This window comes from Schistocerca serialis, chromosome 7, assembly GCF_023864345.2.
Source record: "Schistocerca serialis cubense isolate TAMUIC-IGC-003099 chromosome 7, iqSchSeri2.2, whole genome shotgun sequence".
NCBI classification, from domain to species: Eukaryota; Metazoa; Arthropoda; class Insecta; order Orthoptera; family Acrididae; genus Schistocerca; species Schistocerca serialis.
The window spans coordinates 484,960,847-485,032,935 of NC_064644.1; the positions used below are offsets into that span (position 1 = coordinate 484,960,847).

At 41.9% G+C, this 72,089-nt stretch overlaps 1 protein-coding gene across 1 annotated transcript; it reads left to right on the forward strand.

Moving 5' to 3' along the window:
* Positions 1–10,248: 10,248 nt before the first annotated feature.
* On the forward strand, positions 10,249–40,826 carry LOC126413162 (gastrula zinc finger protein XlCGF49.1-like). The gene is made up of 3 exons (XM_050083056.1): positions 10,249–10,635; positions 16,063–16,312; positions 40,813–40,826. Exons 1-3 carry the CDS (start codon positions 10,249–10,251, stop codon positions 40,824–40,826), a joined length of 651 nt encoding a protein of 216 aa, XP_049939013.1.
* Positions 40,827–72,089: the final 31,263 nt, after the last annotated feature.

The window sequence follows — 72,089 nt, forward strand, 5'->3', positions numbered from 1 at the left end:
AGCCATCTGCTGGTGATAACAGCGAGTAGGATGTGAAAATGGACTTGCTTCTGTTTGTTTTCAGATCTAGTAGAATGGTATTCAAGGCAAAAAACTCATTTCCAACGAATACAAATTCCTATTTTATTATTTATATTTTGTAACCAAATGTCGCTTTTCATTTATTACAGAGATAAGTGCTATCTACTCACTCCAATATTACATGGCGAATGATAAATAGCTTCAAATCAAAGTTACCAATGTGAGGACTGGTGAGTCACACCTTAAATGAATTTTTGGAAGTTACTAGTGCAAACATAGTTGCAGAGTGGGGTGGTGTGCGAAGAGCAGGGTGTGGAGGGACGTGCTCCATGTAAAATTTGCGGTACATGGCAGGATGTCATAATTCCCGGAAATTAGCTTGGAGATAAGAAAGTGTTGATGCTGACATCAGTTAAATATAATAAACACACTTGTCTGAGCATGATAATTGAAAGCTAAGCTCTAATATGATCCCAAATGTCATTTATAACTTGGCTCATACCAAAAGTGTCCTACTACTAGTGATGATAATAGAAATAAAATATATGAGCAACATTGCAAAGAGAAGATGCATAGCAACAAAATAAATCTCAAGACATTTATGCTACTTATAGAGAGAAGAAACTCGTACTGATACCAGATAAAATTCACATAGCATGAAATGTGTGCCATAAGGTAACTTTGTGAAGCACACAATGGAGATACCCATTAATGAATAGTCAAAGCAGGACACATATTTGCTTCCATTAACTGGTGCAACACAATGTACATATAAAGCCACTGCAGATCAAAAATAAAACGAAATATATATTTTCAAAACACAATTTTACAAACAAAAGTTTGATGATGACAGTATTCAGAGTCTTCATGAAATTTGTAAATCAAATAATCTCAACTTAGACCGTCTGATACATTATTTATATTCATCTGTAGCACATAGTAGATTTGTTTAGAAAAGAACAGCAGAACGTCGTAACATGTAGGTAAGAAGAGGTTTGTGTACTGTTAACATGTTGGGTATGACCATAGATCACAGTACCCAAGACAACACACACTTTGGAGATTATAAAATCAGGTGTGGAAAATGCAATAATTTTAATGTAGGAAGAACAGGTAGAAATGTTAGAAACTGTTTTATAGATCTCAGTAACACCACTAATAATTGCAAATCATCCTTTGCAAACCACATTGGGTCAAGTAAACAGAAGTTAGATAACATCAAAAACTCTTTAGAAGTTCTTCATGGAATTGGAAAAGGAAGACACTTGATTAGTTAGATGAGATCGAAATTTATAGGGCATTTATAGACCAGCAGAATATTTTTTGAATGAAAAGACTGACATTAAAAATAAGGTATTTTTGGACTCCTTCAGGTACATGTTACAATCTAGTGTTTTTGATATGGTTTACTTCAGCCATGTTAGTCTTCAAAAAATCCTTAACCATTCTGTCCTTATTGCTACTTAGTGGATGTTTCTTTCCTACGTTTGTGTATTACTTGCGTTGGTTTTATGTATGTGGACCGCTTCTTTCACCTATAACTGCACTTTTATTGTGTGAGTGTTGATTTATTGTGACTCAATAGTCACTTCATTTTTGTACTTACTTTTAATCTATATTCTCATTATCACTTCGGGTTCGTTTTTTATTTAACATATATTCTGTCACTTTTCTTCTTTCTGCATACAGCTTACTCTAGCCACTTATCAACTTCATATATTGGCATCTTTACACTCCACAGCTCACATTGCTTGTATGTTCGCATCTCTGTCGCTTTTATGAGACACTTACCACCCTTACTGTACGAAATTTAAACATAACCATTGACCTCAATATTTCACCAGCTTTTTAACATGTGTAGTATGTGGAACAGCAGAAAAATTCACACCACTATATGTAGCTGCTCTTACACAACATGTCAGAGCTTTGTGTTATTAAGATAGTTACAGCACTCAATGTAACAAGCTTTCAACTTTTCACTATCAATGATTATCGAGTTCATAACTACAGGTGTTATTTTATATCACAAATTGCTTTTTGAATATTTGAAAATGACCATATGTCGAAACTGAAATCGTAATAACCCATGTTTCAAGAGCCTAAAGAAGTATTATTCCACTAAAAAATGTTAGCAGTCATCACAGGCTAAAATGCTATGTGAGTATGATCAAACATAGTCATTTACTGTAGTCAAACATACAATAGCTGACATACAGCACAACTATTTAGGCAAGCTAACTGAATGGCAACAACTTGAAAAAAATATAAGCTAATATTACAATTAAAAGGACTTTTAAATTTTTTAAAAATGTAATGGTATAATATTGGACCATAATAACAGACTAGCTGTTTGAACCTTGCAACCATCATAAGCTAAAATATTACATGAATGGGACCAACTGCAGTCATATTAGAATAATCGAACATATAACAGCAGATATGCAATAGATCCATTTAGGTAAGCCTAGATGAGTGGCAAAAACTTGATTATAAATAGAAGCTGATATTACTGTCAAAGAAACTCAACCTTTTCTTTATTATAAAGTCTAATGAAATAATATGAAATTACAGCTTTACGTAAATGTGCAGAGGACACCAAAAACCTTCCATACTTAGAGGGGTTGAAGGTGCTTGCATAATGCTGAAATAGTTGTCATACTATTTCCAAAGGAATGTATACCAATTTTGTATGTAGTCACATGTGGTTTAATACAAATACATATAACAGTATTGAAAAAGAAATTTATATGTAAAGATATAAGCTGCTGGAAAGGTAATGAAGAACATCCATTCATAAGATTTTTTTCTTTACTGTCAGCAGAGATGCAGGAAATCTTCATCCTACAACTTTTAAATGTAACAGTTGTAATAATAACATAGAAAAGTGACCAAAACATCAACATTGAAATTTCTGGGTGTTGCTGATGTGGAGGAGTTCGCATTTCATGGCAAGCTGCTCAGAGGCAATGAGTTGCAGAAGATGATGTTGATGTGATTTCTGCTTGAAAACAAGCTCAAGGTAATGGGTAGATGGAACAGATTGCAGTAGCTCACTGAAGAGTGAAACGAAGAGTGAGGATGCCAGTTGGAACTGAAGTTGTGGAAAAAAGAAAGATTGCTGGTGTGGGTGTCAGAGGGATGGTGATGGAGCATCTAGGACATTATGTGGTAGGAGGTGCTGTTCAAGGTTGAGTAGGAGTGTATTAGGTCAGGGGCCTACTAGACAAAAGTGAATATGTGAGTGGTGCTTAGAATATGTGACAGTGGCATTTACATTAAATACAGAACAGGTTGCCAGGGTGACCTGTTACAAAATACATGGATGCTCATGTAGATCGATGTTTCGAATGAAAGTGATGATGAAGTGGGTGGTGTCTTCAGTGGAAGGAGTAGGTGCAGTGAGAAGTTTGTGTGAAGTGGTGTATAGGAAAGGAGGATTGTGATAGACAATTCAAGTTTGTTGGGGTGGGGTTTGGCTGTACACTTACAGGAGTAACTTGGATGGAATTGTTTGCAAGAGTTAGAGGCAGGTGGGGACTAAAGGTTAGGATGGTGTTAATGCAGGTGGTTGGCTTTGTTGGGGGGGGGGGGGCAGATAGTAGGATTTTTGCAGTCAGGTGTTAAATAATCATGGTAGATGAGGCCTTTGTGCCAGTGGCAATCTTAGGCTTGAGCTGGGAAGGCTTAACTTTGTGTTTCGATTGATATATGAAGGCTCCAATCTGAAGGCAGGGATCTTTGAAGAAGATGCAAATGAGGAACATAGTGCCAACATTGTGATAAATTCGGAGGCCTTTTAAGATTTGAGAGTGGGGATTGGAATTTAACTCCCACTCAATATCTCCCAGTGGCGGGAGTAGTTAGGATTGTCTAGGTCATGGAAGGGAAAGTGTTTATGATTGAAGAATTTGATAACAGAATGTGATAAGATGAAGGAATGGGTAGCAGAAGATATGGGGGGTGGAACAGGAGAGGACGCCATAGGATCCAGTGTGTGAGATTGGTGCAGGACCAGTTTAGGTGGGGAATCTGTACTAGCTGGATTGCAATGATCGTTTGAGGATAGGGTGTCAGAGGATATTGACTATCGGGTGATGTGGGATTGTAAACAAATTTTCATATTTCTCTTACCTGGAGCTGTTGGGGTTGAAGCTGATGCAGATGAGGTCGATGCAGTCACAAGAGCAGTATATGTTGCTGGTGCAGGTCTGGTTGATTCTGAGTAGGTTTGGCTGGTGCTTCGGCTTGTGAACACAGATGTAGTGATGATGCCTGTGGCAATGAAACAGCAATAGGAGCAAAAGGCGCTGCTGGCTGGTGCAGTTCTGACACTGGCGGCAGGGTTGGCAGTGGTGGCAGCAGCTGTGGTCGCAATGGGGCTGCAGTGCTTTCTGGAGCAATGATATCTGCACATGAGGAGACAATAAAGTCTGGGGATAGAGAGTGTGAGAGGAGGAAGACAGATTGTGAAATCGGAATAGTGGGGAAGGAGGGAAAGGAGAGAGGAGCAGAAGAGGAGAAGAGGATGTGAATAGAGATAAAGAAATAAGTGGAGATGTGGGTAGAGTACAAATGAGAGTAGATGATTATGTGACTGAGGACGTTGTAGTTATAGGTTGATATATTGGTGAATGAGGGCAGCTACAGCGGTGATTTGCTGAAGGAGTAGAACACTTAAAGCAAATATGTGGACTCACAATCACTGGTTGTGACCAAGTCCAGTTTTGAAGGTAATACTTTGCAGCAAGAAGTAGCAGCAAAGGTAACAAATTGCAGCAAGAACTAGCTGAGAAAATGATTACTGGGGCAGAGACGATTACAATGGTGGACAACACAGCCTCCTGGCACTGGTGATGACGTAGGATGTGAAGACAACAGCTGAAAATTTACCACTATCGAGAGTCCATCTCTGAGAGCAACTCGGGGAGTTGTTAGTCCCTATGGAAAGAGGTGTTACAACCTTCATACCGCCATTCACAAATTTTTTCTCGCCTTACTATTATTTCATCCCCCTTATTCCATATGGACAGAGTTTGGACTGTCAGGGGATACAATTTTCTGCTCTTCAGCCACATGAGAGCAAACGTTTTAAAAACTTAGTAGAAAAACTGGACATTGCACTTGACAAATGAGAAGAATGTTTTGCACGAAAAAAATGGATCGTAAAAAGGCATTTTTGTTCATTACTTAAAATATGGACACAGGTAAATGGAACCTGAATACTGCTCACATATATAGAGACCAATTGACAATAGCATAAAGTAAAACATAGAAGGACGATGTGGAAACTGATTAAAGTAGATGACAGGATTGATGAGTGGAGGTAGATTGTCAGGCATAAGGATGTCACAGGAGCACAGCACTTAAGGATAATATGTATGAGGTGGGCTATGTCTATGGATGTTAGGAGAAAGGATTTGGGAGGAATGAGGAGAAACGCGGTTCTGAACCAAGAATTAAGAACTAGATGGAGGGGGGTGGAGGGGAGGCAGTTCTGACAAGGGAAAGGTGGTAGGGATCTTCTAAATCTGATAGGAGTGAGATATATCAGGGTGGATTCATGGTCAGGTAAGGAAAAGTGATCAAAGTTTCATCGGAGAGGAATTTAAGTGTGTGTAGTGTTGAGGGAATGTGATGGTAGATGCATGGCAGAGTACCAGGATCAGTCAGCACAGAAGAAATTCGTGATGGGATAGCGTTCATTTACAGGCAATGCAGAATCCTCAGAGGTGTTAAAGATGGCTGACTACAGCAGAGAATCTTATGAGTTGGTAGAGGAGGAAAGTGGGGGGAGGGGGAGGATAAGCGGATCCAAAACGATAGTTGGAATACATGGCAAAGATCTATATGGTGTGATAACATGAATGACGAGCAGAAGCCCATTCTCCATGTTCGGCCAGTTAGTAGTTCTAATAATTTTAGTCTATTGTGGGCTTTGTGCTGAATGGTTGGTAGGAGGAGCTTCCTAGTGACTTGGCGTCAAGTGTTAGTCGGAGGTATTTTAGAGTGCTAGTTAGTGGATAGAATGGTTACAACTGGTAATGCTGAAGTCGTCGGGGTTGGAAGCTGCAGGTTACTCTGCTTGTAACTATTGTCTGAATTTTGATAGCGTTTATTTTGAGGAGCCACTGGTTGCACCACGAGGTGAAATGATTGAGATGGAACTGGATGGATCGTTGGGATTTCTGGACAGTAAGGTAGACAACGAGAAAGTCTGTGTCATTGGCTTAATTTAGGAGACCAACAGGAGGTGAGGTCTTTGGCATATTGGCTGTGCAGAGGTCATACATTAAAGGAGTCAGAGGACAGCACCTGCAGTGGGATGGAAGATGTAGGAGTTGGTGTTGTTGATGGTGACATAAGATGGGCAGTTAGACAGAAAGGATCAGGTGAGGTGGTCATAATTTATGGACGTGCATAGGTCTGGAGCTTAAAGAGGTGGTCAGAATGTCTTACATGGGAGTATGTTTCTTTTCTGATTAAGGGAGATAAAAATGACAGATTTTCAGGTTCTTGGTGGGAGATGAGTGATATAAACGAGTCGGTCATCGGAGTTGAATCGGGGAGGGAAGCTACATTGATGAAGAGGAATGGCTAGGTGTTAATGGATATGTCAGAACTGCAAGAACTTAAAAGCCTTGCCCTCTGTTCCCTTCTAAGAGCTCACTAAACGACATTACCTGTCTAAGCCCCGGACGATGACCTATATCCAAGTGGGCCAGAGTTGCTCTTCTGTCTTTCGTTGTCGTCCTGCCATTGTCGAGGCGATGTCGGTATCTTCATCCTCAGAGCCGCCCGTGGCACCGGTGGAACTCACCCACGTGACGGGTCTCTATGGCACTGGCACCAGCTTGCATCTTTGCTCCTGTGGTGCTTTTGCCTTGGCTGTGTCTTGCTCGGACGACACCGCGCAATCACTGCGTTGCGTGACACCTTCTTCACGTCTCGCGCAGCATCACGTATCGCGTAGGAACACATCCATTTGTTTACAACCATGTCTCCGCAGTAACTAGCAGTAGTCCACCGCACAGACAGTGCACTACTACTCGTCAACAATGAGGATCTGCTCCAACTAATGATCACTCTTCACCGTCATTGGCTGACTGATTTCACTGTAGTGTACGTTCTTAAGTTTACTGAACTACATTCAAACATAACATTAACAATATGCCTTAACACGAAATACCTAGGAAAAGATTTAACAGAACGCGTTGTATATTACAAACACAGCAAAACTTCGCTCCTATATAAAATCTCCAGTTATACCGTCCTCTCGTACTACATCCGTATTTTTAATTAACCTTCGTTCCTTACTAATTAACCCGGTTCGTTTAGCTATATCGAATGGCACCATTTCCTTCGAAGAAACATTCTGTTCCGCTTGTCTTTCTCCTATTTTGTTTCGTTCAATCAATAAAAGAATTCTTGCGCTTTCTGTTAATTCTCTGTCTCTGACAACAAATAAGTTGAATTCGTAAGTTGAATTGTACGTCTATAAACCTTCGTGCCTGCAAAGTTTTACGTTTACCAACTAAAAGTTCAGCTGCATGGGACCTCTTCACTGTACGGTTTCTTTCATCACTCTGCCTCCCAATATACAGCACGCTGACTGGATCTTGTCTCTTTAGAAATGTAGGCTCGCTCACAAAATTCTCCGTTAACATTGATCTCTCCACTGCAGTCTCCTTTAGTTAATTTTCCTCTTGCCCTTCACATACATCTTTGCCTTAGTCCTCTTATTCCCCTTCTCCCTTCTTCCTCGTTATTGACTTGTTTCTTCCCTTCATATTCAACTACCATTGCATCTACTAAAGTCTTCTTTTCACTCTTCCAACTGCATCCATTTTTCCATGATAATACACTACTGACCATTAAAATTGCTACACCAAGAAGACGACGAGCTACAGGCGCGAAATTTAACCGACAGGAAGAAGATGCTGTGATATGCAAATGATTAGCTTTAAAGAGCATTCACACAAGATTAGCGCCAGCGGCGACACCTACAACGTGCTGATATGACGAAAGTTTCCAACCGATTTCTCATACACAAACAGCAGTTGACCGGCGTTGCCTGGTGAAACCATGTTGTGATGCCTCGTCTAAGGAGGAGAAATGCGTACCACCACGTTCACAGAATATGGAATCGATGGGTTCAGGAGGGTAATACGGAACGCCGTGCTGGATCGAAACTGCCTCGTATCACTAGCAGTCGAGATGACAGGCATCTTATCCGCATGGCTCGATCCCTGAGTCAAGAGATGGGGACGTTTGCAAGACAACAACCATCTGCACGAACAGTTCGACGACGTTTGCAGCAGCATGGACTATCAGCTCGGAGACCATGGCTGCAGTTACCCTTGACGCTGCATCACAGACAGGAGCGCTTGCGATGGTGTACTCAACGACGAACCTGGGTGTACGAATGGCAAAACGTCATTTTTTCGGATGAATCTAGGTTCTGTTTACAGCATCATGATGGTTGCATCCGTGTTTGGTGAAATCGCGGTGAACGCACATTGGAAGCGAGTATTCGTGATTGCCGTACTGGCGTACCACCGGCGTGATGGTATAGGCTGCCATTGGTTACACATCTCGGTCACTTCTTGTTCGCATTGACGGCACTTTGAACAGTGGACGTTACATTTCAGATGTGTTACGACCCGTGGCTCTACCCTTGATTCGATCCCTGCGAAACGCTACATTTCAGCAGGATAATGCACGACCGCATGTTGCAGGTCCTGTACGGGCCTTTCTGGATACAGGAAATGTTGGACTGCTGCCCTGGCCAGCACGTTCTCCAGATCTCTCACTAATTGAAAACGTCTGGTCAATGGTGGCTGAGCAACTGGCTCGTCACAAGTCGCCAGTCACTACTCTTGATGAACTGTGGTATCGTGTTGAAGCTGCATGGGCAGCTGTACCTGTACATGCCATCCAAGCTCTGTTTGACACAATGCCCAGGCGTATCAAGGCCGTTATTACGGCCAGAGGTGGTTGTTCTGGCTACTGATTTCTCAGGATTTATGCACCCAAATTGCGTGAAAATGTCATCACAAGTCAGTTCTAGTATAATATACAGGACTATTACAAATGATTGAAGCGATTTCGTAAATTCACTGTAGCTCCATTCATTGACATATGGTCACGACACACTACAGATACGTAGAAAAACTCATAAAGTTTTGTTCGGCTGAAGCCGCACTTCAGGTTTCTGCCGCCAGAGCGCTCGAGAGCGCAGTGACAGCGACAGGAGCCGAGAAAGCGTATGTCGTGCTTGAAATGCACTCACATCAGTCAATCATAACAGTGCAACGACACTTCAGGACGAAGTTCAACAAAGATCCACCAACTGCTAACTCCATTCGGCGATGGTATGCGCAGTTTAAAGCTTCTGGATGCCTCTGTAAGGGGAAATCAACGGGTCGGCCTGCAGTGAGCGAAGAAACGGTTGAACGCGTGCGGGCTAGTTTCATGCGTAGCCCGCGGAAGTTGACGAATAAAGCAAGCAGGGAGCTAAACGTACCACAGCCGACGGTTTGGAAAATCTTACGGAAAAGGCTAAAGCAGAAGCATTTCTTAAACAGGAGATTGGAAAACCGATGGATCGGTCGTGGTGGAGATCATGATCAACAATTCATGTCATGGCCTCCACGCTCTCCCGACTTAACCCTATGCGATTTCTTTCTGTGGGGTTATGTGAAAGATTCAGTGCTTAAACCTCCTCTACCAAGAAACGTGCCAGAACTGCGAGCTCAAATCAACGATGCTTTCGAACTCAGTGATGGAGACATGCTGCGCCGAGTGTGGGAGGAACTTGATTATCGGCTTGATGTCTGCCGAATCACTAAAGGGGCACATATCGAACATTTGTGAATGCCTAAAAAAACTTTTTGAGTTTTTGTATGTGTGTGCAAAGCATTGTGAAAATATCTCAAATAATAAAGTTATTGTAGAGCTGTGAAATCGCTTCAATCATTTGTAATAACCCTGTAGTTGTCCAATGAATACCGATTTATCATCTGCATTTCTTCTTCGTGTAGCAGTTTTAATGGCCAGTAGTGTAATAAGAATATCAATATCACCATCTCCATATCCATGTTTTGCAACATTATTATCTCCAGCTGCTTCGAAAACTTCCTTATCTCTTCCCTCCCTCGTCAGCCCAATATTTTTCTGTTTCGCTCAGCTCACATACGTTCCGGTTTCGGACACTGTACACCTTTGCAGATGCACGCGCTCACGCATACGGGAGAGAAGCCGTACCAGTGCGCTGAGTGCGGCAAAGCGTTCACCCAGCAGCGCAACTACAAGTACCACATGTCGGTGCACGCGGGAACGCACGAGTTCGCGGCGGCGTGTCCCGAGTGCGGCAAGGTGTTCAACAACCGCGGCTACCTCAGCTCGCACATGAAGATCCACCGCAACCGCAGGGAGTACGCGTGCGCCGAGTGCGGGCGGCGCTTCAACCAACGTGTCGCCTACACCACGCACAAACGCATACACACGGGAGAGCGGCCACATGCCTGCTCCCTCTGCGACAAAGCCTTCACGCGCAAGATGCTGCTTAATCAGCACATGCGCACGCACACCGGTGAGAAGCCCTTCAACTGTGAGGTAAGTTATCGGGAACACTGTTTTCTTCCAGCTTACTCCTACTTTCACTGATTAACATTTCCGTCCACATTTCCAAAGCAGACCGGTTCGTGTACAGTAACACACAATAATCTACTTTCTGAGGCACGGGTGTGAGCTAGACTTGGATCCAATCAGGCAGTTTCCCACGCTCGTTCAGGCAAAGGTTGGGATGGCGCCTAGATTGCGCCTTAAGGAATATGATACTCAATGAGTTAAGATACGATAACTCACCGAACAAAGGTTACATGATACTCAGACAGATGGCACATGGGCTATTCCTCTCGTAGATAACCTTGTCGACTGTGGCTTCAGGAAGGACATCGGACCACAAAGTTATATAATAAAAACATAATTTTCCGAGCCCCGAAGAAATAGCCGCTTTACTAGATGGGAAAAGAAGAGAATAGATTATCTTTTAAAACCAACTGGATTGATTTCTATTCATTTTGCTGTTGCTTCTTTAAGAGTATAGATGAAGATGTAGGTTTCTGACGCTACATATTTATAGCTCTTTTACAGTTAAATTGCAAGACACTGGGGTGATATATGGGCGAGCTATTCAAATCTTTATGCTAACATCGTTGTTTAAGTTTTCATTGGTTTCCTAAAATCACTTGAGTGGATTCTGGAATGGCTGGTGAAACAACATCACTATCACTTTCCACTTTTATCCTTTATGAACTGAAATACCGCCTATTCCTTCATTCCTAGAAATTTGTGATGTCGATAATTTGATATCGGCCGCTGTGACCAAGCGGTTCTAGGCGTTTCAGTCCGGAACCACGCTGCTGCTATGGTCGCAGGTTCGAATCCTGCCTCGGGCATGGATGTGTGTCATGTCCTTAGGTTAAGTTACTTTTAAGCAGTTCTAAGTCTACGGGACTGATGGCCTCAAATGTTAGGTCCCATAGTGTTTAGAGCCATTTGAACCATTTGATAATTTGATAAACATGTTGCTCGTTTATGTTGAGAGGCTACTAGGCTAGATGTCCCTCTATGGCATTACGCCAATTTCATTGCGCTACACACAGTTATCACATAAATACTGTTATACAGTAAACTGTCTCTCCACAGCTACATTCCTCACAGTTTGTTGTGAGTGGCACAAACCAGTTTGCTAGTGTCTCTCAGTAGACGTAAGTAGTGGTGATGATTGTTCCACTGAATCAAAAATTTAATGCGTCTTTGTTCTTTTCTGTTCGAAAAACTGACTGTCGTGATTAATGGAATTAAGCACAAGGTTTTGGACCACTGTTCGTTAATTTTGGTTGAATCTGTTCTTCAGTGTAGTCGTTCAATTGATGCTTTCAGTTTTTGTAAGTTCCTGATACAAAGTTAGATTATTTTTCCAATTCATAACATTTTAACTATAAACCGAAACATATTGGTGGTGAACTTCAGCAACTGCATTCTCTTCCACAATTTTAAATCTCAGTGCTAACCTCAACTTTGTTCGTCATTACTCTCTGCACAACCACTTGGAACTCATATTTAAGCCTAATACAGTTGCAGCGCGATGAATCTCACTACGTCACGCAGACAATAAACACAACGCCATTTCTGACTTCTTCCTTTCCTTATCACTGTTTGAAATACAAAAAGTAAAATAGGACACTTTCCCTCAGTTTCAATAGACTTCAACTTTTACAATCTGAATGTCCCTACGATTACTCTAACGTGTTATTCCAGAGTTGCGAAATGTTGGAGAGAATCGTCAACAAGTACAGTAAGCAGCTGTTCTATAGTGATATCCCGTTGCTGTAAGAGTCACTGCCGGCCCTTGGGCATTTCATATTATGCAGATCCTAAATCTACGAATTTAGCTATTTCCAGACAAATGACATACTTAGAATAACCTCTCCTGAACATACCAAAGTAGCGTCTATGAAACCATTTAATGCTTTTAAGTCTCATAAAGTAATGGACTGAGATTATAAATGTGACAGCAGATTGTTTCAGTGTGAAGTAATTCCTGAGAAACACTGACAGATTTGTAACACAGTAAGTATTTTGTTATCTCAAATATGTGTCCTCCTCAGATAATGTTCCCTTGTTTGAAAGAAGTAATGAACCTGTCTCCTTCTAAATGAGACAATTTCCTACATTCTTTGCATTTTTGTGTATACGTCACTGTAGTTTGCTACTACCTGAACTGCATAAGTAAAAACATAACCAAACATGTTTTTTGCAGAAATCTTGTTCCGTGTCTGCACGACTATTTAACAGAAAAAAAGATCAACTATCTGTGCGTTGTGAACCTTGGTCTTAGCTCATGCCTCTGGCATTCTACTGATGTGTTGAGATTTTAGGTGCAAAATATGGAGGTCTTTTAACGTACGTGTACGAAAGCCAAACCACGTTGCCACAAATACTTGTAGCTGTGTCACATCGTTTCAGTACGCTAGCTATATAGTTTCCTTCCTTGTAATTGCTTCTTTAAATCATAGCACACGTAGATTCATGGTCTGTACTGCTATGGTACAGGCTTGTCCATTACGCAATATGTTATAATGGCAACAACAGTCCTAATACATCTTCAGTTTCTATCAAACTTTTACATAAATTGGATATGTGACATCTATAGGAGCTGTGGCTAGTTCACTTAACTGATACCAGTACAATATGCAACATAACCTCATGGATTATTCACATGCCCCCACAAAGAATCATCGATACCTGCGAGAAACACTGCAGTGTAAAATATATCTTCCTCCTAATCACGGAGATTTAATTGTCGTATCACATAGTTGACGAGCTAAATACTTTATGATGGATGTAGAAACGTATTTTCCCCCTACACAATGTTGACCCTAAAGGTCACAAAGTGTAAAGGTCTTTCGAGGAAAGCCTCAAGGTTTTACTCATCTTTCGATTTTAGTACATACTTAGATCTAACGACGGCTGCTCTAGTACGAAGTGCTCCTCATGCATTTTTGAAAAATCGGCATTCGAAATTTTAATAGTCCGATGGAAACTATATGAGAGAATCGACTCCCGACCAGCGGCGCTATCGTGATCAGCTAAGGCGGCACACTGGAAACCTGGCCGTACTGCGTTTAATTTTTATCCTAGTCTTTCATCAAACACTTGTATCCCTACAACGAATCGTATTTCTTCGGAAAACAACGGCAATAAAAACGATAATCATTGTGGTGCAGTTACAGTGAGATTCAATAAAGAAATAATAAAGGGCCATTAATTGATCGATACTGCCGGGCTGGATAGCCGCGCGGTTTGAAGCGCCTTACCACGGTTCACGCGGCTAACCCCGTCGGAGGTTCGAGTCCTCCGTCGGGCATGGGTGTGTCTGTTGTCTTTAGCGTAAGTGAGAGTAAGTAGTGTGTAAGCCTAGGGACTGATGACCTCAGAAGTCTGGTCCCAAAGGAACTTTCCACAAATTTCCAATTTTTATCGATTCTTTCATGGACGTATCGCAGTGAGAGCATATCGAGCTATACCTGATTCGAATAAAGTACCTGTTATTTGCAGTAAGAGCCTCAGTGTATTGATTACAAACGATACAATACCAAGATTGTACCATAATGATTACCGTTATTATCTTTGCTCCTCTCCGTAGAAACATGACTCTTTGTAGTGATACGGGTATTTGGTGGAAGATTAGCAAAAAAAGAATAAAAAAGAATGACGTGCAGACCTTAGCCTTATGTGTTGGCGCCTCTACTCGGCGGCTGGTATCCTCTTGTGATATTTATGAGGGTCACTGCAAAAGAAATGCACACTATTTGTTTGAAATCCATCTTTTATTTTACAAGTTTGAAAGTTTTACAGTGTGTAGATACATCCTTTAGGAACAATATTTTCATTTCTCCAGGGTAAAATTCTGGACCACCCTGTTGGAGTCACTGTTTGGCAGCGTGCACAAGGGAGTCATCATCTTCAAACCTTGTTCCACGAAGAGAGTCTTTCAGTTTCCCTAAGAGTTGATAGTCACATGGAGCCAGGTCAGGACTGTAAGGCGGGAGTTTCAGTGATGTCAATCCGATATTTGTGATCGCTTCCATGGTTATTTGACTGACATGTGGCCGTGCATTGTCGTGCAACAGCAAAGCATCCTGCTTTTGCCGATGTGGTCGAACGCGACTCAGTCGAGCTTGAAGTTTCTTCAGTGTCGTCACATATGCATCAGAATTTATGGTGGTTGTACTTGGCATGATGTCCACAAGTAAGAGTCCTTCGGAATCGAAAAACACCTAGCCATAAATTTTCCAGCAGAAGGTGTGGTTTTGACTTTTTTTTTCTTGGGTGAATTTGCATGATGCCACTCCATTGATTGCCTCTTCGTCTCTGGTAAAAAATGATGGAGCCATGTTTCATCACGTGTCACAATTGTTCTAAGAAATTCATCTCCACCATTCTCGTACTGTTCCAAAAGTTCGCTGCATACCTTTTTTCTTGTTTCTTTGCGAGCCACTGTCAACCTCCTGGGAACCCACCTGGCACAAACCTCTTTTAACGCCAACACTTTCAGTATTCTGCAAACACTCCCTTCCACTATCCCAACGTAGCGTGAAAATTCGTTCGCTGTGATGCTTCTGTCAGCAGTCACCATTTCGTTAACTCTCTACACATTTTGCGGAGTGTGTGCAGTACGAGGCCTGCCGCTGTGAGGACAATCCTCAATATTGCCGTGTCCGCTTTCATCACGTAACCTGCTTCCCCACCGACTAACTGTACTGCGATCGACAGCAGCATCTCGATACACCTTTTTCAACCTCTTGTGGATGTTTCCCACTGTCTCGTTTTCGCAGCACGTTGCTTCTGACGAACGTCAAGTGTAGCAGCCATCATGAAGACATGCTGTGACGTCGCCACTCACGGGAACAGGTTGAACTAAGTTTGAAAACAAGCGGTAAGAATGTATCTGCACACTGTAAAACTTTCACATGCAGAATAAAAACTGTATTTTTACAAAAATAGTGTGCATTTCTTTTGGAGTGACCCTCGTACCTGTCATTTGCAGTAAGAGCGTCAGTGTATTGAAAAGTATACAAACGATACAATACCAAGATTGTACCATAATGATTACCATTATTATCTTTGCTCCTCTCCGTATAAACACGATTTTTTTGTAGTAATACGAGTATTTGGTGGAAGAAAAGAGTGACGTAGCTGCAATGTAGTACAAGAAGACGTGCAGACCTTAGCCTTATGTGTTGGCGCCTCTACTCGGCGGTTTGTATCCTCTTGTGATATTTAACAGGATCGTGATACTTGGAATGTTAAGTTTTGGAAACGCTTGAGAAGGGCATCGTACTACAGCAACATTTGTTACGTACAAGTATTTACTAAAATCTTGTCGAACAAGGGGAAAATCGGTGACCCATTAGATGTAGGACTCCAGTGTGACTGAGTTTGGTGCTCTACCTGAGAGCTGTTTGTGTGCAGGTGTGCGGGAAGCGGTTCGCGGACCGCAGCAACATGATGCTCCATCAGCGCCTGCACTCCGGCATCAGGCCGTACAGCTGCGGCGAGTGCGCCAAGGCGTTCACCAAGAAGCACCACCTCAAGGCGCACATGTCCTGCCACACGGGGCTGCGGCCGCACGCCTGCGACCGCTGCGGCGCGCGCTTCAGCCAGTCCAGCAACATGCGCACGCACCGCAAGAAGTGCACAGCGCCGGGTCCGCCGCGCGGGGGTGGTGTCGGCGTCGAGGGCGGCGCCGGCGGAGGAAGCGGCGGGCCCACGGCGAGAGCGGCGGGCGCCAGCGTCATCATGCGCGTGTCCGGCGAACTAGTGCAGCGCGTGCTGCATCGCACCGACGATGTAGCCGCCGCCAGCGCCCGAAACGTCATGTTCACTACCGGCTCCGCTACGTCTCTCGCGGCTCCGACAGCCACCCACACAAGAAAAGTTGAGAAGGCTCCACTCTCGAACTGCAATGGCTCAGATACTGCCTGAGTCGCCGCGAGCCAATATGCCAAGGCAATGCCCGTAATTAATTGTAAGAGACGATTATGTAGCAGCATCCACATTAAGTGTTATTATCGTATTTAAGTTTTATTCAGCAGTGTTGCTTTTGGTGTAATGCTGTTGTCTATATGATTAACTTCTCATGGTTGGGGTTCACAGTCATATAATATTTCTTAAAAGACATCATAGTCGCCGTTGCCCGTATATAATATTTATTATTAATATTTAACACTGCAAAAGTTGCCAAAACACAAAAAATACAAAAGTGAATGACGGGGTGTATACACATAATTAAGCAAATATTTCATTAAGATATTAGCGCACTTATAAAAGTTGATGAGAAATGAAACATTTAATTGCATTCGAAGAATGTGATTTATTATATCAATCTACTTCAACAGTGATTCATAGAACTGTACACCTATTTTAGACACTCATCCAAAACATTTTAAGCGATTTCGATGGAATAGTATACATATTTACTTGGTCGTGTTTCCTATAATAGAGCCTGGTTGAAGGATGCATCCTGTATTTGTGCGGAGGCATTGTGATGTTTTGTCCCAATTTGTGGTGCTGCACAATCAACTGGATTGCTAGCGAGCGTTTTACGTCATTCACATTCGTAAAATATATACGCATACAAGGTATTATGTATCAGAGCTCTGTCTTCATCTCATTTACGAGCGCTTAAGTCAACGTGAGACCTTATTAACAGATAACACAGGTATTATCCTCTATTATGTTACAAATAAATATTCACATCATATCCTACTGCCCTTTACAATCATAGCACTATTTTGGAAGCTGTATGATGTCGACAGATGAAAAGACTTTACGGTATAAAGCTCATAAGTTGTATCCTTGGTATGCACTATCTTTGCTACGTGCACAGACAGTATCTTTAGTAAACGTATTTTCGCGCCAAAGGACTTAGCTCCACATGTTGTCAGTGCACCTGAACTTGTATGTATGATGGATTATTAGAACGATGGTAACATTGACAGTTCAGTACACATTTAACAACATATTACGATGTAAGAAGTGTCGTACTCATCGGATCTTGTTGGACTCTCACAGTCAAAAGGCTGCATTTTGACGACGACATGTAATGTCAGATAGTCTTATATTCTGACACAATGTAAGTAATGTACATATCTCACCAATATTTATAAGTGCGCTACTATCTTAATGAAATGAAATGCTTGCTTAATTATGTATACACACCCTGTGCTTCCCTTTTGTATTTTTTGTCTTTACGTAACTTTTGCAGTGTTACTTGAAAATGGCCATAAGGCCGAAATTGCAATCGTAATAATAAATATTTTGTACACTCAACGGCGATTATGATGTCTTTTAAGAAATGTCCTCTATGTATTTTCCAGCCCTTCCAACGTTCCCAATACTCTTGAAAGCGACTCAGTGGTAATCTTCGTTTCCTTACCTAACTGATGGCTCTGACTGCACTCTACAATTTTTATTATTTCACTCCACATTATCAAATTCTGGAAATTCTGTCCCATCATCAAATGTGGCCTGAAAACTCGAGGAAATAAATCGAAAACATGTCTATTGTGTAAATCGGTCTATACTTTTTGTCACCATTCACAAAGAGCAATAAAACTGAATTTGATCCACCGTCAAATAGCCACTTCACTGCATCCAGTTATTTTTAGCAGAATGTCTCTTACTGAGAATGGCAACAGATAAGATTAGTCATGTGATATAAATAATAATGATCATTGATCCTTCCATTTGACATTTTAGGCGGGCTGTGAACAGTTACTTATTTTGCTAACCACAGCCTATGAAAACAGATTACATGCAACTGTGTTGCTCTCCATTCCTACAGCCGTCATAGATTTCGCGTAAAGACTGTCTCATCTTGAGAAATTCTTTCCCCATTTCATCTTACATCTTCCTAAAATTTTACTACTTTTGTTTTCCTTTGTATCAAAACAACAGAACGAATTAAACTAATCAGCTTTGTTCAACGCTTTACAGAAGCACATTGCAGTGAATCCTTAATAATCATATGAATTTATTACACCGCACTCATCTTCACATGCTCCACATGGAACTCTTTGAACTCTGCATTATCTCTTGTTTATGAACTCTGTTAGAATTTTAGCAGTAATCTTGTCCATCAATGTCTTACATACATTTTCGTGGCATCTATCACCAGTCATTGAGCAATATGGCATCTTTGAACATATATTTACATACTTGAATATTCATTACGTAATTAATTGTAAACACTGATCCAATGCAGTACCATACGAAACAGCGTTGATAAAATTAACGCCATCGTCACCCATATCTCAATCTCTTTATTAGTGACACTACCAGCTTCTTCCGAAATAACTAATATGCCTTAGAAAATGAAATATTCTGTGAAGATTTTGGCAGAAAATTGTAGCTCCGCCATTTCTGTCTAATGCTTCTGATTTAACAGTGTTCTACTGATGTTAATTGCACACATGCCTTTGTTCCACCACGTTTCAAATTTTCCCTGTTTTATTCCCCGGGTTTTCTGTTAATCACGTCTCCCTGTTAAACGGAAGATTACTTGTAGAGGACCGGTTTAGGTAACGGTTCCTCATTTCCAAGCTAATACGTAACAGTAGCAATTTTAAATTGTTTCGAGGGCAAATCTCCACTCTTGTCGGTCTTCTTTGCTTCACTCTTTTTGCAAATTGTTGCTTCATATACAGCACAATCCTTTCAGTTGTTCGAGTCTTCAGTTCTGTTTTACTGGGGCTTGCCTTAATTTCTACTACTATATTTTGCGTTGACCAATGGTTTCTTTCTGTGCTTTTGCTCTATGTGTATCACAAACAGTCTCATTAATAACTAAATAGCGAGTTCATTTCAGATGAAAGTTCTCCCATTGCTCCAGTAGTTTTTACTAATGCGAAATTTTTGTGTACTTCGCCACTATTTGACATCAGAACGTGTTTTATGAAGCTTCTAATAGACGGATGTATTTAATTCCATAAAATATCTCCATCAGTGGTGTAAAGTAATGGTTTACAAGGAGGACAAGCAGAGAACTAAAAATAATTTGTATGGGCCGTACATATGAATGAGAAGTGTTCCAATTATGTTACAGGATCAACATAAAGAATCAAGGACACTGTTAGCGAGATAAAATCTCTTACAATAAACGAGACAAGAGACGACCAGTTATCAAATCTGCGCTATGTAAGCTACTGTCGTTTTCAGATTGATACAATATCATAAATATCAACACGTTATGGAACTAATTTTCGTTTTCTAAAATCTCATCACCAATACCAAAGAATGATGTGTATCTCGTCTTTACTTACCTATAACGAAAGTATTATGTGTCTAGTCCTATTGAATCATTTGCAAAAGTGGGATGTTTTGACACTGATGATGTTACAAGGTCCGCCAGGTCGAATCATCTGTTTATTGATCTATTTCGTTCGACGGAGACCCACCAGTCAAACCACATACTTGGGTTTCTTAAATTTTCGTGTAAAGCACTTACATCACAGAAACTGTGACTTAGTAATTTTCCGTAATGTCATGTAGCATTAAGTATGGTGCTGTTACGCATTAGCATGTTGCTCACTCATCTGTTAGAGATTCTTATTACAACAGCAATCCATAATTAAATGAAACCTGTGAGAACTTGCATTGTGCTGATGATAACTGATAGCGTATTTTCCACATTCGAAATTCCATGCCGTAAGTAAGCATTGAGCAAATTATGTGGGATCGTTCAGTCGAAATATTCAGTCTCTGTAAAAGATCGTATTACTTCATAATGGATTCAAATCTTCTTAAAATATGGATAGGTTGTAACATTTCCTGGTATATATTTATCTCACATTTATTTCATGCTCTTCTAGTCACGTAAAAATGAACAAAGTCTTTAAGTTTCGGAAGCTGTAATTTATTTTTAATTCTTAAATTACTTGGATGTATCTTCATTCAAAGGTTCAGGGCATATTTTCTGTTATCGGGAACTGAAGACCTAAAAGACATTACCAGTAATAGGTCTAGAATCGCATTCCTTTTCAGTTGCTTTCTGGTTACTCGAGTTCATCAACAATTGTTTGTCTACGAATTTTATATCGTTATCACATCTATTCGGAATGCTTTTACCTACCTGGATGTTTTTCATCAAGCTTAACAGAAAATGTTATTCAGATTTTCATTTCCTTTAAAAGCCCTAAAATAAAACAGAAATAAGAAATGTTCCAAAATTATTTTATCCAGTGGAAGAACACTTTGCTTCCAAAGATTTAATTTAGTCCTTGGTTCACCATTACTATACACCGTGTATAACGCATGCGGAACACTATTACCCAAAAGCAGAATCATAGACAGGTACATTGTTGTTAGCTAAATATTAACCCCAACACTGCTGTGAAAAGCAGACTGTGATGGCCTATTCTTCCACAGTAGGCAATGTAGTCGGGAATGATTCAGTATATTTTCGTATCCCATAATTTTTGTACGAGATTTCTGTAATTTTTTTTCTAAACGTTGACGTGGCTTGTATTAGGTCACGTGTAGAGAAACTCCCTGCCCCTATGCCGACATAAGGGAGCGCATAATCATTTGTTGGCGACATAGTCCCTGTCACATCCGCTTGTCTTTCAGTAATTTGGCAATAAATCGGTATGACTAATACATCCACACCACTCTATCTCCAGCTTCATGAATAGGTTATATTGGTACTAAATATCAATTTTTAAGTCTTCTTAATCTGGATGCTGCTACTGAATAATATAATTTTTGTCTTTTGAATCATCGAGTATTGTATTCTCTTGTGCGTTCTACTCTTGTTGTGAGAGTACAGTTAACAAACCTTATATAGCTCTTTATAAGAACGACCGAGAAAAGCGATTACCACAGGTAATGATGCTTTTATAAGAAGAACTATTCCAGGTACTGATATCTAGTTTTGGTAAGGGTTGTGAATGAACCTTCGACTTCGAAATTGAGGGACACTACAAATGGAAACTGGAAAGGAACTTGATTTTTATGAAGTTAATTTGATTTTCAAATGTTTTATTGAATTTTCTGAGTTTCCAGTCACTGCATTTGTTGCACATATGCTTCAGGGAACTTAATCAAAACTGTTATATATGCCTGCCTTGCTACTCCCTGCAGCTTATGGGTCTTCGGCTGTTCACAAATGTCTATGGAAAACTAACCTATCTCACGATGTCAGTACTCCATAAAACTTTGTCTTCTAGTGTGCAATATTCCCTTCATCTGCTGCTTCGACCTTTTACTCGTGTTTTCTTTTCACAGAACAGAATATTTCAAGTGGTTCGATTCCAATTATGAGACTGCTTTCTCAGTATTAGAGTCGCAGCAATTTTGTTACTTTTATTTTTTAGAAACTGTTTTTCGAACCTTTTACTCAGGTTTTCTTTTCACAGAACAGAATATTTCAAGTTGTTAGATTCCAATTATGAGACTGCTTTCTCAGTATTAGAGTCGCTGCAATTTTGTTACTTGTATTTTTTAGAAACTGGTTTTCGAATTTGGTTTCTGTTATATTACGCCGCCCACAGTACTCAGAATATTTGTTTAACACTACAAACGTCTCGCCAACAAACATTGTGCCTTGTGGCGTCACCAAATCATTATCTGGAGGGAGCTGTAAAAAACACAGGACTTTTTAAGTTGTTGCATTGGGTGATCTCAGCAATATTTACAAAAAAGCGAACCGTGTACATGGAGGTTGTTTTTTGAAAAGACGACAAACAAACAAAGAATAGAGTAGCTTGTAAGTTCTTACTTCACAGTGGCCGGCCGAGGTGACCGAGCGGTTCTAGGCGCTACAGTCTGGAACCGCGCGACCGCTACGCTCGCAGGTTCGAATCCTGCCTTGGGCATGGATATGTGTGATGTCCTTAGGTTAGTTAGGTTTAAGTAGTTCTAAGTTCTAGGGGACTGATGACCTCAGAAGTTAAGTCCCATAGTGCTCAGAGCAATTTGAACCATTTTGAACTTCACAGTGTAGATTTGAAATGCCATCCATGGGTTCACAAGTGAAGCTTGAATTGTAGAAAATTGAGGGCCAAACTATCTAGAGCTCCTTTTGTATATGAATTTTTATATTTGTAGCACGATGCATGGAAACAACAGTTCTGTTGTTAGAGCTGCCATATGGCGTAATAAATGTAATATAATGCGCATACATAGGGGCAGAAATCCATTCCAGTACGATTATGCCATAGGTGGTAAATCATTGGAAGCGGTAACGACCGTAAAATACTTAGGAGTTACTATCCGGAGCGATCTGAAGTGGAATGATCACATAAAACAAATAGTGGGAAAAGCAGGCGCCAGGTTGAGATTCATAGGAAGAATTCTAAGAAAATGTGACTCATCGACGAAAGAAGTAGCTTACAAAACGCTTGTTCGTCCGATTCTTGAGTATTGCTCATCAGTATGGGACCCTTACCAGGTTGGATTAATAGAAGAGATAGACATGATCCAGCGAAAAGCAGCGCGATTCGTCATGGGGACATTTAGTCAGCGCGAGAGCGTTACGGAGATGCTGAACAAGCTCCAGTGGCGGACACTTCAAGAAAGGCGTTACGCAATACGGAGAGGTTTATTATCGAAATTACGAGAGAGCACATTCCGGGAAGAGATGGGCAACATATTACTACCGCCCACATATATCTCGCGTAATGATCACAACGAAAAGATCCGAGAAATTAGAGCAAATACGGAGACTTACAAGCAGTCGTTCTTTCCACGCACAATTCGTGAATGGAACAGGGAAGGGGGGATCAGATAGTGGTACAATAAGTACCCTCCGCCACACACCGTAAGGTGGCTCGCGGAGTATAGATGTAGATGTAGATGTGAGTGCAGCCGGCCCAAACACAGTATTACAAATAAAGAAAGCATATCCGATGATGCTTTCGCACCAGTTTTTATGGCAGTACGTTTGACAGGAGAGCATTCGTCTGGTTGATAGTAGAGGTGGTTTTCCGAATTTTTGGCTAAAGTTTATGGTGGGTGTGATATCACTATTTAGAAGAAATTGTTTTCCTAAGTTTCCCTATATTTTAAAAGGGAACTGTACCACCTTTTTCGACATATTCCTGTTCGAAAACACATGTAACTAATGGGTTATTAGATTATATGATTATGGTGGATAAATGAGAAGATTAAGACAACTACATTTATTCAGATACACTTAAGTCAAGTCTTATGTTACGAGTACATCCTTTTAATCTCTGGTTTACTAGAACTAACATCTTGAAATGACTGTACTAATCACGGAAGGCTTCCAGGTAGTATTTCTCGCTTATTTTTACTGCATACCGATGTTTAATGTAAGAAAAAGGTCAAAAGGTAAAGTAGAAATTCTTTCACAACCTGCTTCACTGCTGATAAACGGAGAATTCGTGGTTTATTGATCTCTGTAGGACTTGCTTATGTATGTGGATCAATGATCTGTGATACGTTTTTACTATTGATCTCCCATGAAGATATAAACACCATTTCAGTATGAGATAGACAGAGTGACGAAATCCAAAAGTACGTTTCATATCTAGATTTTCGATGACCTAACTATGTGAGATAAAATATGAGACAAAAGGGTGAGGATATTGGTATGAACACATACCTAGTTCCTACTTGGCTTTTCTGTGTTGATGGCCCCCTTTGTTGATGAGAATCTCTATGAAAAAACATATTTCACTTATTTTTGTGTAAATTTTACATATATTTTCAATAAAGAAGTTGCTAAAAATAAATTGTTCTAATTTCCTCTATTCCATATTACGTTATATTACTCTGATATTAGGTATCCAGATGCATGTAGTATCAGACGTGTGGAACAAAAGATATAATAGCAGTCAGAAACGATTAAAAACTGAAAATTCGTAGTTTAGCATCAAGTATTAATGGAGAAGACAGCTGGTAACTCATGGTATTAGTGTGTTTCTGTAAATCATTACTGATTGAGTCAGATAACATTACAAAATTAATATTTGTAAGTATAATATCAGAAAACGTTTCACATAAGATTGTTAAAAGCGTTAACGAGTTAGTTCTCTGACTAATTGTTTCACTCAGCGAAAATACGATAGTTAAAATCGAAAACTTTTTCACCTTTTTCCTTGGATATAGGCTGCTCTATATGGTACACAGTGGGTTCTAGGCGAATCATTACAATGGTGAGTATGAAACGTTCATCCGTAAATTCCTACAAAGTTTCTTAATAATTAACCCTTTACGAGACAGGGACTTGAAGCTCGCAACTTTCAACTTACAACGATGTGAAAAAATCAGCAATTGTAACTGTACAGAAAATCTCAGTAGAAAAATGTTGCACCTCATGAAGCGCTAATTGGAGTGACACGAACTTGGCACTTCGTTAAGGCTTAATACAGTTATGTGGGTGTAAAATTATAACACTGACATTTTGATTGCTGGAACACTAACAATGCTACGACAATAGATCAACTGAATCATGAATGACAAGCAGTGCAGTTAGATTCGTGTAAACTGATTCACTGAATGAACGCTCAACATTTACCTGAGCTAGTTACTATAATTTGAGAGTGCACCCTGGCTTGCTCTAACCAGACGGTTTTAGATACTAGACTGCAGTGGACGTTGATTGGTAGGGGATTTTGATTAATAGGTTGTCGAGCAGACAGCACTGATTACAGGCACACTGAACAAAATTAACGTACGCGGTCGGAGCTTCGGTAGTGATCGGGCCTTAGAAAGAGCTTCTGCACATTTGCAGTGGCGTGGAAAGGGGTGGGGAGGCGTTTGGGGGTGCGGGAAAGTCCGTGCAGCGCGGTCGGCACCAAGTACTAGCTCCATGGGGGTGACAAGACTTATATATTCTGTGGCACGAGCTGCAAAAATATTTTTTTCGTCATACAATGCTGAAACTTTAGAGAGTGGTCAGGCAACGAGAGAGTTCATGTATTTTGGGTATGGAGTGGGCCTGACACCTTTCCATGGGTGCATTTTACTGCTACAGTAGTGTGCAAAGAAAATAGTGTATTTTCTCCGATTGTCTACATGTCTGGAACAGCGTAACCAGAGTCAGCGTCGGCGTTATTGTCTCACCTTAAATAGGCAGTACATAAGTGTCTGAATAGACGCGAATGTTGGCATTGTCCTGCTATCGCACATGACAGAATAAAATATTCATTCATTTGTACGCTGTGATGAAATTATTTATAAATTTTGTATGTAATGTTTTCTTCTCTTCGTCGTAAGACTAAGGGGCTTCACTTTTCTTAGTGCGGTAAGCCTGGAAATTCTTTCTGGCTAGTTCATCTACATGTGCATCCACATAGATACTCCGCAAGCCACCGTAAGGTGGCGCAGGGTACTCTGTACCACTGCGAGTCATTTTCTTTCCTGTTCAACTCACAAACAGAGCAAGGGAAAAGGAGAGTCCATGTGTAGCCGTATGAGCCCTAATTTCTCTATCTTATCTTCGTGATCCTTACTCACAATGTATTTTGGCGGCAGTAGAATCGTTCGGCAGTCAGCTTCAAATTTCAGTCCTCTAAATTTGCTCAGTTGTGTTTCTCAAAAAGAACCTCCAGGAATTTCCTTTTGAGGTCTCGAAGCATCTCCATAAGACTTAACGTGTTGTTCGAAACACTGGTTTGTGACGGATATTCGTGATGAAACTGTGAGATGTTTCTCTGTGCTTGAGATGATAACATTTTAAACACTGAGTACAGCACTCATTCTGATATTGCTGCCACTTCTCGCTAGGGCGCCCATACCCAGGAGCAAAGGGAGCGTTGCGGTCCTCCCAACATCTAGACCTCTGGGAAAGGAAAATCGTAGTGTAGTCACGCGTTTTTCTTTAAAGAAAATGATTTAAGAGTTGGCATTTCCAATTTCTTAACAGGGCCGCAACTGGAATTTTTTATGAGCAGTTGCAAGTCGCCATTTGTCTTCGAAGATATTAAAAATACTCCATACCCCCTCGTCTAACACCACACCATCACAAACTATTTTATGGGCAGCCTTGAAATGTAGTATTTAAAGGGTTGTAGTAAATAACGGGAACTTTCTGATCTGGACGGAAACAAATGAGACATCAGCCATTTACCCAAACGGTCCCTACTAAAGGACGCATCATTATTTTCACATATCGACCTGGAGGTAGGGTGGTCAAGTGCTCAGACGGGCGAAAGTAGAACCCAACCGTTGCTACTAGTTTGGTACGTTACATTCTGTAGTGTAACAATAAGACATCGAAAATTACAAGAAAATACAATAAGGTTTCATTATCTAATGCAACCATGACATCAATTAGTGGCATTACTCGATAGTTAAACATTAAGAACATATTTAAAAGGGGACAAAATATGCCTATTGTTTACTAATCGTGAATTTATGACCTTTACAGGGAAAGATACATGACAGCATATTCTCCTACAGAATATCTTATGACTGAAGAGAAACTCATTCCATGTCGGGAGCGCTGACTTTTTAACGTTATTTTCCAAAGGATCCAAAACAATTTGGAATGATAGGTGATTGCGATAGTGGCACATAGAAGTTTGTATTTGGGCAAAGGTTTTGCCGGAACGCCGTCTGATAGTTCGTTCAGGCAGTCTAATTTGCTATCGCGTTTTCTTAAACATCATGTTACTCACATGAAAGAGTCACGGAGAAACACAAGCTTTCATAACACATGCCAGTGTCCCAGATGGCAGAACACTGATCGACTAAAAACTGACTTTATTTGGAATTTGGAAATTGTACACAATAACAGACTCGTAATTCTTGCTGAGATTCACCTCAATAAACATAGAAATGTTGAGTTTAAGTTTGCTTGGATGGGCGAGACAAATGGGTATTCTGTCTTACGTTCTGCGGAAGTTACACTACGTAGTTCTAATATAAACAATGGAAAGTGACAACATCCGTGAAGAAGTCTGTGAAAAATGTGACTTTCAACTACTTCACTAACTAAGGATTGGACACATGCAAACACCTATGTGACAGGTACACTACTGGGCGTAAAACAAGCATCAAGCATATAATTTAAAATGTAGGCATCAACATGAAACGAAATCGTCCATGTGACACACACAGCAAGAAAGAAGGAAAAGAAACAGACCGCTACAGTTTTGGAAGACCTATCGCTGGTCAGGTCAAAGCTTAAATTTGTTAAAGCGTCACCATATTATTAAAAAAGCGCCAGATCAAAAATTCGTGGAAGAAGATGTAAAATGTCTACTGTAGTAGTAACAGACTATGAGCAGGTTGAACAGGCATTACAATGGTCTATATGACTTAACAAGCACATACATTAGTAACAAGAGAATATATGGATTTCATCTAAATTTAGTTACTGAGTGAATAATAGAAAAATATTAACAATGATTAAGCAGGCACAGTAATAAATGAAGAACCTTTTGGATAACACAACCTGTAGACACTGATAATCACTCAACCACATCACTGTATGGGCAAGAAGAAACGTAATACCTATACTCTAGATCGAACAGATAGAAAGTGAGAAAAAAATACTATTGCATATGGCAGTAACACAACCTAGTTAAATCTCACTCGATTAGAGTGACCTCATAAAACCTCATAATATTCAGAAATGAATGTTTGTGCTTAAGGACAACAGCAGCTGACATATATAAAGATTCAAATACGTCACATATATCATTCAGTCATTAATATTGCTCATGGTACAGTTTAATGTTTTCCACATGGTGCCTGCCCTTGTGGCATGAGGTATGCTGATGGTTACACCCTCAAAATATGTTATATACTCTTTCCATTTGCTATGTTTCCAGTTTCGCTCCTGGCCATCTGATGCATCGTGCCTTGAGTTCTAATATCCGTAGCTTCCACGGTCGCCTCTGTAACCACCATGGCCACAGAAACCACCATAATGTCTCCTGTCATTATTAATATTCCAATGTCGTCCACCATGTCTTTTGTTATGGTTTGAATGGTTATTTGTGTTGGGTTCATTGTTCCCTCATAGTCTTCGATCATCTTCGTCTCCTTCTGTTCCTCTTGACTCATACACGTCTAATTGTCCTAAGGCCGACTTCATTGCCTCTTGTCATCTCTAGGGATTGCTAGCAAATTATCCTGAACTCTAGTTGGTTGTTTACTTATGATCAGGGACACTGTTGCTTCTGTCGTCATTGGTTCACCTAAAAACAAGTTTCTCTCACAATAATATTGACCTTGAAAAATTTTCCTTAAGTTCTGGTAACCCCTCTCTCAAACCTTCTACCTTGCTATAGACTGTTACGTACTTCATTTTGCTTCTGTCACAACCAATATTGTTGCAAAACTTCCTTTTCAAATTCAGCAAAGGTCGTACACTCGTGTCCTATTCTCATACCCCACGTACCAGCTTCACCTTCCAATCTTGCTGCAACGAAGGGTACCTTTCTTTGCTTGTCCCATAATTCAGGTAACACGCCCTTAAATTGATCTAAAAAATCTCCAGGATGCCATCTTCCATTTGGTTCGAAGTTCTTAAAATTCCCTTTGCCAAGGAAGACCTCATCATTTTGTATGCCAATTAAGCTACGTCCGGCAATGCTTCCATCACGTAATAGTGATTTCACTTCACTCTTCACCTGCTGATTGACCTGTTCCTTAGTCTTGCCTTCCTCACTGTACACCTCTTCCACTCGCCGTGCATATGCATCCTGGTTTAGTGCAACAGCTGATATTCTGTGTTTACAGTTTTACACTTCCTCATCCATTTCTTTGCAATGCTCGTCGTAACTCTCAACCCTTTTACTAAGTTCTTCTTTCACTTCTTTGACATCTTACTCTGCCTTTTCAAAACGTTTAGCACTGTCTGCAACGTTCTCCTCAAACCGAACGGTAAGTTCATCTATTCTCTGATGACTTGACTCAGCCAGTTTCCTTGGAGCCTCATTAGTCTCGTCGATCGTTTTACTGAGTTGTTCGTTTATCTGCTCCACCGATTGCCTAATATCTTCCCTTAATTGTTTGTTGTTATGCTCTAGTGATCGCCTAACATCTTCCTTTTGGCACATAATATCTTCCCTCTAGCGCTTAATGTCTTACTTTATTTGTTTATTATCATACAATAATGTTTTGAACATGTCAACGGTAGACATGTCAGACCTAAATCTACACTCATCCCGTCATGGCGTCTCCACGGTTGGTGACGACATTGCATTAGGACATCCCATCTCTGTAGATATACTACTGTCACCTATACCGGAATCCTTCGACATTTCCCTACTACTTGCTTCTGTTTTCGTCTCCACCTGATTAATTTCACCGAAAGAGTCTCCTTTCACCTCCCTCTCTACTGCAGTTGCACCAATCTCATTATCTGCAGTATTGAGCCACACGTAAGTCACTCAAGGAAGCAATAAACAAATCACAATAACGCTCGTAGCACCGAATGGATGGCAATAACCACAACAAAACTACAACGCCGTATGCACTCAACGCTGTAATTCGTGCTCAGAAGCACACATAACATACAAGATCACGTAAAAGAAGAAAAAATGAAATATAAGCTAAGGTAAATACAGTTCGGTAATAGTATTACCTGTTGTTAAAAAATTAGTCTACTAAGTAAGCGGGGTCTTGCAGTGACATTTACTTTACTCTACGGTCGGCAAGGTAAATAATGTCTCGTGACATTAATTTAATGATACAAAAGAATTTTAACTGTCACTGTTTGTAATTACATAATTAGAGAACGCAATCTGCGCTGCCAGTTAATTACTCTCGTTGCTTCAGTTGCGTGTGGTAACGTTGTGATGCGCGACTTACTTTGCGTTGTATTCTGGCCCCGTAGTAGCAGCTGTGCCGTAGCGCCGACTCAGTAGACGCCGTCCGGCTGTCAGCACTGCACCCTCTCTGCAAAGCATGGTAATATTTGGGGCATCGCTCCTAGGCGCCGCTCGCGTCGTATATGATGATGGCTGCCAAAAAGTTTTCACTTTTCACCGTAGGTGACACTATCGTCGTCTACCGTTATGGCTGTCAAATAAGTGCTCACTTTCGTACCTAGGTGCCGCTAGCGTCGTCAAAAGCGCACCACTGTGGAGTATGTTTACTTCGGACTTCGACCATAAATATAATAGACTGGTCCTGTCGTCATTTTCGTGGCTCCGACATCTCAGGGTTAAAGTCACGTGAATGTCGGCAAAACATGATTGTTTCGTGTTGCGCTTATGGCTGTACTCAGCGTTTAGTCGGGGGAAATGGCATTACATTTCACCTGTGTTTCTATGATATTGCAATGCGTTTATTGAAATGTGCTGAAGTGACTTTTATATGTTTTTTACACTTGAAATAGAGTATCACGTAAATTAAAGTGTTAAAAGTGATGCCTGTAAAGTCAGACTCATATTACATTTTGGAAAGTATCTGTGATAATTCGGTTACAGAAGTAAGTATAACTGTTTCTTGTTCCTACTCATAGGTTCCCTAAGGATGAAAAACGAAGGCAGCTTTGGATACAGGCCCTGAAACGGAAAAACTTTAAGCCATCTGCACATACGCGCCTTTTTGTATATACAAGTGAGATTATAATAAGGTAAGAGCACCCACAGTCGGCACATGAAGAGAATTTTTTTCTACCTTCTAATACTATTAAATAAATGTAGGCTCCAAAATTATTTTCTGAAACTTCAAAGTCTCACCTTTCCTCTAAAATATAATTTTTTTTAAACTGATAGTTTAAACTTTTGTAAAAATAGTAGGAACTGAACCTTTGAAGTGCACCTAAAATTGATACTCTAAAATGGACCTGCTCCTAAAGTCGACAATTTTTGCAACTATAGTTGACATAATTCCCATATCCCATTTTCTTTTATAAGTGACTAGAGCTCAAAACTCAGCGAATCCAATGTTTAAAGTTTTGACACGAGCCCACTCTTACTGTTTAAAAGAATTTTAACATTTTACTTTAATTGATAGTTTATAGTAATTTCATCCCGCTGCCCACCAGAGGGGCGTTCGATGTGTTTGTTAGATTTTATAAATGGCACTGTGAACAAATCCAGGTCAAATGTAGTTCTGACATAATTTTTCGCAAATAAAAAAGTAATTTTTGTTGGAAGCGTTTGGCAGTCAATTGAGAAATGTGGGTAAAATGCGATACAAACTTAGGAAGGCAGACCGCTGATTTGAAATCCCGCCACGTTATGGCAACAGTCACGTGGTTTGTGTTGGAGCCGCAACTGCCCTATAGCTTCTGCACGGCAAGGCCAGTCTACTAGTATCTATGGTCGTAGACTTGGTAGCACTAGACCATAGCACTGTCACGAATCAGACGAGTACGTACAGAGTGTTACTAGCTCTTTGACGTACACATCCCACTCAACAATCCAAATTAACAGTCACCATTTATACAGAAATAGTTCACTCCCCTAATTAATTATATGGCACTTCTTATCCGAAAATTGCAAGTACTGAATACACGTCACCATGTAACACGCCCAGGGGTACCAATGGTAGAGGAACTCAAACTGATTTCGGTTCTGCTGTTCTTGCTCATGCGCTCTGTCCACACCACGTACCGAAGTGGCCGTGCGGTTTTAGGCGCTGCAGTCTGTAACCCGAGACCGCTACGGTCGCAGGTTCGAATCCTGCCTCGGGCATGGATGTGTGTGATGTCCTTAGGTTAGTTAGGTTTAACTAGTTCTAAGTTCTAGGGGACTAATGACCTCAGAAGTTGAGTCCCATAGTGCTCAGAGCCATTTGAACCATTTGAACCACACCACGTATCTGATAATCCCGTGGTGGTCGTATTGTTCTGCTCCACACTGCTGCTGACTTGCCTGGAATTACGAATCTACTTTTGCAAGCGGATTTAGGTGAGACACTCAACGTCAAGCACAACACTGTCTTACGTGCGGTATGAACATCTATATTCTGAGACGATATGAAATCACAGGTTGCACTGCCTACATTCTAAGTCATAAGTGTTTATCCCAATTAATGGGTGATTACCAGTCCACAGTCTGACGAATGTAGGCGTAACCGAACACGGCACGGATGATTGTTGATGAAGCGGAAGCCGAATAATCAAATGGCTCTGAGCACTATGGGACTCAACTGCTGAGGTCATTAGTCCCCTAGAACTTAGAACTAGTTAAACCTAACTAACCTAAGGACATCACACACATCCATGCCCGAGGCAGGATTCGAACCTGCGACCGTAGCGGTCTTGCGGTTCCAGACTGCAGCGCCTTTAACCGCACAGCCACTTCGGCCGGCGCCGAATAATCGAACGAAAGCTCTTACGCTCGTCACGCATACACAGATTTCTTTTGGTACCAGTCCTCCTTGACGCAAGTAATGATATAACTCTGTTCATAGAGTTAATTATGAAGTTCTCAGTTCTCACTTATGCAAGCAAAGGCGTAACCGTCGCGACGCGGCTGATTGTTGATAATGCGGAAACACGATGATCGAACGCACGTTCTCATGCTCGCTACAGACAATGACACTTGACTGCAATCTTTTATAGTAACTAATTTTTACTGATTCACGTTAGTTCATTCTGAGAGATAGAACACGTCGCGGATAAATGACGTATGGCGCGACGCGAGTACACGCAAATACGTTATTCGTGGCACTGCACTTTTTTGATTACATCATTACGCATCTTCCTCTGAATCACTTCCATTTTTAATCACTTCTGTAATAGCACTTGCAGCAACACTTGAACTTCCATAATAACAGTACATCTCAAATGCAGAGCTACCTACAAAACACGTAACAGTTCCGTGTCCCGTGTTCGACTCTGCAGATGCGGCTGCCCACAAAGATACTCCACAACCAAGCCAGCGATATGACAAATCGCTTACACAGTGTCGGAGCGCGGGTGTCCTCTGAAATATGTAATCTTCTACTTCCCGCTTTTCTCTTTTGTTCTGTGTATTGACTTGATTCTGATTTTGTTGGAATTTCCTAATTTGGTCGTACTCTTCTGTGTCAGTAAAGGCTACCGGTGTTGTATCATTCAGATCATCATCTTCCTTCGCAAATAAATTAGTTGGTCCGAAAGTTCGACTACTTTTTCCGATAATGTACTGATATCCTCCGTGTGTTTTTCTGAACCAAGTTTCAGAGTGTCCATTTGTGTCGAAGTCGTATATACTGTGTGCTTTAGGTTTTCATGATTTTGTACAAGTTGCATGACCGTATCGGTAGATGGAACTGAGTCAATTTTAGCCTGTAAGGTGTCGTGATTTTCGTGAACAATAGTCTGAAGATCTTTTATTGCTGCTTCATGATTCTGTAATGCGTTTTCATGTCGCGAAAGAATAGGCTGAAAATGTTCACAAATTTGCGTTTAAAATATTCAGAAATTTTTTGACATTACGATTCGATCTTAAGTAACTCAGTGGTTAAATCGTCACGTATTTGTTCAAGCGTTTCTTTAATTTGTTTCTGATTTTGTTCCATTTGTTGCTGTGATGGTTGCTTATTTTGTTCCATTGTGTCTAATTTTTGAAGCTATTCTCTAATGTCTTGCATTAATTGTAATAACAATATATTAGTGTCTGGAACATGTTCCTTTGTGCTTTTTGGCAGTGCATTTGCACCGGCAACATTAACGTTTTGAAAAGCAGAGTGTGAGCCTTGACTTAATTGAGAAAGAGGTAAGGACGTAAAACCTGAATATACGGTATTTGCAAGAGTTTGTTCTGTCATTTAGCATTTCTGAGGCGAGCTATTGCTGACCGATCGATCGATAATACTTCCCTGTTCACTAATTGATTCACTGTCTACAACATTATTTACTGCGTGGTCCATTTCCCTACGCACAATTTCCAAATTATTTTGGACATCTTTCACTTCACTACAAGGTTGTGCTGACACGCTACGCTCGTCGTCACTGTTGTTGTTGTGGTCTTCAGTCCTGAGACTGGTTTGATGCAGCTCTCCATGCTACTCTGTCCTGTGCAAGCCTCTTCCTCTCCCAGTACCTACCGCAACCTACTTCCTTCTGATTCTGCTTAGTGTATTCATCTCTTGGTCTCCCTCTACGATTTTTACCCTCTACACTGCCCTCCAATACTAAATTGGTAATCCCTTGATGCCTCAGAACATGCCCTACCAACCGATCCCTTCTTCTAGTCAAGTTGTGCCACAAACTTCTCTTCTCCCCAATCCTATTCAATACTTCCTCATTAGTTATGTAATCTACCCATCTAATCTTCAGCATTCTTCTGTAGCACCACATTTCAAAGCTTCTATTCTCTTCTTGTCCAAACTATTTATCGTCCATGTTTCACTTCCATACATGGCTACACTCCATACAAATACTTTCAGGAATGTCTTCCTGACAGTTAAATCTATACTCGATGTTAACAAATTTCTCTTCTTCAGAAACAATTTCCTTGCCATTGCCAATCTACATTTTATATCCTCTCTACTTCGACCATCATCAGTTATTTTGCTCCACAAATAGGAAAACTCCTTTACTACTTTAAGTGTCTCATTTCCTAATCTAATTCCCTCAGCATCACCCGACTTAATTCGACTACATTCCATTATCTTCGTTTTGCTTTTGCTGATGTTCATCTTATATACTCCTTTCAAGACACTATCCATTCCGTTCAACTGCTCTTCCAAGTCCTTTGCTGTCTCTGACAGAATTACAATGTCATCAGCGAACCTCAAGGTTTTTATTTCTACTCCATGGATTTTAATACCTACTCCGAATTTTTCTTTTGTTTCCTTCACTGCTTGCTCAATATACAGATTGAATAACATCGGGGATAGGCTACAAGCCTGTCTCACTCCCTTACCAACCACTGCTTCCCTTCACGCCCCTCGATTCTTAGAACTACCATATGGTTTCTGTACAAATTGTAAATAGCCTTTCGCTCCCTGTATTTACCCCTGCCACCTTCAGAATTTGAAAGAGCGTATTTCAGTCAACATTGTCAAAAGCTTTCTCCAAGTCTACAAATGCTAGAAACGTAGGTTTGCCATTCCTTAATCTAGCTTCTAAGATGAGTCGTAGGGTCAGTATTGCCTCACGTGTTCCAACATTTCTACGGAATCCAAACTGATCTTCCCCGAGGTTGGCTTCCACTAGTTTTTTCCATTCTTCTGTAAAGAATTCGCGTTAGTATTTTGCAGCTGTGACTTATTAAACTGATAGTTCGGTAATTTTCACATCTGTCAACACCTGCTTTCTTAGGGATTGGAATTATTATATTCTTCTTGAAGTCTGAGGGTATTTCGCCCGTTTCATACATCTTGCTCACCAGATGGTAGATTTTTTTCAGGACTGGCTCTCCCAAGGCCGTCAGTAGTTCTAATGGAATGTTGTCTACTCCCAGGGCCTTGTTTCGACTGAGGTCTTTCAGTGCTTTGTCAAACTCTTCACGCAGTATCATATCTCCCCTTTCATATTCATCTACATCCTCTTCCATTTCCATAATATTGTCCTCAAGTACATCGCCCTTGTATAGACCTTCTATATACTCCTTCCACCTTTCTGCTTTCCCTTCTTTGCTTAGAATTAGGTTTCCATCTGAGCTCCTGATGTTCATGCAAGTGGTTCTCTTATCTCCAAAGGTCTCTTTAATTTTCCTGTAGGCAGTGTCGATCTTACCCCTAGTGAGACAAGCCTCTACATCCTTACATTTGTCCTCTAGCCATCCCTGCTTAGCCATTTGGCACTTCCTGTGGATCTCATTTTTGAGACGTTTATATTCCTTTTTGCCTGCTTCATTTACTGCATTTTTATATTTTCTCCTTTCATCAATTAAATTCAGTATATCTTCTGTTACCCAAGGATTTCTACTAGCCCTCGTCTTTTTACCTACTTGATCCTCTGCTGCCTTCACTGCTTCATCCCTCAAAGCTACCCATTCTTCTTCTACTGTTTTTCTTTCCCCCATTCCTGTCAATTGTTCCCTTATGCTCTCCCTGAAACTCTGTACAACCTCTGGTTATTTCAGTTTATCCAGGTCCCATCTCCTTAAATTCCCACCTTTTTGCAGTTTCTTCAGTTTTAATCTACAGTTCATAACCAATAGATTGTGGTCAGAGCCCACATCTGCCCCTGGAAATGTCTTACAAGTTAAAATCTGGTTCCTAAATCTCTGTCTTACCATTAGATAATCTATCTGAAACCTGTCAGTATCTCCAGGCTTCTTCCATGTATACAGCCTTCTTTTATGATGCTTGAACCAAGTGTTAGCAATTATTAAGTTGTGCTCTGTGCAAAATTCTACCAGGCGGCTTCCTCTTTCATTTCTTAGCCCCAATCCATATTCACCTACTACGTTTCCTTCTCTCCCTTTTCCTCGTCGTCACTATCATTTCTCAATTTACTTTGTAACCTAGTGTTGCGCTTTTCACACGCCATGATTATCATAGAATTTCACGCGATATCACAGAAAAGTACAATTTAAAGAGCAAAAATAGCCTTGAAAATAATAAATATCTAATTAATTGCAAAAGCTACTGCAAAATACTTAGTGCAAATCCACATGCATGCCACAACTGCTTTGCTCATTACAATATCGTACAAGAATGAAAAACTACAACTACAAAGGAAATTCTCTACACAATTACGCGCTAGCAGGAACAAGAATTTCTAATCATGCATTAATTATTCAAACTACCAAAAAAATCAGAATATTTCAGTAAGGTGTCCTCGGCTAAGGGTTGACAGATGAAACTTCTTTACTTAAAATGAGTGTGTCTGTACATAAATTGCTGAATGACTGATACGCACAATATCCTAGCGCAACGCAATCTGAGTGCTCAAAAAGAGATAACCTGACTTCAAATAATTAACTCAAAAGAATGGCCCTGAATAAAAGGAAGTCCTAACAATAACATATACATTTCATTAAGCACTTACCTCACAAGAATCTTCATTACCCGAATTACTGCAATACAGCGAGCGTCAATACTACCAGCTAAATAAAACATTCTAACTACTAAAGCCACTAATTACTAATAGGCATGTGGTCAGCAAAGGGAAGATTTTGTTGCAAACCAAATAATGTATTCTTTTTACCTTAATAATGTGACATCCAGTTTAGAACGTATATAAATCGTCAGTGACACCTAGAACAAAGGTTTATAATCATGGACAATATTCAGCCTACAGGTCGAACATGTACAGATCGTTAGCCTACGCTAACACTTCAGATCACTGCCCTACATCAGTGCCAACGTCTCACATCTAACATCATTACTTCTGGCTGTTCACCTCGAACTGCCCAACAGTACTTCCATCACTGCTGGCGACTAACTTCCAACTGCCCAGCACTACTGGCGATTAACTTCCAACAACGAGTCCGACCAGCCACAGAGTCTCTTACATAGAAAACGCAGTCAAAGATCCAATGCAAAGCGCTACACAGCGCTACCAACACAGAAGCCGCGCACTTAGACTATGAACAGGTCAGTATTGGTACTGGCCTGATGCCTTACCGCTTTCACTGAGTTGTATTTCACTGTAAGGCTTCCATGGCGTGTTTTACAGTATCCCATTGGGTTGATTTGTAGGAGGAGACCAAACAGCGAGGTCATCGGTCTTATCGGATTAGGGATGAATGGGGGAGGAAGTCGGCCGTGCCATTTCAAAGGAACCATCCCGGAACTTGTCTGAATCGATATAGGGATATCACAGAAAACCTTAATCAGGATGGCCAGACGCGGGATTGAACCGCCGTCCTCCCGAATGTGAGTCCAGTGTGATAATCACTGTGCCACCTCGCTAGATAGTATCCCACATATTCTTATTGTTTCGAAAGCCACCCTGAAAATTCAGTTTTTCTCATTGAAATGACACTGCTGCATTTGAGAAGCTCACTATAATGTGATGTTACATACGTATATGTACCACTCAGTCACTACTGTGCGGTTCTTAAACACATCAATCTTAAACTAAACGCATGCCGTGTGCGGTTCACGTAATACAACGACTACAAAATTCCTCACTACATCAATCAGCGGCATGCAGCAGTGAGTATACTTGGCGTTATACCTTTTAAAATTAGTTGGTCTTTATTGCATTGAAAGTTCGACATAGTCACAGCTTGTTTTGTTTCTTGTTTTTTGCTGGTATATAATATAACTGAGCAGAAGAACAAATAGATATAAGCTGGTATTGTACTACTGATTTATAAACAACATGGGAGTAACATGCGGCTGTCATAAGAAGATACTAGCTGTTATTGGCCTATCTTCCCTACTTCGTTCCTATTGGAGCAGTCTTCAAATAATTTGACGACAATGGACACTGAGGTGTAATAAAAATACAAAGGCTCTTTGACCTCTTCGAGACGGCTTGCCGAACAAATGAAAGCACCAACCTATATTAAAATAAACTGAAATTCGTTGCGACAAATCCACAATGCTCCCAGTTTGTGACACAATCTCATACAAAATATTGAAATCAAAGAATAATCAAATTGAAAAGTGAAACTGGCTCCATAATTATTATTGGCTCCTGAAAAAATTTAAAAAAAATTATTAAATATGACTTTAGCATAATTTCAGGGGGCCCGAAAACCGGACTTCGACGTCCGGTTGGGACGTTCGACTGGTCACCACAGTTTTTGTTTGGAAACTGAACTATTCGGTCTAAACCCAGACAGTTGGAAACCCTGGAGGAAATGGTTATATGTGTTATGAGACGGCAAATTCGTCGCTACGCTGTTGTGAACAATATGAGGAAATAACAGATTGTGTCGCAGGGAAGGCTTGCAAGAAAATTTCGACAAAGACTGGGATTTGGTTTTCAGAGGAACCAAAATAAGCATCCTGAGAACCGACATGACAGAGTTTCATAAGCACACTATATATGATTTTTACTAAAAAAGTTGGCATCAATATGGAAGTGGTGAGTGGTTTCATCAGGCGAAATGTTTATACGTACGGATTATAATTAGAGCAAATATTGTGAGAGTGGTAGAGTGCGAGAAATATTGTGCAACGAAGTTGGAGTACACTGTTTGATTGTTATGTTATGCAGGGTATTGTTGTACAGTCGTGAGAGACCAGCACCTGTAAAAATACGGGAGTGTATGCTATCACTACTCCTCCTTGTTGCTTGTGCTATAAGATGGCGGAGCTGCCAACCTGGCCAGGTTTTCAGTTTGCTTTGCTGCGTTGATGATGGAGGGCATCATGTGAAGCCCATACTGCTAGTATAATGTTACATATACACGTACAGAATGTTCGTAGATGTACAGAAAGTAAATATCCTACGCTTAACTAACTCTTCTAGTGTGACACTTTTATATAATTATTTAAGGTCAGAAGTGTTATATTAATAGATAAATGTTATTTATGTTGCTATGGCTGTCTCGTTGTCTAGAGTGTCGGTTCCTGCTTGTGCTTTCCAATTAATAGGTCCAACGTTTTTTGTTTCAGTAAAGATCTCTGGAATATTGTTGTTTTTCGGAATAATCATTATTTGTTCATAAATTCTTGACACTTTCTACAAAGCCAATTGTTAACTAAATGCATTGTACAGCATTTCAACAAGACACAAAGAACTTGACAGCTACATTGATCGATTTAGACAACAACTGAGACTGTTATGGTATGTTTCGAGCTTAAAATTTCTACAAGTATTACATACGTAGCTTGCAGATCCTTCTGCAACAGGACGTATTTCTAATGTCTCAATTGAAATTACTGTTTAGGTATAATTTACATAATGTTTTCTGCAACTAGTTCTTTGTATAAACATTTATGCACCTAATAATTAATAATGATGTTTGCAAATTCTGTCAATACATAAACTATCTGCTTCCTCTCTTTGTGTAACTGTTGATTGAATTATCAATAGTACAACTAGAAAAAGTAAAAATGAAAACAGAAATTTGTTTACAGGAAAACTAAAGTCTAATAACATTGGATTCACTGTAAAGTGGTTTTTGACTCCTTTACGTTAAGATTTGTGATTACTAATTTTCATGGTTCAAGATCGATGTTGCTAAATGGTTCGATATGAAAAGTAAATTTGTACTATCAGGAAAATTTCGATTTGGTGATCAGATCGAAGCAAAATTGTCTTTAGATGTGGACTATATAATTTAACAATGAAAATTCACCCCCAAGTTTATACGGAACGGAACGTTTCAACTGAAGTACGAAAGTCCTGAGGAGGCAAGATTCATTACGCTAGGTAAACATAGAAGTGGTTCTGCGACGGTGTTTGATTATTAAAATTGTACGTATATTTAGTTTTGCTTTCTGCAGCGTACCTGCTCTAGGTTAGGCGTGCGGAGCTCCTGACTGCCGCCACCCACTTGCTGCGAGGCCTACCCTGCAGGCGTCCAGCCGTGCACGCACCACGCTGCCCACGCAGCCCAGTTCTCTGCCTTCAGTAGCAGGCAGAGTCCACAACGACTCGGCGGGCACGCGCCTCTGCTGCCCACACAAGAGCTCCTGCGTCGCCTCGTCACCTGGACGACAGCTTCTACTGGCTGACTGAGCTGCCGTGCTGTGTCGCCTTGTCAACTTAACAACAGCTGCTACTTGCTCACCGAGCTGTCGTGCGGGTGACAAGACGACGCAGGATCTCAGGCGTGGGCAGCAGTGGCGCGTCCGAGCCGGCTTCTTGCGGCCGCTGCCTGCTATTGCGGCCCGAGAGCTGAACCGTGTTGGCGGCGCGGGGAGTGCGCGACGGGACGCCTGCAGAGCAGGCTGGTCACGACTATTGGAAGTTCCCACGCGTCTAATTTAGTGCTGTCATGGTGCAGAAACCAGAATTAAATATGTGGTTGCGCTACAAGTTTAGTTGAAAAAAGAAAAATGAGCGTTTGGCGTCAATGGCCGGGAGGCCCCTTGCGGGGCTGGTCCGGCCGCCATGGTGCAGGTCTTATTACTAGGGCCCGGATTTTAACTACCTAAAAAACAGTGAAATATGCAAGCATTTATCACCTAAAACTTAAACAAATGTCACCTTAAAAATAAAATATGACTTAATGGAAATTTATTTAAAGCACCCTTGTTTGTTTATTTAATTTTTTATTCACCATAAAGTAATTCAAAATTCACTTCTCAAAATATTGTAAGTATAATTGTTTCTTTCTGCAGGGTTTGTGGCTAATTTGCACTTATTTTTTTTAATGTCTGAAAGTTTTATTTTCTAAACACTAAGTACAGTGAAAAGATCATCTATCGAAACAGGGCCTCAAGCAACACAGTAAAACCATGTTTTTATTTCTACATAGTATTTAAACCGTTTCACATTATTTAATACCGTATGTCAATCTTCAGTAGCTGCAAAGTTGCACTGGATCACAAGGTGCATTTTCAGGTTTTCCATTGTCAAAGATCTACGGCTGTCGCTGAGGATAGTTTTGTACCTGAAAAAGCTCCTCTCCACTCCACAAGACGTCACTGGAGCGTATTTGAAGGCAGCCAGGTCACTGGAGTTCAGCTCTGTTTCAGTATCTGTAAATGTTTCGGCATTCCCTGAAAGACTGTCACTAATTTTGCACAGTGTAGAAAATCCAGGATTCCGTTGGAGAACACTTTTCAATTTGGTTTTCACTTTGTCAGCCACATGACCACGAGCTCGACCCAACTAACTCTGCAGATGTTGCACAATACTCAGGGCCTCACGTAGCTGAGTGCCAATAGCTTCCAGTCGTTTGATGGCTTTTGATATCACTGAAAAATTGGCGTTGATGTATGCCAAGTTTCGAGGCAATTTTGATAGCACTTGATTCATCGCTATCAAGGTCACAGAAGATTGTCTTTATTTGGGTGTAGTTGGTGCAGTAATACTCAGCAACATTAAGCCAAGAACCCCATCGTGTAGGAACATGTTTAGGTGGGAGGGGCGTTGAAGGTGCTTGTTCCTTGAATTTCTGCACCCGTAGCGGAGCCTTCACACAGATTTTATTGCCACATGAAATTAATTTGTCCACATCAGCGTAATTTGATCGCATCTCTTCGGAAATTCTATGCAGCGCATGCGCAAGACAAGTGGCGTACACCATACTGGGGTAGAGAATCTGGAGCCCTCTGGCTGCTTTAGCCATATATGAAGCACCATCTGTTACAAGCAGCAAAACGTTGTCTCTTTTCGAACCATCCGGCCACAGTAGCTTCAGAGAGTTGTCAAACAAAATAGCAATCGTTGAATTGTTTACTCTATCGAGAGTTTCACACGTTAGTAGAAACAGATCTCTCCAGGGCCATCAACTTTTAGAACAACAACAACAACTTTTGCAATATATCGCCCACTAATATCCGTAGTTTCATCTATCGACAGCCAGATATTTTGCTCAGCAATAGTAATTCGTATTTTGTTGAACACGTCATTGTAGCATACGGATAAATAGTTCTTTCGCAGTGTAGATTCGTCTGGAACTGGATGTGTTGTGTACTTCTCCAAGAACCGTCTGAAGCGTTGGGACGTTGCAGGACACCATCATCTCACACAAATCCCTGCAGAATGATTGCACGGTTGACGATTGACCTGTTTGTTCAAATAACAGCGTTTACCTGCTGTTATTTTCAGCGCTTCGTTTCACACAGCTGCTGTGTTTAGCGGTATTACACTGTTGTTGCACATTAAAAGCGCTTTTCTGCACTAACTTTAACGTTATACGGTTTACAAAATAATATTTTCCCATCAGTGCTAAAGAACTTCTCTCCAAATTCTCGAACATATCCTCGCAACTTCACGCTGTCAGAGCACTTTGCTTTAATGATGTTGAACAAGGCAAAGGCTGCATTCAAACTGGTTACTGGGAACACATGTGCGACAGCGATGATTATTACGGCAAAAGCCGCCTTTGTTGGCTCTGAGATCGTCTTGTCAACTCTGCGCACCGATGTTTTATGTTCTCGAAACGACTGTTGTGGTACACCGGTTTTCTGCTACAGTCCTGAGAAATAAAGCTGTTAACTAATTTATCTGTTTATCTTTCATAATAGCACGTTAAATATTGTCTCGTGAGAGCAGTATTCATTTTCTTATTCGTGTGTCCCGTAAGATACGAGAAAAACTGTATGTGCATTTTTGGCAAAAGTTGAAGGAAATATGACCTATTATATTAAACGTTAGCCGCAATATTACCTATTACTAAAGTTTGTTAAAATATGACTTTATATGCACAATCAAAATACGTTTTTCGACACTAAAATTCCTAGATTTGTGTATAAATTGTTCTAAAATTGACCCTATAGTTCAGAAAAAAATATGACTTGTCATTAAAATCCGGGCCCTACTTATTATATTCGTCGCTACATTGGGCGACCTGCGCACCGGATGGGGATGATAAAGGCAACACAACAGCCATTCCCTGAGAAGAGAAAATTCCCCGTCCCAGCCAGAAATCGAACCCGGGCTCGTAGGAGGGCAACCCGTCACGCTGACCACTCACCTATCGGGATGGACACAAGTTTAGTTTACTGTTTAATTGTCTGATATTAAAATGTGTGACAAAATTAACGACTCCATCGAGTGTGATGTTAGTAGCATAATTTGATTTCTGTCTACAAGAAGAAAGAGAAGAAAAAAGTGATGAAATTTGACCCCCTATGCTACAAAGTCATTTTGAACACAATGTCATTAATCCCATCGGTGAACTTCAGTACAAGAATTGAATTTACAATGTTATTCGTTTAATAACTTTGATCACGGATGGCTATAGTCCTATCTCTAGTCTCAATAAATATACAACAAACTGAAAGTAACAATGGTAGATCGTTCCTCTCTTATAAATTCCCGTGACACATCATTTCTCACTGAACCACATCAGGCGTCAGCATGTAGTTTGATATCCTTGTATCAGGTGTACCTGTGGGTCACATGGGTGGGTGGATCTCTGCCTACAATAGATGGAAGCTGCACAGACTACACGGCCGGAGCTCACCAGAGAAAACATCAGTATGGTAAAACCACAAGGAAGACACAAAAATATGGAGCAGTGATATTCCCGAAAATCCATGCCAAATCTTCACTATTGAAGGAACAAAACAAGAAATGGCGACTCACGTACATATGACCATATAAGATCGCAGGGGCCTGTCTATTCTTGCATCGCACGAGTGAAAACATCAAGGATCTGCACACCCCATACACATTTAAAACGTTACTACAGTTGATTATTCGCTCGAATATGTCTTGAAAATTGCTGAATGTAGGAATAAGTGATGTAATTTAAGATTCACATTGTTCTGTTTCAATTATTCTCCAATTAGACAAGGATTGTTACTATGGTTAAGTATGTATCTCATTATGTAAACGTCCAACTCATTAAGTTACATGAAGCTTTCCTTAATTAATTCAGGTTTTGAGAATTTCTGTCGTAACTAAGGTCATTATGGAATTGAACTCATTTAGAAATTAATGGATCTCATGAAGTTTTCTTAGCAGTAATGTATTACTGAGTTGTGGTGGGCGAGCGATGCCAGTTTACTGCTACGCTAGTTACATAAAGGAAAAATTGGATTTCTAGGGTGCATGTTAAGCATTTTTTCTTTTCTAAGCTCAGTACTCAATCCTTGGTATTTGTGAAACCTGGACATTCGGAGTAGTAATGTAGGTGAACCTTCACACTGATGTATAGCACATGGCGTACTGTAACCATTGACACATCTATTAAGGAAAGCTATGTGTGACAGTTAACAGCCAATTAGTAACAAGAATGAATGTAGAGACTGACTGAAGCCTATATTCAAACTGTTTTGAATAATTGGGGTACGAAGCTATTGTCAAATGTAATGAACTCTAACATGAATAATCCTAAACGCACGAACTACCATAGCTGTCGTCGTCAGAGGAAGTCAATACCCCTTGAACATGTTTATTAGTGTATTCTCAGTGACTGTATTGGTGAGTCTATTAGTTAGATGATGCTAATCTGCTGTTTACTAAAGAGTGAATGATGATCATAATATTCTTCGGGACTCCAGTTAAATCGAGTATGAATGAGTGATAACTGTGGACTAATCCACTTAATCCAGCCCAATCAGTATTTTTGTTTTTCTAATCCTATTATTCAATTTTTCCATGTCCGTACCAAGCTTGATGTCTGTGCCTGAATGCAAGCCATCCCTTTCCGAACGAGTGCTGCTGAGAACGTACATCGCCGTTTTATCACATCACTGGTTCCTAACGCGATTCCTTCAGCCTTGCTGCCTACTTCTAACTACAACTGCAACGTCTACTATAGCCGTTATCCGCTGATCTACACAACGTGAAGACTGTATGAACAATCTGTATATCTATCCATGGACTATATCCACGTTGTCAATGGCTGTGATTAAGCTTCAGTCGATCATAATATTTTATGAAACATCGGTATAGAATGAAATTTTCACTCTACTGCGGAATGTGCGCTGATATGAAATTTCCTGGCAGATTAAAACTGTGTGCCGGAACGAGACTCGAGCTCGGGACCTTTGCCTTTCGCGGGCAAGTGCTCTACCAACTGAGCTACCCAAGCACGACTCAGGCCCCGTCCTCACAGCTTTAATTCCGCCAGAACCTCGCCTCCTACCTTCCAAACTTCACAGAAGCTCTCCTGTGAACCTTTTTAACATCGGTATAGCTTACGTATGATTACATTTGTGTTATGTAATACACATTAACAGGAAAAGAAACTATGTCCCTCAGAATCGAATACGTTACTCAGGTTTTTCCGGGTTTCGTTATGAATGAAACCCCTATGGGGAGATAAAGTTATTAATCCCTATTTTAAAATCTCTTCCGATTCTGAGATTCTTAGTTGCACTAGTTGTTCCAGTAATACAACACCAACAGCAAAATAACTGTCATAGAACATTCCGATAGCCGGCCGCTGTGACCGAGAGATTCTAGGCGCTACAGTCGGGAATCGCGCGTCCGTTACGGTCACAGTTTCGAATCCTGCCTCGGGCATGGATGTGTGTGATGTCCTTAGGTTAGTTAGGTTTAAGTAGTTCTAAATTCTAGTGGACTAATGACCTCCGAAGTTGTCCCGTAGTGCTCAGAGCCATTTCAACCATTTTCGAATATTCCGAAAACGAAATTTTTCAGCCAAGGATAGTTAAAGGATATCATCCAATTCATATAAAAATGGTCGTTTATCACTTCACGAATTTATGGTTAGATTACCACTTGGTGGGGATTATATTATCCCCTCTATTAGCCCCTTTTGCGGCTGAAGAAACATTCACGTGATGGGACATTCTTAGTATTTAAGTAAGTACTGCTCTAAAGGTACTTGCTGAGCAGAGATACAATGAACTTATCATAGACTCCCCATGGGATACTTAAATTTTGCTATTATTCTACGGTTAACCTACGATACATGAATACCATATTGGTTTTCTTTTGGAATGGATATAAATTTGAAATGAGTGTGAGGTGTACGTGATCCGCCGCCGAGCGGTTCTAGACGCTTCAGTCTGGAACCGCGCTACCGCTATGATCACAGGTTCGAATCCTGCCTCGGGCATGGATGTGTGTGATGTCCTTAGCTTAGTTAGGTTTAAGTAGTTCCTAGTTCTAGGGGACTTATGACCTCAGATGTTCCATAGTGCTCAGAGCCATTTGAACCATTTATTTGTGCGTGATCCTATCAATACAGTTTTTGGACGACAGTTTTAATCTGTGACCTTAAGGCACTTGGGAAAGTTAGAGAGCATGGACAGAGGAAGGGTGGTTAGAGGGTGACCGAGCTACCGGCGACCTGTAGTGCAAGAAGGGCTCAGCCAGAGGCCGGCAAGTGAGGACCAACACGAAGGACAAACTCTGCGGGTCGGTGCCTGTTGTTATGGGGTGGCTGCGGACGGTTGACCACCCGATATTGCAGACATAACCACCTACAAGGCTATTGTTATGGACTGTGGCCCACAATCGATAGAGCGCCTTGTTCTGGGTTTCGTGCTCCTCGATGTCAACTGCCTTTACCAGGCTCGGGATGCTACAGGGAGGCCTGTTGTTGCTCGCAGTCCTACTACAAAAGCCCTTGCAGCATTGTGAAAAGAATGGCTTTCACTTCCTACAGAATTTATAAACAACATCGTGAACAGCATAAAACCTGCACGGGTAACAGGGCTTGGTAATGCACCGCTTTCGGTTTTCGGGGAGACAAGCTTGCCCTAGATCGAATCCTCCTCGCCGTTTAATGACGATGGCTGGCGAGCCGGCCCTACCGGATGTGAGTTTTAGTTGGTCTCCCAGACCTAATTAGGAGAATACGGGGCTGGACCCAAGACCCACCACGGATACATGGTGCGCAAACATTTAGAAAAACAGAAACGAAACGTCCTGGCAGATTAAAACTGTGTGCCGGACCGAGACTCGAATTCGGGACCTTTGCCTTTCGCGGGCAAGTCGTAGAGCAAATAGTTTTAATCTGTCAGGAAGTTTCATATCAGCGCACACTCCGCTGCAGAGTGAAAATCTCATTCTGGAGACATCCCCCAGGCTGTGGCTAAGCCATGTCTCCGCAATATCCTTTCTTTCAGGAGTGCTTGTGAAAGGTATAGGTTATTGTTAGTCGGGGTCATTCTTTTGTAGGGATTTTTGAAAGTCAGATTGCGTTGCGCTAAAAATATTGTTTGTCAGTTTAGTGTTGATCAAAATAGGTGAAGAGCGAAATGTCTGAGTACGTTCAGTTCTATTCAGCTGTTTGAAAATCAAATAATGTAAGAGGTTTATCAGCACAGTCATTCATACATTTTCCTTAGGGGACGTTTCACTAGTTCTGCAAGATTCGCATGAGAGCTTCTGTAAAGTTTGGAAGGTAGGAGACGAGGTACTGGCAGAAGTAAAGCTGTGAGGACGGGGCGTGAGTCGTGCATGGGTAGCTCAGTTGGTAGAGCACTTGACCGCGAAAATCAAAGGTCCCTTATTCGAGTCTCGGTCCGGCATACAGTTTTAATCTGCCATGAAGTTTCATATCAGCGCACACTCCGCTGTAGAGTGAAAATCTCATTCTGATTTAAAAAAACGACTCTCACACTTGAACATAGATTCGCTCTACACATGGACAGATGGGATACACAAGATTCTGCCCCAGGAGAAATGGTGGTTTCAGAAAGGGCATCCGGCCACCGACTACCACTAACATTGCCTCAACTCATATAACAGTGACGACCTCGTAGAAGAAATGGAAAAAAAGGCAAAGGAGAAGAAGAAGAAAAAGAAAAAAAAGAAAACGATCGTTAACAGCGTAACTCTCCGCTATACGGGTTGTTTTGTTCTTGCCGGCCTGAGTTGCCGAGCGGTTCTAGGCGCTACAGTCTGGAACCGCGCGAGCGCTACGGCCGCAGGTTCGAATCCTGCCTCGGGCATGGATGTGTATGATGTCCTTAGGTTAGTTAGGTTTAAATAGTTCTAAGTTCTAGGGGACTGACGACCTCAGCAGTTAAGTCCCATAGGGCTCAGAGCCATTTGAACCATTTGTTTTGTTTTTCGATGTACTCAACTCTGTACTGACATTAATTATTGGAATGGGCTGTGGGCCACCATCGATGGAGCACCTTGTTGTGGGTTTCATGCTCCTTGATGTCAACTGCCTTTACCAGGAATATGGATGTATTAACTTACCTGTCTACAGTCGAGACTTCATAGCACTGGTGGGCCATTTGGCATTTGTGTAATGCGGCGCCGTACTTTGCATGTGCTCGCCAACGCGTGAGTCAAGTTTATATTCACGGCAAAACCTGGCGTCGAGTATCGATCTACTGTATTATAAGAAATGATGATTTATTCTGTTTCTGTCCGTATTCTGGCGGAAAATTTTGGATGACGTGTATGTAACGCGAGGCAGATGTACGGTATCCTTGCGTGTTTGGTATTCAAAATGTAATCTTTGAACGTCAGTCCAGTCCAAATTGTTGAGCCAACCCCTCCCATATGTTTCTATTGGATTCCATGATGCTTAATACGAACAGGTAAAATATGTTCCCTTGTGTTGTTGGGAGAGCAAAGTGCTTTGGACATGCTAACCGTAATTATGTAGCTACTTGTACCGGCCAAATTGATTACAACTCTTTGTTTGCTACAAAGGTTTATTTATCTCTTAAAATGTAAAGCTTGTGTGCAGGTTGAATGACGCAGTGGGAGCACGGATCGCCTCGTGCTGGGGTTGAATACTTGTCTCATTAAAGTAGTTTCATTAACACGCTGGCATTGTCGCTCAAGGGCTGTCTTACAGCTGCTTTCTTTTGTAAACTGGATTCAACCAAGTAAATATAAATTTTACTATGTAGTTAGCCCTGGTCGTCCTGATCGTTATTCACAAAAAATAAATAACCTGAAGCAGATATTTCCTCTGAATATGATATTTTTAACTATTAGTCATATATGTCTTATGATTAGTGACGCTAAAACAGGAGATCTTCTAGAAACATACTGGAATTTTCTTAAAGGCATTGAATATTCCAAGGGTCAGACTTTTGGTCGCTGTTTAAGTTCAGTACCCAAAGTTTTTTAATGTTTGTATGTGAAATGTAATCCTGAATTTCAGTCTATCGTAGTAACTGGTAACTTCCTTTGTGTCCGAGCATGTAGGCATGTTGCATGATCCTGCTATGGTGACTGGGTACGTGTTTCTTAAACTGTGACGTTTAACTGTGAATGGTGTATGGAAAAAAATTAAGTTTTTGTGGTGTGGTCCTACTAAAAACAACTAATTACGATGACGTTATGGTGGCATCCCCGGTTTAAAATGGTAGCTACAGAGTGTGCTTGTTCATTAGGGATAATTAACTTAAAAAAATCTTTTACAGTTGAAAAAAATATTTCTCCCTTTGTATTTTGTTGTGCGTGCAGACACCACGGTCTCCTGACTGTTTCAGGATAATGGAGCAGAGGTAATGTAGCCATGAGGTTGCATGAGTATAGTATGCCTTAACTGGGAGCAGCACCTATACAAACGTTAATTTCGCTGCCAGTCGTAAGATGACAGCGTTGCCGAAGTTAGGGCACGCTTGCATACCGCTTTGAACTGTCCTTTGCGCGTAACCACTGACAACATTGGTGAGGTAGGCCCAGCTCTTGATATTAGCATTGCAGCTCTGTGTGGCGCGCATGAGAACACTTATAGAGACGGGGCCCCTCCACGCCCGCACCAACGTGGTGACCAAACCACAAGTTCTACTGTCACCTCCGTAAAACATGTTAGTTATCTAGTAAGTGGATCACAGGATGCTGGGCTGTGATGTTGTCCGTGCGTCTGGGTAGGACTACGCATTAACACGGTCCATCAGGTGATAGATAGTGGACGAAACGCGAGTGAGGGTAGCGATTTGAAGAGCAGAGGGAAAAAAGTGCCATGGCTCGTGCCATGGGAAAAAAACCTCTGCGACAGTGGATGGGTAGTAAGAGCAGTAGTGGCTTACTAGCTGCGATAGCTCATGCAAGGTTGGATTTGTTAGTATAGGTATCATGCATCATTACCGTGACAAGCGATGGCGATGTGTCCCAGTTGCTGCAGCTGCTACATTCCTGGAACAATCAGGATCGTTATACAGTAGTGGGAGATCGGCCATGCGATCTCACAATACTCGTTGGGTTAACTGACAGTAAGATTTTAAACACATTAAGAAAAATTCTGGGGTGATAGATCGAGAGGGTTGTTGCAGCCCAATCGATACGAATAAATCAGGTTGTCAAGGAAATAAGGGAGTTGCAGGTGGGGCGATACCAAAATCGTTTGCTGGATTGTCGAATCTCATTGTGCACTTATTGCAAGAAATTACAGGTCTATCGGTCAGGACTCTTGGATAAGATGTGGGTATTTTCTGCCGTAACGTCTGTTTCGAATTTTACTCTGTCGCACTAGTAAGTTGTTCTTACACTAACCAGTGGCACAGTCTTTCTGTAGTGATCAATAATGCACAGTACAGATGTTACAAATTCGCAAGACTTAAACGTTTATTTGTATGCTTGTGTCCCATGGGACTAATTCTAGCATTGCATCGCCAAAAAAATCACCTTTTGTGAATGTATGCCTATACTTAAGAACGTCTGTTGGATTATGGTATGGATCACGCTCGTCTGTCATCCAATTCTTTATACATCCCATCATATTACACATATATTCCCACTCATACCATGAATATTGACTTGTGGGAGAGACGCACTGCACGTTTTCCTTCCCTAATCCGATGAGACCGATGACCTCGCTGTTTGGTCTCTTCGCCCCAAATCAACCAAACCCCCAACCACAAAGATTCTTCAGGAAGGTTCTTGAGTCAGTTCTTCCTTATGGGTCAAAGGTGGGAGATTACTGATTTACATCTGTGCCCATTTCAAACTAAAACTCTTCCTGAAATTGATTCCCACTACCATTCACTTCGAACCTTCTCTCGTAAAATGTCTTCATCCTCCCAAAATGCTATGGAAAGGATATCTCATCACTCCCTCGAAATATTTTCTTGCTTTTGCTACTCAGCCCGCAAAATTACACATTTATCACAATCACACCATCCACAGATAAATTACTATCTCTTAACTTTGTTATTCATTTCCGTGTCTAATAATTTCAACTCTGCTTGAACACGTAGGCTTTTCATCTAAAATGTCTTAACGTCATGGGGCAATTTTTAAATCTGGTCTTTCATTTTCGCTTCTTCCACTGATCATTCAGATACTATACAACTAAAATATCTGATTTGGTTATTAATTTTACATATCTGTCCCGAAAATTAAGTTTCCAAAGTTTCCTTAAACTCTTCATGATGTTTCAGAAATCCCATTGCGAGTTTCATTTGTAAGTCATCTACTAATATTTTATTCTTTTCATCATTCTCCGACTTCTCCTTCTCCCAGCCTTCTGCCAATCCACTTTTTGTCAGTCACTAGAAAACGAGCAAAAAGCTCATGTCTGTCACCTCCTCTAGCCATCTTGTAGAAATATTGCTTTCAGATACTGAAATAAATTACAGTATATCCTCTCAATATTTTCGATTCTACCCAAACTATCGAATCATTGGTATACGAATTTTGTACAGATACTCCTAATGAATTAATTACTTCTCCAAATTCGAAATAAAAACAAAAATTAATGTTTCTAAGCCTGTAAATTACTAATCACTGCTGGATGCCCACAGATACACAAAAAATATTCTATTTAGTGTACCCCGCAAGTACTTTTTTTCCTTACGTTTAGTACAAGTACATGCATAAATTAATTGTTAAACTTCGCTCAACAGTTTTCCTTAATCCGGAGAAATGCATGTTTTAATCCACCTGTCACCGCTGGTACTTTCCTAATCTCATCAAGAGTGCCCTTTTATCCCTTCGTCGACGACAACGTTAATTAAATTTTCCCGCCCACTTTCGTACAAAAGCGTTATCTTATACAAATAACGATTAAATACTTAGATTTCCTTTTTCAGACGACAGATTTCCCGGTTACGTAGTACAGATTCGGGTGGGACAAAACTTGTCCTGTCCTAATAGTCGACAAAAAATGTGAGGGTTCCTACACAGGAAGTGGTAGTACCGCCATGTTATCCGTGTAAATCGGACTTCTCCCGTGGATCGAACGAAGTACTGAATGCAGTGAAAGTATTGGCAAAATTAAGTTTCCAGGATACCAGGCGAAAAACCTGTGACGGCCCCTGTGGCCGAGCGGTTCTAGGCGCTTCAGTCTGGAACCGCGCTACCGCTACGGTCGCAGGTTCGACTCCTGCCTCGGGCATGGATGTAAGTGATGTCCTTAGGTTACTTAGGTTTAAGGAGTTCTAAGTTGTAGGAGACCGATAACCTCAGATGTGATGTCCCATAGTGCTTAGAGCCATTTGAATCATTTGAAAAACCTGTGTCTTATGTTTTTTCTGCGAGGGCGTGAAAAGTAAAGCCTCCGATTTTTCACGTGAAAATTCTTAAAGCCAACTTTATTAACATTCTACATCATTATTCTTCATGTCTACATACTTACACTGAGGTGACAGTAGTCTAGGATACCTCCAAATTTCGTGTCAGACCTCTTTTGTCCGGTGCAGTGCAGCAGCTCGACGTGGTATGGACTCAACAAGTCGGTGGAAGACGCCTGCAGAAATATTGAGCCGTGCTGCCTCTATAGGCGGCTCGACTACGAAGTATTGCCAGTGCAGGAAGTTTTGCATGAACCGACCTATCGATTACATTCCGTTAATATTCGATGGAATTCATGTCGGGCGATCTGGGTGCCACGATTGTTCGTTCGAGTTGTCCAGAATGTTCAATCCAATCGCCAAAAATTGTGACGCGCTGACATGACAAAATCGATTGATAACATGAAGCAATGGCCGCAGATGGTCTCCAAGTACCCGAATATAATCATTTCTAGTCAACGCTCGGTTCAGTTGAAGCAAAGGATCCAGTCCATTCCAAGTAAACAATGGTCATGCCGTTATGGAGCCATCACTAATTTCTATAGTATCTGGGTCCTTGGCATCGTGGGGTCTGCGCCACACTCGAACCATAACTTTAGCAATTTAAATCTGGTCCCATCCGACTAGGCCACGGTTTTCCAGTTGTATAGGGTCCAACCGACATGGTCACGAGCACAGGAGAGAGCAATAGGCGATATCGTGCTGTTACCAAAGGCACTCGCGTAGGACTACTTCTGTCATAGCCCATTAACGCCACATTTCGTCGTATTGTCCTGACGGATACGTTCGTGGTACATCCCACATTGACTTCTGCGCTCATTTCACGGAGTGTTGCTTGTCGGTTAGTACTGGCAACTCTACAGAATGCTCTCGGTCCAAATGTTCAGATGTGTGTGAAATCTTCTGGGACTTAAATGCCGAGGTCATCAGTCCCTAAGCTTACACACTACTTAACCTAAATTATCCTAAGGACGAACACACTCACCCATACCCGAGGGAGGACTTGAACCTCCGCCGGGATCGGCCGCACAGTCCATGACTGCAGCGCCCTAGACCGCTCGGCTAACCCCGCGCGGTGCTCTCGGTCCTTGTGAGATGGCCGTCGGCCATTGCTTTGTCCGTGGTGAGACGTAATGACTGAAATTTGGTATTTTCGGCACGCTGTTGAGGCATGGATCTTGGAATATTGAATCCCCTTATCACTTCCAAAATTGAATGTTCCATGCGATTAGCTCCAGCTGCTATTCCGCGTACAAAGTCTGTTAGTCCCGCCGTACGGCCGTAATCACGTTGGAAACTTCTCCACATGGATCATCGGAGTACAAATATCAGCTCTGATGATGCGCTGCCCATTTGTACCTTGTGTACGCGAGACTAATGCAATTTGTGTATCTTTATATCGCTATCCCATGACATTTGTCACCTCAATGTGTTTCTGATGACAAACACATTTCCTCCAACGAGAGACCGGTTCGGCGATAACGTCACTGCGGAATGTTTGACTTTGTTGAGGCTGCCACAACCTCGCCTATCCTTGCACCGCTTCATCACTATCAAAGTGAAGTCCTTGAAGGTGCTCTTTTAAGTTTTGGAAACAGATGAAAGTTGGATGGGGCAAACTCGGGGTTGTATGGAGTATGATCGATTATACTGAATCCAAGGCATCGGATTGTTGCAGACATTGCAGCGTTTGTGTGTGGTCTGCCACTGTTATAATGAAGGAGCTCCATGTGTAGACGAACTCTTCCAGTCCGCGCCTTCAGCTTTCTGAGGATTTCCTAGTACCTGTAACATCCACGAGATAAATTTTAGTTACAGTGCGACGGGAGGAAAGTATGCCTCTAACGGTTACAAACATTATGTATCCGACATATGGAAAAACAGTGAAATAAAACCAAACGAAGATAAATATTAACAATTTACATAATATTTTGTGACGTTATTGGACATATCGATGTGTATCATGCAAAGACAATGATAACTGTAATTTCCTTTTATGATCTGCGTTTGTCTTCCTTTGTTTTTCCTTTTTTTTTGGTTGGTTTTTTAGGTTGCGGACGCAAGACGCACATCAAACTCAGGTCTGTTAAGAAATTGTAATTATTTGTTAATTATTACTTGAGAGTAGAGCTCATTATTATTATAAATATAAGTGAATAATTATTTGTAACTTTAGTTCCTCTCTGAATAAGCATTACCTGTGTTAATTACTTCTTTCCGCTGCCAAGGAGTGCAGCCATTGATGATAGCGATTTGTATCGCATTTTTATCTGTGTTTCCCACGAATGTATCAAAGGTTTGCTCGATGAAAATTAGTCTAAATAGTGCACAATGTAAAAGTAAAGTTTAATAGGCATTGATATAAATACTTATCCTGTTAAAAGGAAATTTGCTCTAACAATAGAAAGTCTCTGTCAATTGTCTGCCTCCATCTTAACAATTATCTCAGCGGCAAATTCAAATTACGCAACTCTGCAGACATAAATGCCCGAAGGTAATAAAAATGAGTAAAAATAAATGTGCACCAGTGGTCCCGAAGTCATTTTAATGAAAATAATTCGAATCAGATTGGTTCTTTTAAAACAGTGCTCATAGCACGATCCACATAACAAACTTTCTCTTGCTGATGTATGAAGTCGAAAATGATTACGCATGTGTTGCGAAGAATATTGTTACAGGTAACATACGTCAGTGTTGTGCGCGGCTGATATTCGGTGGTTTTAATTATCGTTTTTCTGAAGATAACTGTTTCTATCATAATCAATAGTTGTATAGAATCTGTTGTATGAACTGTGATTTAGTGACACTTACACAGCTTACAGACAACACTACAACACAATGTTAACTTGGATTTCTTTAGCAACTTGGCCAAACCTTTAGCCGTGAGAAAAAGTTATTCTGTAATTACTCAGTGTAATGAAATAACATTATCATTTTCATTTACAAATTAGTTAAATACCAAACCACTGACTAACACAGCGAACGCCACATACCTTATAGAGGTTATGGTGGTGCGTTTAGCTATGAATTCCAAATGCACCACACCTTGAAAATCCCAGAACACTGTTGGCATGACCTTGCCTGCTGCTGGCACGGTCTTGAAGTTGCTTTCTGATGGGACCTATTGATGTCCTCTCGGTCTGGTGGTCAAAATGGGGAACCCAGCTTCCATCATCTGTCACAATGTGTTAAGGAACTCATATCCCACAGCTTAAAACGCAAAAAGTTGTTGACAGATTTCAAATTCCCTCTATTTTATGTTAGGAGTTAGCACCGGAAGTACCCACCGTGCAAACATTTTTCTGTAGCGCAGTTCTTCAACGATGGCCTGTAAACGTTCTCGTGAAATACCACACATAACTGAGATCTGTGTCAGTTTTTATGTGTCTGATTTTTTCTTAGGCGTTCATCAACCAATTTCCGATGACTCTCTTCGTTTGCCACACCTGATTGTCCACCCCGAGCTCTGTCACACACGTTGACGACGATAAATCACGGTATCCTTCATTATGGGCACGTCACACATTACTGTTGCCGATACGATCGCCACCGCACACAGATTTCATTCTTCAATGGATTGCAACAGGAAGCACGTCTTCTGGGAACTCGATTACAGCACGCTGTTTCTCAAGCACCGTCATAGTTACGGTATATGTCTCGATGTTACAAGCTACAATTCGGAGATCTCTATCGCTAAGAATTGCCACTAGCGACAGCGAATCGAAATAGTGGACAAAGTAGCGTACATGAAGTGTAATACTATAGCCGATAGTCGACTGTCAATGGTTTTCTTTCAAGTTATCGTAACCCAAGTCAGCTGCCACTAATCTTATCTATTACAGATTTTATTCATGGTTTTTATCTTTCATAGCGAGAAGGTTGTTGTTTCCCCTGTCAAATGACTTTGAGCACTATTGGACTTAACGGCTGAGGTCATCAGTCCCCTAGAACTACTTAAACCTAACTAACCTAAGGACATCACACACATCCATGCCCGAGGCAGGATTAGAACCTGCGACCGTCTCACCTGTCACTAAATGTCTCTTTCTCAGTAGAGAATAACAGACATTTCTTCTGCGCCATGAAAACACGGACACACTCAAAAAAAGCTTCTATTCCCTCTTTGTTCACGTAAAAACATTTAACTCATATTATAATTTTGTTTGGGTAGTGAAAAAAAACTACCTGCAGTTCTGCTATGATAAATACACGCAGCTGTTGAAAGGAATTCGGTAGTCCACTCAATGAAATACAACCATATTGTTATCTCCGTCGACAGCCATGTTAGATACAGCAGTGTACATGGCTTCCGTTTATTCGAGGTGAAGCCAGTTGCTTTCGGTTTCTTTGGTAACTGTCAATATGTCACAAATCGGGTAACTAAATGGTGCCTCTTAAATACTCCGTGAACACAGATGTTTGTGGATAGTGGAATGTGGTACAATGAGAGAGAATGTAGCAGTTCAGTGGCTCACATGAAGTCACACTGAACAGTCACGCAGGCATGGGCAAGAAACGCGGTATCGGCCAGTTTTATTGCACCAAGACAGTGATTGCTTGACGCATGACACAAGAACGCATTTTCACTGGCTTTTCGCACGCTAACGTAAAAAGATCGCCCCATGAGATCTTAAAATCGGGGTAGAACTGTCACTGTCAGTCAACTACCAAGGACAGTAACATGTAAATTATAGAAATTTCAAGCGCACCTTGTTAATTCTAGCCGGCAAGTTCGAATCCTGCCTCGACCATGGATGTGTGTGATGTCCTTAGGTTAGTTAGATTTAAGTAGTTCTAAGTTCTAGGGGACTGGTGACCTCAAATGTTAAGTCCCATAGTGCTCAGAGCCATTTGAACCATTTTTTTTTGTTAATTATAATAATGGATAGATGGCCCGCACAGCCCAGTAAATCACCTTCCCATCCAATGGTAGGCGACTATAGTCCAGGAATACTATGTAACATCCAAAGCTGACTCCTACGTACGGGACGCAGTAGCCTATAGAGGTTCCCTAAACCTGTCGCAATGATACGGATAATGCTAATGATCAGAATGATATACGCGTGTGTCTTTACAATTCTGCTTGGTTAAATCACTGCTTTCAAGGGACATGACGAAAAATTCCAACGTTGTTGGAACCCTAAATGAACATCTGACTGCGTAATGTTTTTGTTTTTCCACAGCAGTGAACCTCCCATATAAGAATTGAATTAAGAGCTGAATTCCAAATAATACTATACCAGCATCTAACAATCGATTAAGGCTTCTTGTTTTAAAACTTTATCCTGTCTAAAGCAAGTGTAAACACTGAACATACACCTTTCTGCTTTGTTTCACACTCTCTTTTAAAATACAAATATTGAATGCAAATAAGAAGATGGCATATTCTTCAATAAAATTACAAACACCGCACCTTATTGCAATGTCTAATCGAATCTGATTTGAGAATATAAAGCAATAAAATAGCATAATTTTAGCCTAGCGCAAACAAAAGTTGTCAGTGCAGTTGTAATACAGAGCAACGACCAACTTCATTACTAAGCAGTGTTAAATCCTTTTATTTAAAATCATCTGGTGTGTGTGGAGCCTGCGTCATTGTGTTTCCTTCCCATTCTTCATTGCCTCCATCGCCATCATTTTCCTCTGTTGTCTCCCTTTTATTAACACTCAATAACGGATCCATATGTGTCACCCTGTTCATCGCATTGCACGGGACACAGAAAATAGCGAACACCCATGAACGTCACCCCGACGACACCTGAAGCATTGGTGAACATCTGGACTGAATAATCGCAGTATACTGGGATAGCTGTTGATACGAATACAGCGGAAGTCACATGAGGCTACATGAATCCACCAGGTTTTGGTAGATATATTCTTTTGTGGGTAACATTTACACTGGATGTAATGAGATCCCTGACACGTCTACCATCGTCTCTCACTCGAGGTAGGACGCAGAAATCCAGTGTGCAAGTATGTGGATCCGTTTGCTCCCCTACTGGACCACAAAGCACCTTCAGCAAGGGTGTGTAACGCCACACCGCTTCCTAATCTCGCTTCAGTGTTTCGAATATTACTCCACAGATGTAAATCTTCTTGCGTTGACCCCAGGTAAATAGAATTCAATGTTATTGAGCACACTGTACGCCATCCAGCGATACGTGGAAGCCTTGAAGGTAGCACCGCTCAACCCATGAACTGGTGGCTGCGGCCGCGCAGCGTTTGCTCGTAAAAGACCCTCAGTGGTTCATAGAGTGCACGTCACGACGAGGTGTCTTCATCGCCAGCAGGTGCCACAAATATTACATAGGAGTCTTTGATTCAATTGTTCATGGCTGCGAGGTTCCATATTACATGCTACAGACTCACTGTTTTTTATATACATGTAAGTTTTACACAAATAGATAGGATTTGACTAACTTTCTGATGTAAAAATTACCAATAGAATCTGCATTTCATTCGGCAACAAAGTCGTCCTGAGTATAAATAATGACGAAATTGTAAAGGAAAGCGTGCGGGCGGAAGCTACACTACTGGCCATTAAAGTTGCTACACCAAGAAGAAATGCAGATAATAAACGCGTATTCATTGGACAAACATATTATACTAGAACTGACATGTAATTACATTTTCACGCAATTTTGGTGCATAAATCCTGAGAAATCATTACCCAGAACAACCACCTATGGCCGTAATAACGGCCTTGATACTCCTGGGCATTGAGTCAAACAGAGCGTGGATGGCGTGTACAGGTACAGCTGCCCGTGCAGCTTCAACACGATACCACGGTTCATCAAGAGTAATGACTGGCGTATTGTGACGAGCCAGTAGCTCGGCCACCATTGACCAGACGTTTTCAATTGGTGAGAGATCTGGAGAATGTGCTGGCCAGGGCAGCAGTCGAACATTATCTGTATCCAGAAAGGCCCGTACAGGACCTGCAACATGCGGTCGTGGATTATCCTGCTGAAATGTAGGGTTTCGCAGGAATCGAATGAAGGGTAGAGCCACGGATCGTAACACATCTGATATGTAACGTCCACTGTTCAAAGTACCGTCAATGCGAACAAGAGGTGACCGAGACGTGTAACCAATGGCACTCCATACCATCACGCCGGATGATTTGCCAGTATGGCGATGACGAATACACGCTTCCAATGTGCGTTCACCGCGATGTCACCAAACACGGATGCGACCATCATGATAAACAGAACCTGGAGTCTTCCGAAAAAATGACGTTTTGCCATTCGTGCACCCAGGTTCGTCGTTCAGTACACCATCGCAGGCGCTCCTGTCTGTGATGCAGCGTCAAGGGTAACCGCAGCCATGGTCTCCAGGCTAATAGTCCATGCTGCTGCAAACGTCGTCGAATTGTTCGTGCAGATGGTTGTTGTCTTTGGCTGCATGATCCGTTACAGCCACGCGGATAAGATGCCTGTCATCTCAACTGCTAGTGATACGAGGCCGTTAGGATCCTGCACGACGTTGCTTATTACTCTCCTGAACCCACCGATTCCATATTCTGCTAACAGTCATTGGATCTCGAACAATGCGAGCAGAAATGTCGCGATACGATAAACCGCAACCGCGATAGGCTACAATCCGACCTTTATCAAAGTCGGGAACGCATTTCCCCTCCTTGCACGAGGCATCACAACAACGTTTCACCTGGCAACGCCGGTCAACCGCTGTTTGTGTATGGTTCCTCATGTCAGCACGTTGTAGGTGTCGCCACCGGCGCCAACCTTGTGTGAATGCTCTGAAAAGCTAATCATTTGCATATCACAGCATCTTCATCCTGTCGGTTTAATTTGGTATCTGTAGCACGTCATCTTCGGGTCTAGCAATTTTAGTGGCCAGTAGTGTATGTGCGTCTTTGACCAAGACGAGGCGCTAAAAGCTAATGGATTTAAATAGTGTTTAACAGAAGCAGGTTAGTAGGTTACTTTTGACCGCAAATTACCTGTATGGGTGGAACATTTACAACATTTCAAAGTTTGACTAACGCCTGTAGACAAAGAAACAGTTGGCTTTAAAGCAGACATACTGTTTTTAAGTCACTGACACAGCTCACTGGCCTCTGGCAGCAGCCGCAAACATGAGCCGGTCTACAGTGGCGCACTGCCGCTTCCGCAGGTTGGTGGCGGTTCAGCTCCAGCCTGGTAGTACAGAATGTGGGCATCGCGACGCGAGGTGGATGCTGCACCGGTGGTGCGTCCAGGTGCCGCACCTCAGTCACACTATGTTTATCCTCACTGACAACTGGTTCCTTTCTGTACATTTTGCTGTACTATCCCTTGCGTGCGTCATAAGTAAACAAACTGGAAAAGGCAGAAAATCTTCACTCTGTCGTTGTTCTCACGTCGTTGTGTCGTATATGGTTTGTTAACATCGATTACTCCTAGACGTGCAAGTCTTTAATTTTTACGAGAATGAGCCTGCTACCAGGAAACTACAGCTGACAGTAAATTTTCATTATTTTTCATTGTTTACTATATAAATTATCCTATAGTTTTATTTAATAAAGGATTTCAGATAAATAACATTTCACTCCTAATTCCGTATTATTACAACACAACTTATTAACAAAATCTTAATGCCTACAACCATCGGCCGTTACATTTACTTTATATCCTAGGTTGCCGAAACTGACTGGCTTCCGTGCCTCAATGATACAGGAGTAATGGGATGATGGGACTCAGGGTGCCCTTTTGATATCACATTTAAATGCACTTTAATTAACTGATCAATTAATGATTCAGCACTGCAGATGACGTCATGAGTTTTCCCGAGCTGGCAAGTGATTCCCCGCTCCCTCCCGTTCCCTTCCCTCCTCCTCCCCCTCCTCTTCCCTCTGCCCTATTTCGAAATTTGGCGGGATATTCAAAAAATGGTGGGCACTTCAAAATGGTGGGAACTTCTTCGTCCCAAGGCTTTGATGATGTCCCACCCGCACCCCACACCCGGGAATTGACAGGAAATTCAAAATTGTGGTGCCCTTTCCGCGCCTCGAGCCCCAGTCCTTTTGAGTGGAAGCCGAAATGCTCCCCACTACAAAGGGAAACTGTCCAGCTGCGGGAGCAGAAGGTTAGGTTTGTGTGCTTTGTCTATTTTCGTTGGTAAACTGAACTAACATCGGTTCTAATAATATAGTTAATCGTAAAGATTGGACCTAATTACACATCTATATGCATAGTGCTACAAAAGGAGTGCCTAAAATCGCAATACAAAACTAAACTAACCTAAACACCGTCCGAATAGGCCTTCGAGGTCCAAAGGTACCGACCGGCCGCCGTGTCATTCTCAGCCCACAGGCGTCACTGGATGCCGAAATGGAAGGGCATGTGGTCAGCACACCACTCCCAAGCCGTATGTCAGTTTATGAGACCAGAGCTGCTACTTCTCAGTCAAGTAGCTCTTCAGTTTGCCTCACAAGGACTGAGTGCACCCCGCTTACCAACAGCGCTCGGCAGATCGGATGGTCACCCATCCAAGTGCTAGCCCAGACTGACTGTGCTTAACTTTGATGATCTGACGGGAACCGGTGTTACTACTGTCGCAAGGCTGCTGGCCCTAAAATCGCAATATGTATCAAAAATTAATACTGTTATAATACTAGCGTTATCCTGCTGCGGAACTAGTCCTGATGTACTCAAACTCTTGACCTACAAGCAGGCGGAAGAAGGGCTGGACTGGAAGGTACTATTTTATTTTTGGCGGGAAATGTATTCAACTGACGAGATGTTGGACAGAGAGGAGTCTAATAAGGATTCAATTGAGGACTGTGTCTATCATTGTTTCCCGTCACAGTTTACTACGGACGCCTCCCACTGCATTGTTTGGCAAACACCCTGAGCATTGGGCAAAGAGGGTTCTGGACCACTCTGCATTTTTGCCCGATTTGTCCAACATGGCGGCGATGACTTCGTCCAAGATGGCGGCATGTAGACTTGGCAACAGTGCATGACGTCATACAAGATGGCGGCCATGACGTCAGCTGATGACGCAAGTACCATTATCCAAGATTGCGGCTTTTGGCGGGAAAGTGCCACGCCCCCTCCCCCAGAAAAATGGCAGGAAGTTCAAATTCCAACAGGATAATGCATCACACCATGGTTATCTCCACTAACCTACGAAAATCGCTGGAAGATACATCACTTGGCCTACCTCCACTAACCTATGTCACCCGAAGGCCACTTGTTCCTATGAACTGGAGCCAAGTTTGAATTCTGGCTGTAAATAAAGGTGAATTCGCATATATCTACTAAGAAATTGGCACAAAAGAAAGGACATTTGGACTAACCTCAGTCACCTTACCGCCACTTCCTCCTAGGAAATGGTGCCAAGTTTGAATTTTGGCAGCAAAGAAAGGTCACTCGGAGTTTTGCTACCAACCTAAGAAAACTGCAGGAAACAAAGCTCACCTCCACTAGCCTAATTCACCCAGCCACCACCTCTTCCTAAGGTTCGTGGGAAAACGACTCAGCCTGCACTAGGCTGATGGAGAGAGGAAGGTGTGTACTATATTTATTTTGGAGCAGTTTATTTAGGGATGGAGTATATTTATCACAGTGATACAGAAAACATGCTCTCTAACATGCCACACAGCATACAGACCTGAAAAATACTCCTACATACCTCATGTATAATGCTTTACACACGTGCTTGGGCCGGCAGCGGTGGTCTCGCGGTTCTAGGCGCTCAGTCCGGAGCCGCGCGACTGCTACGGTCGCAAGTTCGAATCCTGCCTCGGGCATGGATGTGTGTGATGTCCTTAGGTTAGTTAGGTTTAAGTAGTTCTAAGTCCTAGGGGACTGATGACCTAAGATGTTAAGTCCCATAGTGCTCAGAGCCATTTGAACCTTTTGAACACGTGCCTGCTAGTAGTAAACTGTCAAAAATAACGCACTGCACAGCCTACAGCCATGCAAACCACTCAAAAAAAAATGCAATACATTTATGTCCAGAGAGCCAAACAACTCGTAAATTGTCAGAACAATAACCCATCGAAAAGACTCTGCAAACATGCTTGCTAATCGTCAACTGTCGAAATCATGCACCAGTCTTTACTGAAACAATTAGAAGCAGCACCACCAACCAGTGTGTTTGCCACGAGGTCCACACTCCAACCGACCTAGTACACAGCGCCATCACCAGGGGGCACTGTCGTCCAAGTTGGCGGCCATGATGTCAGGTGATGATGCAAGTACCATTATCCAAGATGGCATCAAACAGTGTGTTCACCATGAGGATTTACCTAGTACTCAGTACCTCCACCAGAGAGTGCTGTCGTCTGTTTCCTGATGTAACCCAAAATGGTAGGGGGAAATCGCGGGAAAACGACTTTTCCTGTGCTGAGCGTAAGTTTCTAGTTTGCAGGCAGTGTATCCACCACGAGATCTAGACTCCAACTGACCTAGCACACAATAAAGCCACCAGAGGGTGCTGGCATCTCTCCTGTGACATAATCCAAGATGGAGGTCTGGGGTGGGGGAAAATGGTGGGAAAATGACTCTGCCTGTGCTCGACATGAGTCTTTATTTTCCAGACAGCCTCTCCACAACAAGATCTAGAGTCCAACTACCCAATACACAGTACTGAAACCAGAGTGTGCTGTCATCCCTCATTTTACATAATCGAAGATGGTGGTCTGTAGGGGGGAAATGGCAAAAATAACTCAGCCTGCACTGGGCTGCTGGTGAGAGTAAGGGTGGAGTTGACTCTATATATTTTGGAACATTTTATTTAGGGATGGAGTATATTTAGCACACCGACAAAAAACAGTAGCCCTGATGAGCTTGGGATCACAATACACAGTCTGCAGACCTGTAAGCTACTTCTAAATAAAGCTCTCCAGACAAACAAACAACTCCTAATTTTCCAAAATAATTTCAGTGCAGACCTGAAAACTGCTACTAAATAATGCAGCACACAGATGTGCAACACGAAATCAAGTCGTAAACTGTCCAAATAGTGCATAGTACAGCCTACAGGCCCACTTGCAAAATAATGCCCCCCACGGCCTGTCCACTGGAACGCACAGGAGGTTAGTGGCAACCCCCGAGAAGTGATGAGGCCGTCAGCTGTCAAACTACACACAGGTTCCCTCAGACATCAGGCAGCGACATCCCTTTCATACTTGACACCAGAGAAATTCCCATCTAAATACGTGTTCACCTAGACACAAGTGCTGACGTGATTGGGTTGGGTGGAGACGCTCCAGGAGCGTGCACAGCCATGAGCCACTGCCAGACGCAGGTGAAGGTTGCCTCTATTTTCGAGTATACAGTCTCTGTTATACCGATGTCACAGAACTCCAATGCACATTCACGTCTGTCTCATACGTGAGACACCTCAGGGCAGCACTTGTCTTTACCGCTCATGAACAAATAGCACAGGCTGCTTTCCCCCTGCAGGAACATATGAGCTGCATTCAGCTGTACATACCCGCCCCAGTGTCACTGAAACCTCGCCGCAAAATGTCCGCATGGCGACTTGCCATCTAAAAAAAGTAACAGCCAAGTCGACCTCTTAGGAATTGTATAGTGTCCCAGAAATAGTCAATGCTTCCCTAACAGATCCTGTTTATGAAAAGAACGCCGAATGCAGTCCTCCTCATGGACCTAACATGATACCCAGTCCATCACATGTTACCCTTCCTGCTTTCAACACACACAAACCTTCCCTCCACCATGTAGAGGCTCCTATATCCCACCACAAAGGATGTGAATGAATCGAGCATTGTGATTGGCTCTTATCGAATTTACTTGCCAAATTGCTGACGCCGCCAGTATCGAAGCATCGTCAGCCTTTGATTTCCTTCTGCAGAGGAGACTTTCAGCGGCAATAAACTATTTTACACTGATCAACATATTACACCAACCTCACAAAGTGCCATACATAATGTCAGATACAGAAAGACTCTTACTCATTTACACTGCTCCCCCAATGAGGACAGCAGCTTAAATATTACTCCGCGAAACGATCTCCAACCCAGTAATGTATCAGTTTGTACCATGTCAATGTAGTAGATATACAATTCATATCCTATGCCATACAATATCATTCGTTTTACATCGTTCATACATATACCATGAAGTCAGACAGTACCATATTTATACTCCTCTCAACACTAGGGCATCTATGCCTGATGGGTGGCCACAGCAGGTCAGCGGGGGGATGTTGCTCTCAGTACTGCTCTACAAATTTGGGATCGTTTCCCCTTGGCACAAACACTTTACTGTTTCTGCTCTGAACCTGCTTCCTTGCTTGCTCGCTTTTCTATGCACAACTCCAGACATGTGGATTACAAGGACACACGTATTTTCGAATGGGTCACCATAATATTATACCATTTTCACAGTACTTCTCGATATCAAGCACTAGGCAGCATCCTACCGATCGCTAACACAACATACTTCTCAAGGTTCCCACCTTTTTCTTAGTTTAGTAGAGGTTTCATTGTTCTGACAGAATTTGAACTTCCCACCAGGGTGGGGGGGGGGGCATGATATGGGGGTGTGGAACTTTTTCCGCCATCTTGGATAACGTCACGGTCGCCATCTGGGATGACATAATGAACTGACGTCACGGACGCCATATTGGATGATGTCATCAGCTGACGTCAGTACATGTCATCGCTGCTATTTCGGGTAATGGTATTTTGGGGCTGTACCCGCTTAGGGGTTGAGTGACGTCATTGCCGCCATCTTGGATAACGGTACTTTGGGGCCGCACCGTCATTGGGGCTGTATCGTCATTGGGGCCGTACTGGCTTTGCCCCAACACTTTTGTATCGTCATCTGGTGATGTCTATCGACAGAGGATGAGACCGCAGCTGCCGGCCGCGGTGGTCTAGCGGTTCTAGGCGTTCAGTCCGGAACCGCACGACTGCTACGGTCGCAGGTTAGAATCCTGCCTCGGGCATGGATGTGTGTGATGTCCGCAGGTTAGTTAGGTTTAAGTAGTTCTAAGTTCTAGGGGACTGATGACCACAGGTGTTAAGTCCCATAGTGCTCAGAGCCATTTTGAGACCGCAGCTGATCAGTACTATTGTGTCTTCCGAGGCCTGTTTGGTTGGAGATTATTTTAGTTTTTTTGTGAATGCATGATGACATTTTTGGAGAATGGAAATCTCCTTCACAATAATCAACATGTATTCTACAAAGAGAGGCCATGCGAAACTCAACTCCTTCTGTTCCTCAGTGAAATGCACACTATCGTAAATATCAGACCTAATGTTGCCATTATATTCCTGTTCTTCACGTAGGCATTTGACCTCAGCCCACACTGCCGGTTAGTGAAGAAAAATAAAGGCTTACCGAGCATAGGACCAGATTAGCGACTGGGTACAAGACTTCCGCGCAAAGAGAGCTTAATATGTCACCCTTAACAGACAAAATAAAACAGATAGGAAGGTAATTTCAGGAGTACCCCAAGAAAGTGTGATATGACTGTTCCTGCTTACAATATGAGTAGTGGGACAAAGCTGCTATAGGTACAGTTTTGATATCAAATTTATATCCAATTAATTATGTGAATTACCTAATATTAATGTTATTACCCCACCCTACCCCCAAATGACATCATGGGTTCTCCCCAGCCAGCATGTTGGTTCCCCACTCCTTCCCACCACCTTCCGTGTAGATAGGAATTTCGAATTTTGGCGGGGAATTCAAAAATGGCGGGAACTTCTTTGTCCCAAGATGGTTCTCACGCCACACCCCACCTCCCACCCAGGAATTGATAGGAAATTTGAATTTGGTTGGGAATTTTTTTTCTCCACTCACATGACCAGAAATGGTGGGAGACATTCAGTCTGTGCTGAGCTGTCATTGTGGAAGCATCACAACGTGTTCGATCAGTGAGTTCAGTGTGAAGGGTAGACTGGCTTTCAATAGTTGTATTACATACTATATATTTGAGGGAGGATTGTAGCCATTACTTTGTACCCAGGGAATGGAAGACTATAGTAATGGAAGAGTGTACAAGAAAGAAGCAGTTGGATTCAATTCAGCAGAATGTTGCATTACAGAGGGATAAATGGCTTTGAGCACTATGGGACTTAACATCTATGGTCATCAATCCCCTAGAACTTAGAACTACTTAAACCTAACTAACCTAAGGACATCACACAACACCCAGTCTTCACGAGGCAGAGAAAATCCCTGACCCCGCCGGGAATCGAACCCGGGAACCCGGGCGCGGGAAGTGAGAACGCTACCGCACGACCACGAGCTGGGGACTACAGAGGGATAAAGCCAAGATGTATATTGCAACTGATGCACGATTATGCACATGCACAAAATGCTGAGATATTCCACAAGAAGTGTTCACTCTTCGAAAATGGAAGAGGGGGCCGGTTGGTACTAATTTGCTTCCATAGAAGCATATTCGTACATATAATATACACCACTGAAAAGCATTAACTGCTCAACCCCATCCGCTTTCCCTCCACCAACCCATCTTCTCGTCCCATCGTCAGACACTCACTATCCTCGGTGCTGTGTGCAATGTTTTCTTTCGAAGAGCTGCTAGTGTCTGACCAGGGGTTTAACAGCCATGTTGCCCACAAGCATAGTACCGAGGACTGTGCCTGTGGCCTCCTACATGCAGAATGTAAAGGGGCTGTACTGTTATGAGTGCCAGAAGAAGAAGAGAAATACTGTCCAGCAGATATGGCTATGCAGCAGAATGGTATGAAGGTGCATTCTGCAAGTCATGCAGACTACTGCTGTTGTTATAACTGCTTGCAGTTTTTTTTTTTGAAAGGCATAGACAGTTTTCTACAACACACACGACATTTGCCTCTGATCCACAGGACCGAGTATCTGATCTAGTTCACTATTATACCGCAAGAGACGCTCGAAATTGGCAGTAGCCAATAGAAATGCAGCATCTGATCACATTGGGGATATAAGGCGGACCCAGCACCTCTCCAGCCTCGGTAGCAGTCAGTCAGTCAGTGTTAAACAATGGCCCAGATCGCCTGGCACTGCCCAGTCGCAGCAGCAGCAGAATAGGAATAATACATGGAAGAGTAAGTACCCCTTGCTTAATGTCTTTGTTTACTGTTGTTGTGAGAAAGATGAAGTCCTTGTGCTGTTATTATCGCTTGTAACGATTTTTCTTTTTTGTTCATTAGTGGCTGTGGCGGATTCGAGCTCATCAGGACCTGCAGCAGCAATGTGTCCCAACAAGTCAGGACCATCCAGCGTGTCAGGACCCGCCGCAGTGGGAGCAACTTGGTATCCTGTTGTTCATCTGGTCATCTTATTGCAGCAGAATAAGGAGTTGTCACTGTTGGTTGAAGGTAGCCAGTCCCTGATTTGCAGAAGTGCAGTGAGAGTCCTTAACAGCGTGATGCAGGTAGGTAATGGACCCCATCATGTGCGCCATCACACAATATTCCAGTCATGCTGCATAAACAGAGTGAGGATACAGTGGATGAGAAGAAACCAGTTACGCACTATGCACCACTATTCTTCATGTGAGCATGTAAATTTAATGTTCGAAGCATTGGTATAGAAGCTGTGCTGGCGTGAGCTGTCGCCAGCACACTGTAGGGCAAAGACGAAGCGAAAAGCGATTAGTAGGTGCTGGATCAAGTGCGCCTATGAAAAGAGAGGCCAGACAGCATGGCACCAAAGTTCTCTCTACAGGAATTATTGAGGCCACCACCACTCAATCGAGGGCCCCACTAACTCATACCCAGTTTGGCATCTGTTAGTTGCAGCGGGGACTCAGTTCACAATGCAGGTTGCAACAGTACATAGCATCCAGATTAGTGCCTATAGCGAGACTAGCAGTGAGAGTAAAGTTTGCAATAGCAAGGTTACCTATACTGTCTGCAAGAGCATGTTTACTAATGAGCTTGTACCACAGAACGTGGACTCTATTCAAGTTAACTAACATCTTCATGTAAATAATGAAACATACAGTCCATCTGTGCATTTGTGTTGTAAAAAGAGGATATCAGCCACCCATAACAACGTCCTCTCCCTTGCTTCCTTGCGGTACTATACTCTACATGCGGCGATGAGGGTTCTATAGTGGCGATGAGAATAATTCAGTGTTGATCGAAGTTAATCAACTTTTCCGAATATTGTGCTTGCTTCTCTTGTGTTTTAGCTTGCAGAGGTATCGTTTTCATGTGTTTCTATATGCTAGTTTGTTGTCTTCTTGCATGTACTGCAGAAGGGGAGGCGCAGAACTAATCAAATTTCTCTTTTCAGAGGCTGCTTGCTTCTCGCTACAACGTATTTCTGTACACCATGACTTTCCCACCCCCTCCATCCCTGTCCCAACGCCTCATCCACATACGGGCAATCTGATGGATCTATCACAATTTTTTCAGTTTCAGAACCAGAAATGGCAACCTTACAGACGATGGCACAACAGCTACTGGCTGAACAAGCTGCGTCGGCCGCAAAACCGAACAAACAACCAGCCGGCCAGTATACCAATGTTCTGGCAGTGTGAAGAAAAAAATGGTTCAAATGGCTCTGAGCACTATGGGACTCAACTTCTGAGGTCATTAGTCCCCTAGAACTTAGAACTAGTTAAACCTAACTAGCCTAAGGACATCACACACATCCATGCCCGAGGCAGGATTCGAACCTGCGACCGTAGCGGTCTCGCGGTTCCAGACTGCAGCGCCTAGAACCGCACGGCCACTTCGGCCGACCAGTGTGAAGAAACAGAAGTGGAATGCTCGAGTAACTGACTCAGTTCCAAGCACACTGTCAGGTTCATAATGTTCAGGGTACTGTAAAGTTACAAAATTTCCTTTCGATTGCAGCATCCTCAGTGTTAAGGTTAATACAAAAAACTATTACTGACCGCCTCTCCATACGAACCTAGCTATGACCAAGTAATCGCGATATTAACTCTGACCAGCAAGTCAAAGTAGCTGCAGCCAGATACGTTCTTTCGCTTGCAGAAAAGGCCGGAACAGACGCACCTCCAGTTGTACTCAGAATCAACGGGCATGACAAGGAAGTGTAAATTTAAGTGTAGCTGTGGCAACTTCTACAGTGATTTAATGATCCACGATGTAATAACATTCAATGTCCCAGATACTAGAATACGGGAACAGATCTTAAAGTACTTTCATTCATCACTTCCCCAAGTGTTACAATATGATTCGGGTGCAATAGCAGCCGATAAGTTTGACCAGGCCCCAATTTGACGGGTCGAGTCGCCTTTCGTTCGCGAGCGCTCCAAGCAGCCACAGCAACGAGGGTGTACACAGTCGACCGGACAGCCACTTAGACATGAAAACAGGCCTGTGAATTTAGCGAATGTCTTGCCCTAGATGTTTTGCCCGCCATAAAAGACAGGATTGCCCACCACGTAACGCAACGTGTCACGCCTGTGGAAAAAAGGCCATGACCAAGCAGTTTGTTTGCAATGGCAGAAAAACGAAAATTGGGCCATCTCCCACAAAAAACAGGCTGGTACGCATGCAGCGAACGCTGCGTTTTCGAAACCTACAACAGGTGCAGCCAAATTAAGATTAAGGTTGTGCGTGCTTCTCGTCCGAGTGCTGTGCAACGACGTTCTAACAAATTATTTGTCTCATTACGAATTGCTGGCCATTGTGTGAACTTGCAGTTAGACACAAGTGCCACGTACGAACAGTTAGACTCACAGCGCCTTTCTAAATCTAGCAAGCATCTCCCTGCTTACAACAGAAA

What these genes read in the sequence shown, in the direction of transcription:
- LOC126413162 (XM_050083056.1), top strand. Translation starts at nt 10,249, where the DNA reads ATGCACGCGCTCACGCATACGGGAGAGAAGCCGTACCAGTGCGCTGAG. An exon ending in AGAAGCCCTTCAACTGTGAG is followed by an intron (nt 10,636 to 16,062) that starts GTAAGTTATCGG and finishes GTTTGTGTGCAG; the next exon opens with GTGTGCGGGAAGCGGTTCGC.